Genomic DNA, 72,089 nt, shown 5'->3' with positions numbered 1-72,089 from the left:
TCATGCCCATTTCCTTTTCTAATAATTCCAAGACTTCTTTCAGCCTCATACCAAATTCCTGCCAGCAGATGATGACACGGTCTGTTATTTCACAATTGAATTAAAGGCCGCTGGCTGAAACTCCCCCTACTTCCTGTGGGCCCTTTCCCCCACCCCCATCCTTCCCCTCAATCAAGGTCAAAGGCAGAGGTACACACCTAGGAAATGAAATGAACATGGCCACTGCCCTCAAGGTTCTTACATTTCTGAGGCAGCTAGATGTGAAGCATGATTTACGATAGAAGCATGGTGGAATGGAAGTATAGTTGGCCCTTGAACAACACAGGGGCTAAGGGGTTTTGACCAACCTCGACGTCGAAAATCTGTGCATAACTTTGACTGCTCAAAAACTTAAGTACTGGATACATCAATAGTCAATAAACATATTTTGTATGTTATATATATTATATACTCAATTCTTGTAATGAAGTAAGCTAGAGAAAAGAAAACGTGGTTAAGAAAATCATAAGGAAAACACATTTACAGTACTCTACTGTATTTATAAAAAACAAATCCACGTATAAATGGACCTGTGCATTCAAAGCCATGTTGTTCAAGGGTCAACCGTATATGAAAGTGCAGCAAACATCCAGAATAGGAAGCATCTGAGACCTGTTGGGAGGTTCTTGGACGAAATTCACAGCAGAGGCTTCTGAGCTATGATTCATTATTTCCCTCTCTACGTTTCTTCCTCTTTATGGCACTGCCATTTTCCCCCATTTAAAGAAATTATGGTAAAATATATGAAACATAAAATTTATTTGTAACCATTTTCAAGTGTTTTAAGTGCCACTGAACTCAGTGGCACTAGGTATATTCACACTGTTGTACAACTGTCATCACCATCATCTCCAGAACTTTTTTCCATCTTCCAAAATGGAAACTCTGTACCAATTAAACAATAATTGCACTGCCATCTTTATTTACCCAAGCCAGAGACTCTGGGTGACACCCCAGCTTCCTCCTTTTCATTTGGCCTCCCATTGAATCCAGCACCTGGCCAACTGATTTCACCTCCTAAACATTTCCTGTCTGTACAGTTTCAGTAGCTTCCTAAATGAGAACCCCAATAACCATCTTCCTCCCCCTTTTCCTGCTGTTGAAGGACAAATGCCAGACTTCTGGATCTTGCCCATCATTCTGTACATTCTACTTCCCATTGCTCAACCTCACATACCATGGGTAGGAGGCACTCGAGTCCACATGCTGTTTCACATCTCTGTGTCATTGAACATGCGGGTCTCCCAGCTTGAACTGAAGTTCTTTTCCTGGTCTACCTGAAACACTAACCATCCTTTAAGTCCCAAGTTAAGCATCCCCTTTTCCCTGCAGCCTGCCTTGCTCCCCATCCCCACCTCCCCAGTCCTTTAGATGATACTGAACATTTCCTGGTGGGTGTTTTTATTATACTCTTATTATACTTTATTCTTTATCACAATATACTGTAATTACGTATTTTCCCAGGGTGTCTGGGTAGCCCAGTTTGTTAAGCATCTGTCTTCGGCTCAGGTCATGATCTCAGGGTCCTGAGATTGAGCCCCACATCAGGGTCCCTGGTCAGCAGAGAATCTGCTTCTCCCTCTGCCCTCCCCCCCACTCAAATAAATAAAATCTTTTTTAAAAATTACCTATTTCCCCTTGCCTGAAGGTCAAGTACCATGTCTATCCATTGCTGTACAGCACTTGACACCAAGGTTGCGTGTACTGCTGTTCGGGTTGTGCCCTGAGGCAGCCAGCAATGGCACAGATCCAGCCTATGTTTTACTTGCCAAGCTCTGCACCCTGGCATGGGGCTACACCTGCCTAGAGGAAGGGGTGCCTTCTTTTAATGTGCATAAAACACCATATGGGATCATGGTGGCTCTATCTGTCACACAGTAAGGGTTTGGATAATGTTAGTATCCTCTCTCTCCCTTCTTCACTCCTCCATCAGCTGACACCACTACTCTTGGAATGTGGCCAAGCATCATCCCAGTCTCCAGATTCTAGTCTCCTCTGGAACCATGAAAAGGAAGAAGCCCTCAAGGGGCATCCTTCTTGGGAAGAGAACTCCCCTTGTCTCCTCTTCTATAGAGACTTTGGTTTGAGGATAAGGTGGTCTCTGTTAAAACTAAACACAGTACATTATAGCCTCTAAAGGATTAAATAGGATCTTAGAATTTTAAACCTACAGAACTCAAAGGGCTCTTCTGGTCAAGGGATGGCATACACAAACAGGCAGGCCACCTTGCCCCTGTCCTTGGCCATGACAGACATTCCTAATCAATTACAACACTCTCACAAGCTTGGGATGTCTCAGAATCCTCCGCAGGGCATTAATTGTTAGAATTGACATTTAAAGGAAAACTTATTTTTTATCTTCGACATAACCCAACTCCATATTTAAAGAATGAGGTGAATGAGGACCCTCTCCTCCATGACCCTCATTATTCCACAGTTCTGTCCCTTCATCTCTAGTTAAAATTGTCCTGGGACGATTCCCACCTATCATTTCATGAACATTTTTAAATGGCCCCTTTCCAAGGAAGTCTTTCCTCAGCAGTTCCATTCCTTGAAATCAAACTCTAGATACCCTAGTACTAAAAATATTTGCATGTTTAATTTTAGAGAGCTACTTCAATGTCCTCACTCATCAGATGAAGAGCTGAGGTTCAGAGACTGCAGAGAAGTGATTTGCCTGAGACCTCAGGGCAACTTATAATTGAGCCAGGTAAAGTCCAGATATTCTAACTCCAAGGCCATGACTCACTCCACTCTACGTCCTTGTGGCTGATGTTCATTTTTATTAATACTCAGTACATGGAATCACAGACTTCGGAGTTAAAAATAATCTTATACAATACTTTTTTAAACTTCCACATAAGAGAGAAGTTCCTTTCTCTATTGCTCCATTCTCTGTGGTGTATTAAAAGGGACATGTTGAGGGGCGCCTGGGTGGCACAGCGGTTGGGCGTCTGCCTTCGGCTCAGGGCGTGATCCCGGCGTTATGGGATCGAGCCCCACATCAGGCTCCTCAGCTATGAGCCTGCTTCTTCCTCTCCCACTCCCCCTGCTTGTGTTCCCTCTCTCGCTGGCTGTCTCTATCTCTGTCAAATAAATAAATAAAATCTTTAAAAAAAAAAAAGGGACATGTTGAAATCTAGAGAGTTTAGGAAGTACAGGTATAGTCGAAAAATACTGAATCTTTATCAGTCACTGCTCATCCACCGTCTATGACTTGGGCTCTGGGTGGGCACTTGTTTTGCTCACACTTTTATTGACCAAAGTCCTGCCGTGAAATTATAACACACTAACTGACCACATGATTTAGGTCTTTAGGCTCATCCTCCTTAAATGATGGTTTCCCTTGATCTTTAGGAAACACACAGTCATCTACAATAAACAATACAGGAATAGAGCAAGACCCGCAAGTTAGAGACATTTTTTTTTTCTTTTTCTTTTTACTTCCTGACCTCCTTATTTGGGTGCTTCAAATAAAACAGATCAGAAACAAAAACAGACTTCCTGAATACACTTTATCCTAAACACAAATGTAGTGAACATGTGGTTAGACTTCTGGAAACTATTTTAAAAATTTGATCCCAAATATAGGTTGGGCTTATAAATGGTTGACGTGGCTACTGGGTAGATGAGACAATGAAACTAAGAAGTCTTAGAGGACTATCCTGTGATGTTTCATAGGAGAGAAAGATATGCTTCAGCCTCATTGGGCAACAAGTATATAGTCAAACCCTCCAGCAAAATAGTCAGTCTACTGAGGTATATTTGCCCCACTCTTCCTTCAAATGCATTCTTCCATTGGATAAATCCAGAAGTCTACACAAGTGAATGCACTGTCTGAGCTCATGAGACAGACACTGGTATCCACAAACTGGGCGCCTATAAAAGTATCAAGGTAGGACTGGTCACTATTTTGGTAGCCAGCTATCAGTTAGTTAAGGGCTTACAAACTCAAGTTTTTTTCATTCTTTTTTTTTTTTTAAAAAGATTGTATTTATTTATTTGACAGAGATAGAGACAGCCAGCGAGAGAGGAAACACAAGCAGGGGGAGTGGGAGAGGAAGAAGCAGGCTCCCAGCCGAGGAGCCTGATATGGGGCTCGATCCCAGAACACCAGGATCACGCCCTGAGCTGAAGGCAGACGCCTAACAACTGAGCCATTCAGGCGCCCCCAAGTTTTTTTCATTCTCCAGGATTCTCTACCTGTTCTATCATCCCCATTTTTTTTAGTGAGCTGTCAACTTACCTGTCACCTCCTCCTTGAATTTCTCCCTGAGGCCCTGGGCCACAGTTAAACATTCCCTCTCATGTGTCCTCACAGAACATTTCACATAACTCTAGTAGGTTATCTTTAAAAATCTTTGAAGTTACTTTTTTGTTTACAGAGCTTTCCCCTACTGGACTGAATTTACAGCCAGAGTCAATGGCTTATTTACCTTTGTAACTCCAGCACATACCAAAGTGCCTGGGATTAAGTAAGCACTAAATAAATGCCGGTTGAATAATGCATGAATGAATAAATGAGTGAATGAGTGGTCTGATACAAATGGTCTTTCAATTCACTTTCATCTATCTGTTCTATGATCATATTTATTAAGTATTACTATTACTCAACACTAAGCTCTGTACTGTAAGGGGAAGAGGAAAGAGGAAAGGAAGCTTACCCCGCCAGGATGTTTTTTCTCCCCCTTGGAGACTGCAGAACTGTGTAACACTCCTTTCTTTCTTTCCTTTCTTTCTTTCTTTCTTTCTTTCTTTCTTTCTTTCTTTCTTTCTTTTCTTTTCTTTCTTTTCTTTCTTTCTTTCTTTCTTTCTTTCTTTCTTTCTTTCTTTTTCTTTCTTTCTTTCTTTCTTTTTTTCTTTTTCTTTCTTTTTTTTTAAGGAAATGTGGTCCTTGACTGCACAGGTATGCTAACTCCTCCAACTAGCTGAGTGAACTATCCAGGCAGGTTGAGTTAAGAACATTTGGGAAACTGGATATGGCATGATAAGGGAGTATGGAAGCAGATCTGCTCTTATCCCTTAATATCACTCTACATGTATTTTTTTTTTCTCTGCCAGAGAAATACAGAAGGACAGATTTATCCAAGGCACTGGTGCATCAATGTTGTGTGTGTGTGTGTGTGTGTGTGTGTGTGTGGGTGTGTGTGTTTCTTATTTCTTCTGCTCCACTGAGTAAAATATTTGAAGTCAGGACAGCTCAAGATCAAGTTTACTTATTTGTTTGCTTATTTTAGATGCTGGCTTATGTAAAAGAGTGTGACTGATGGAAATCTCTGGGCTCTCCAGGGGAAAACAAAACTGCATAGATTGAAAAAGCAGCGAAATGGCCCATAAACAAAGAACCTCTTCTGGGTTCAAATACAAAGATACTGTTATTCTTAGGGTGTTATCTCTTTCTTTTGCCCTTCTGAACCAGAAGATCAAGGTCAAATGCGGTAAAGAAAGCAAGATTCCCATGCCAAGTTTAACATGCCTCCTCCCTCTTCCCTGAGAAGGGTAGGGTATGGAGGGGGAGTAAAAAGCTCTAAAGGAAATTACACACCTGGGGTCAGCCTTGAGGCCCTCCTTGGAGTCTCTTAACCCTTTCTTTTCTTGTGGTTGTCCCACCATGAAAAAGGTGTCCCTGATGGTAGGGAAATCTTCCAGCAGGGCTCTCAGGCTATTGCAGTATGCCATAATCTGACCCCGAAGAGCATAGTGAGACATACGGCAGTTGAACCTGAAAAGTCAGAAGAGATGATGTCCGCAAAGTGAATCAAAGTTATTCCACCTTTTCCAGAAGGATCTACTTCCCTAAAAGATCTTTCAAAGATAATAGAGGACCTCATCAAGAAGAAAGTTCTATCTGGGTCAGGTTGCTATTGCCTGAAGGCAGAGGCATGAACCTCTTCAAAGCACCTCCCATCCTTCACTTCTGATACTCTTCTATGTGTGAGAGGATAGTTTGGTTTGGTTTTATCCAAGAGAATTGTGTTTATTTAAAAACAAACCACCTAGAGATCTGAAGGGGCACCTGCACCCCAATGTTTATAGCAGCAATGTCCACAATAGCCAAACTATGGAAAGAGCCCGATGTCCATTAAGGGATGAACAGATGAAGATGTGGTATATATATATACAATGGAATATGACCCAGCCATCAAAAAAAAAAAAAAAAAAGAAAGAAATCTTGCCATTTGCAATGACATGGATGGAACTAGAGGGTATTATGCTAAGTGAAATAATCAACCAGAGAAAGACAATTATCATATGATCTCACTGATATGTGGAATTTAAGAAACAAAACAGAGGATTATAGGGGAAGGGAGGGAAAAATAAAACAAGATGAAATCAGAGAGGGAGACAAACCATAAGAGACTCTTTTTTTTTTAAATTAATTAATTAATTTATTTATTTGAGAGAGATAGTGAGAGAGAGAGATGAGAAAGCACACAGTGGGAGAAGCAGGCTCCCAGCTGAGCAGGGAACCTGAAGTGGGGCTCTATCCTAGGACCCTGGGATCATGACCTGAACTAAAGGCAGACACTTAACCAACTGAGCCACCCAGGCACCCCCTATAAAAGACTCTTAATCATAAGAACAAAACTGAGGATTGTTGGAGGGGAGGATTGCCGGGGGATGGGGTAATGGGGTGATGGACATTAAGGAGGGCATGTGATATAATGAGCACTGGGTGTTATATAAGACTAAGGAATCACTGAACTCTACCTCTGAAACTAGTAATATACAATATGTTAATTAATTTAATTTAAATTAAAATACATAAATAAATGTTTGGTAGAAAAAAATAAATAAAAAATTAAGAAAACCACCTGAGTCATTGTCTGGATTTCTACATAACACTGCAGTTTATTGAATTCAGAGTCAGAGAAATCAGCATATGTTGTTCACATATACCATACTTACTTCTGACAATATTCAACTATAACGTCTCTCTTGACTTTACCAATTTCATCCTGTAATAAAAGAGAATGATAATTCCTCTATTAGATGGTTGGCCATAAAAACTCTCCATCCTAGTACATGTATACAAACTTAGAGCAAATTTAAAGTAGGAAAAGGCTGCACAGTTGAGATATTCTTTCTGAAAGCCAACTTGCTGAGAAATACTCCTCCATGGTTCTCTCCCACTCCTGCACACCTTGCTGAGTGTGCCAAGAATGGAAGGCCCTGACCACTCTTTACCTAGGCCATTTCTCAGGGTTCTGTTTGCAAAGAACAACCTAGAGGGATGAGGTAATGTCTCCCTCCAGGAAAAATAGCAAGCTTGCCATAAAAAGAGGTAGATTCCTTAAGCTCAGTGTCATTTGACTGGGACAAAAACCCACTGTATACATCTAGGCTCCTCCATGTTGCCCCCTTGGGACTTGGGAGGCAAAGAGAACTCATACAAACATAAAGGTCATGTCACCTGCTCTGCTGTGAGTCATAAAGTTCTTTTCTCTGATCTAGGAGTCTTGCGTCATCTAATCTGATAGGCACTGGATAATCCTGAAGTGCAGATAATGAGGTATAGAATTTTTCACTTGGTCAATATTTTTTGAATATAGTAGTAAAAAAAGGTAATTGAATATCTCAATTACTTATTATAAGGAGTCCTTTGCCTCCATTGTTGTTCAGCAGTAGTCTAGAAGTCTGACCTCCCTCACATCCCATTTGTAGAACTCGATTAGGGAAACTTAAGTCTTTCCTTTTCAGTCATAGATAGGGAAAAAGCCTAGAGACTGTAAACTTGTGATTTCTTTCCCAAATAACTATGTATTAGTCTAATGAGTTCCTCCTCAAAAAAATTAATGAATAATAAAACATATTCACAAAATTAAGCAATACTTTGAACTGATTAAAGGCTTGAATTTTATACTTTCCAACAGATTAGGCTAGTATAAAACCCTTAAATAGAAACATGTCATTAATATCTGGAAAATCAGATAACATATGAATTCAATAGTAAGAGTCTTTGCTCACCTTGTCTAAACACCCTGAACATCTGTGGGTCACTCAAGAGTGGGCTTATGTTCCAGAGCAGGTGCTGAAACTAGTTCCGTTTAGAAAGCGACAAAATAAAATGTGGTCTTGGAAAAAATGTGCATATTTTTAAAACTAGACTGCAATTAGCTTGAATTACTTCCTTTCTATTTCTTATTGAATTCCCTTTCACAGTTCTTTATATTTTCAATAGTCCTATCCAAATAGGCTGAAAGCAACAGATTACAAGTTAAGAATTTTTATTTGCTCAAATGTAAAAGATAATGAGAGCTTTAGGGAGCCCTTCCCACTAAACTCACAAGGCTCTTCATTCTGTCGGCCATGGTTTGTTTCCTGAGGAGGAAGGCGTTCAGCATCATGTCCCGCAGCCCCACCTTTTCTAGTTGAATAGACACAAAAGCCTCCGGAGCCCTGACAAGTGAACAGAGACATCTGAGCCCAAGGCAGGAAGTTAAGTGGATGTATAATAAGAAGACAACACAAGAGCTCCCTGGAGGACAGGAAACCTGGGGCTGAGTACGGGGCATTGCAAAAGGAGAGCAGGTGGCTCTGTCTTCATGGTTTTCAGCTTCTTCAGATGTTTCTGATTATATTTACTGGGGTTGCTGATGTGTCACCATCCTTCTTGGGACCCCCATGTGCCTGGAACATGTATCACCAGTCCCTCCTCTGTCCCCAACTTCACAGCCTGGCTTAGTGTTTGTACGACCCAGGTCCCTTTGTGCCCTCCTGGCCTCTACTGCAGGGTTATCTGGACTGAGGTGGCCTCCCAAGGGTCCTCTTGACTAGACGTATTGGGCTTAAATCTTCCACCCACATGTTGGGAATGTGAACTTAGGGTATTCAAACTCTGGCTATATGTCAGATTAATGACATTTTGGGGGACTAGAGTAGTTTTGCTCTTTTTTCTTTTTCCATTTTAAATTTGCCAGAATTAAATTAAACTATCATTGGAAATACTCAGAATATTTATTATAGAATACAAATATCTCCTTTCTCTGTCATGGTAGAAAGAGATTGGGACATTATAGGACATTCCTGATTTATAGCCATCTCTCTGTAGAGGCTGTAGCTCTCTGATAATGCACCTTATTAACCTAAGCATTGGTAAAATCCTTGTTAGCATAGTGAGGGTAGTTCTGTGCTTTTCAGTTTAAGATAAACATGGAAAATTTGAAGAGGCCCATATTCTTCTTCCTTGTGTTCTGTCTGCTGGAGTTTGAAAAATACAGAAAGAGGGAAGATAAAGGGGAGACAAAGAGAAAGGAGAAAAGGGGGGAAAGGAAGGAGAAAAGGGGTTGAAATAAAGAACCAATGACTCTCCATAGACTGTATATTGGAAGGAGTTGAGCTTCTCAGTGTTCACACATGGTCTTCATAGAAAGTCTTAAAAATTAAACACATGCTGGTCACTTTGGGGATTTAGGCATCCTTCAACTCCACAATACTATGTTTTTAACTGGCTTAAAAGAGGACACTTTTGTTATTTTAAACAAACCCCTAGGTCAATACCTTTTGGTAGCCTGGAATCTTTCTGAAGGATGAGTGAGAGTGTCTGGAACTTTTGGAGTTGGGGCTAACAGTAAGTTCTCTATGCCATTCACAATTCTGGAATTTCTTCTTCTGGCTGGACCCATTCCACCATGATTTCTCAGATCTGAACTTATTTCCTAAAATGTTTTAAACCAAAGTGAATTAAGTTTGTTGGATTTGTAAGTTCTGTAGTACTGGCTGCAAAATTATCTCACAGCCACAACTGACCCCAAACACATGTGAAATGCCTAAGTACCTGGGGTGGGGATAAGTTGGAGTGGAAGAGAGAGAGAGGGGAAGGGAAACAGAGGGGAGGAGAGCAAAGAGGAAGAGAGGGAAGGGAAGAGAGATTTTGCACAATGTAGGGGTGAGGCAGTAAGTGTAACTATTTCTAGAACAAAGTGAAGTTGTCTAAATTGCCCTGAAAAAAATTCTCCATTCTACAAGATAGCCAATTGGAATGCTCTGTATAGAGTGGCCTATCAAAAAAATACTGCTGATGGACTTCATGACCGCAAGGTCTGAAAACTGACACAGGGTGCCTACTGTGGTTCAGCCTAAGCAAATGGAGGTAGGCTATATATGCTGCCATGAACAATGTAATGATAAAGGGCAGGGAAGTGGGAGGGTGTGGAAGAAAAACTTCCTATGGAATTTTGTTGTGGCAGCCTAAGTGGACGGATATAGGAGGAATAAATGCACACTGCTTCTATATTTCTATCACCCTCTCACTCCTTTACTCTGACAACCTTGCTTTCAAGCAAGTCTTGCTTTCAACACCATTAGAACTATTAGAACTGCTCTCTCAGTCAGCAGTGAGCTTTTGAGAATGTCAAATGGCCTCATTCTAATCCCCGATCTTCTGGTTCTTCCCTCTACATTTAACTCTAACAACTTTCAACTTCTTATTCTTTTTTCCTCTTCTTTTAAAAACAATGGCTTTACTGAGATATAACTGCCATTTAATAAACAGCACATATTTAAAGTGTGCAATTAGATAAGTTTTGGCATATGTATACAACTATGAAATCATTACTGCAATCAGAATGATGGCTTTCCCATCCCCATTCTCAAGCAACCACTGTTCTCTGCTTTCTCCGACTATAGATTAGAATGCATTTCCTAGAATTTTATATAAATGGGAGTCATGCAATATGTACCCTTTTTTGTATGGCTTCATCCATGTTGTTGTGTATCTCAATAATTCATTTGTTTGTATTGTTGAGTAGTATTCCATTATATGGATATACCACAATTTGTTTATCTGTTCACTTGGTGAAGGACATTTGGGTTCTTTCCAGGTCTTGGTTATTTTAAATAAAGCTTCTATAAACATCTGAGTATGTTTCTGTATGAACATGTGTTTTCATTTCTCTTGGGTAAATAAATACCTAGTGGCGGAATGGCTGGATCATATGGTAAGTGTATGTTTAACATTTTAAGAAATTGTCAAAACGTCTTCCAAGGTGATTGACCATTTTGTATTCCCTAAAGCAGTGTATGAGAGTTCCAGATCTTCCATATCCCTGCCAACACTCAAAATGGCCAGTCTTTTAAAACTTCCCTCCTCCCTTCCCTCATTTCCTCTTATTCCCTTTCATTGTCTCCATCTTTCTTCTTATTATATCATCAGTCCTCTTCCTGTCCCACCCTTGTAGGGGAGCATATAAACACACACACACACACACACACACACACACACACACACACATTCACACATTATTTCTATATATTCACATACATCACTATATATTCATATATTACTATATATATTCATATATATATATATCCCTAATGTCTTCCTATTCCTGCCCTGTGCTCCAATCCAATGACTTCCAACATTTGCTTTTTGAATGGATCTCAGGGACTCATAATCCTCTCACTCTCCGTTTCAATAAGAATAACCCCACTTATATCTGTTTTATATATTAGTATTCTTTATAAGGTTAAAGTAATTGAATAAAGAATTCCTTATGTCAACTATGTATAAAAATAACCAGTGGTGGTCAAGCTGGGCTCCTCATTTTTATCTATTACCCATCTCCCCTTTCTTGTTCCTAAGCCTGAGTTATCTGAAGACTCTTCTTTCTGCCTGTCAAAAAGCTCATCCTTCAGCTTTTCCCAAATGTCCCCTCTTCGTGTTGCCCTTCCTAGTTCCCCAGATGTGACCTTTATTTTCTTTAAATTCTTCTATAGCTTGTTGAACCTCTTTTATTCCTTGTGCTTAAACCACTCGTGAGCTTGTCCCCCTTATATACATCGGTCTGTAAGTTCCTCAGGAGCATGAATTGTGTCTCAGTATGATAAATGATAAGCCTAACTTATAGGAGGTACTGAATTAAGATTTTGAGGGTTGAGATTTAAAAAAATCAATATAACTCATTCTATCCTTATTTTCTACTTCACTATTTAATTTCATGGGAATTACTATTTGGCAGTAGAAGTGAGGAATGATTATTCTTGCCACACATAAATTTGGATTCTCCTATTAACATGAAGAGTAGGAAATAGAGGTTGACAAATGTGATAAGGGGTAAATATGGTGAGCTGTATAGAATCTATAAGACTTAATGTTAAAAGGCCACATGGAAAGTTGATTTCCTAAAACCATGCTTAATTTTACTGCTGAACATACATACACATGAGAACTATACTGTTGCTTTAAAAAGTGGGAAAAATCTCTATGAACTGATGTGGAGTGATTTCCAGGGTATACTGTTAAGTGAAAAAACAAAGTGCAAAAGAGTATATGTAAATAATATCCAAACCCTCTTCATGATAAAATCATTCAACAAACTAGGAATAGAGAGAAATGTCCTCAACCTATAAAAGGCATCTATGAAAAACCCATAATTAACATCATAATTCATGGTAAAAGATTGAAAGCTTTCTCCCTAAGATCAGGACTAAGATGATAATACCCACTCTTGCCATTTCTATTCAGCCTTGTACTGGAGGGTCTAGTTAGGGCAATTAGGCAAGAAAATGAAAGAAAAGGCATCTAGATTGGAAAGGAAGAAGTGGAATTATTTATATTTGCAGATGACATGATCTTGCGTAAAAGTCCTAAGGAGGGATGCCTGGTTGGCTCAGTTGTTTAAGCGTCTGCCTTCAGCTCAGGTCATGATCTCAGGGTCCTGGGATTGAGCCTGTGTCAGGTTTCCTGCTCAGTGAGGAATCTGCTTCCACCTCTCTCTCTCTGCCCCTTCCCCCACTGCTTGTAATCTCTCTCTCTCTCAAATAAATAAAATCTTTAAAAAAAAATCCCAAGGAATACATACTTACAAGTAAACTATTAAAACAAATAAACTAGTTTAGTAAGGTGGCAGGATAGAAGATCAATTTACAAAAATCAATTGTATTTCTATACATTAGCAATAAACACTGTGAAAATGAAATTAAGAAAACAATTCCATTTATAATAATATAATAAAAAGAATAAAATATTTTGGAATTAATTTAACAAAAGAAGTATAGAACTTGTACACTGAAAACTACAAAATACTGTTGAAAGAAATTAAAGGAGACCTAAATAAATAGAAAGACATCCGTGCTCATGGATCAGAAGACTTAAGATGGCAATAGTATCCAACCTGATCTATAGATTCAATGCAATCCTTGTCAAAATCCCAAAGGGTAATTTTTGTGTGTGTGCAGAAATTGACAGGCTGATCTTAAAATTCATATGAAAATGCAAGGGACTCAAAATAGCTAAAGCTATCTTGAAAAAGAAGAGCAAAGTTGGTGGACTCATCCTTCTTAATTTTAAAACTTAACACCACTCTACAGTAATAAAAACAGCAGTGGTACTAACATAAAAATAGACATATAGAACAATGGAATAGAATTTAGGGTCCAGGGGTGCCTGGGTGGCACAGCGGTTAAGCATCTGCCTTCGGCTCAGGGCGTGATCCCGGCATTATGGGATTGAGCCCCACGTCAGGCTCCTCCGCTATGACCCTGCTTCTTCCTCCCACTCCCCCTGCTTGTGTTCCCACTCTCACTGGCTGTCTCTATCTCTGTCAAATAAATAAATAAAACCTTAAAAAAAAAAAAGAATTTCGGGTCCAGAAATACACGCTTAGATTTATGGCCAATTGATTTTCACAGAAGTGTCAAGACAACTCAATGGCAAAAGATGAATTTTTTCAACAAATGGTGCTGGGACAGCATACCACATGCCAAAGAATGAGTTTAGACCCTTTCCGCATACTATATACAAAAATTAACCATAAGTGGACCATAGACCCAATTGCAAGAGCTAAAACTACAAAACTCTTAGAAGAAAACAGAGGAGTAGATCTTTGTGACTTTGGATTCAGCAATGATTTCTTAAATATGACACTAAAAGAAGAAGCGACAAAAGAAAAACTAGGTGAACTGGACTCATCAAAATGAAAAACCTGTGCTTCAAAGGATACCATCAAGAAAGTGAGAAGATGACCCTCAGAATTGGAGAAAATATTTGCAAATCATATACTTGGTAAGTATACATATACTTGTATTCAGAATACATAAATAACTCTCACAATTCAATAATAAAAAGACAATTTTATTTTATATAAAGGGCAAAGAATTTGAAAAGAAATGTCTCTAGTGAAGATATAAAAATGGCCAATAAGCACATGAGAAGATGTTCAATGTCATTAGTAATTAGAGAAATGCAAATTAAAACCACAATAAGATCTATCTTTTTCCCAATAAGAGGGCTAAAATAAAAAAAAGACATTAACGAGGGTTAGCAAAACTCAAAACATATGTCCTTGCAAAAACCTGCACATGAATGTTCACAGCAGCATTATTCATAATAGCCAAAAACTAAAAACAACTTAATGCCTGTCAACTGGTGAATGGATAAACAAAATGTGGTCTATGTATTTAGTGAAATATTGCTCATCAGTAAAAAGGAATGAAGTACTGATACATGCTACAACATGGATGAAACTTGAAAACATACTAAGTGAAAAAATCCAGATACAAAAGGCCATATGTTGAATGATTCCATTTATGCGAAATGTCCAGAATAGGCAAATCTATAGATCCAGAAAGTAGATTACTGTTTGCTAGGGACTGAGGGAAGAGGGTGGAATGGGAAGTGACTGCTAAAGGGCACAGGGTTTCCTTTGAAAGTGATGAAAATGATCTGGAATTAGATAGTGGTGATGGTTACAAGATCTTGTGAATTATATACTTTAACGGGGTAAATTTTATATTATGTGAATTATATCTCAATAACAACCAAAGAAATCTGGGGGGAAAGGGGTTATACATCGTGTGTTACCTTTTGTAGAAAAAAGAAGGGATAAATGCTTCCATTTACTTTTGCAAAGAGAAATGCAGGAAGAATAAAACAGAAAACAATAAAATCATTTACCTACAAGGGGGAGGGGTAGAGGAACAGGCTATTTTCTGCTGGATGATTCTAGCTAGCCAATATTATAGAGTTACAGACAGGGAAAAAATTGTTAGTAAATCACTAAAAATTAGGAGACCCAGTAAGGATTTGGTCATGTGTTGACTTCACATTAGTAAAGAAGGAAAGAAGGGAAGGAAAGAAGATAAATAATAGACAAGAAGGGAAAGAAGGAAGAAAGAGAAGGAGGGAAGGGGAGAAGGGGAGGAAGGAAAGAAGGGAGGAGAGAGGGAGCAGGCTAAAGGGAAGAAGGGGCATCATCTGTCATAGTGGTAGCATGCCTCAGGTTTCTCTATCTTACAGGCTGACCTTCACATTGGCAGGACAGCCCCACCAGGGCGTGTGATAGAAGGATGCCTGTTGGACTGCCACCATCAAGGCATTTTTCTGAGCTGCTTGGCATGCAAGGGTCACTTGCATATTTTCCACTCCTGAATGGAATAAGAGCTAAAGGAATAAAATGTGAGAAGGTATTAGGAATTTCTGCCATAAAGAAAGAGATGAAGTTGAGGATTTGAGATCACCACTTATTTAACATGTAAACATATGAATCAAACTGCAGGATGAACTGAGATCCTTGCTCCTCAGCCACGGGACTGATTCTGGTCTCTCTCTAAGCACCATTTCACCCCAGGAAGGCACCCTCCAGACCTGATTTGCTCTGCAGCTGGACACCATCAGGTTTCTGGTCAGAAAAGGATGAGTAAGCTCTGATGAACTAGCAACTACTAGCAACTACTCAGTGGCAGCCTTTTAAAACTGCCAAGATTAGATTAATGTTTAAAAAATACACACACAGGGGTGCCTTGGTGACTCAGTCAGTTAAGCATCGGACTTCATCTCAGGTCATGATTTCAGGGTCCTGGGATCAAGTCCCAAAGTGGGCTCCACACTCAGCAGGGAGTCTGCTGGTCCCTCTCCCTCCCCCCTCCCTGCTTTTTCTGACTCGCTCTCAAATAAATAAAATCTTTAAAAAAATTAAAAATTAAAATTAATTTAAAAAATAAAAAATACACACACAAATACAAACCTACACATACAGAGGCAAAGAACTCCATCTGAGTGCAAGGGGAAAATAACAGCACCAAGTTTAAGAAGATCAGATAAAAGCTCCAATAACAAGTGCATATTTTAAAAACTTGGTACAAAGATGGTTCACTACATGTGCTTCCTTTCAAAACCTAACAGAAGTTATTGCAAGGGGTGTAGCAGGCTCCATGGTTCAAACCAGACCAATAGGCACATCAAATAAGACAAGGCTATCACCATTATTTATGAAGTTGGAAGCTTTTTTTCTACATGGGAGCCAAACATATGAATTAAATATGATGAATTGTAAAGAAAATACATGAGCAAATTGCTTAATTTTACTTTGGTTTTCTTTTAAAAAAATAATTTACCTTAAGGATGGCTTCCTTTGTATAAAAGCTAAACTTGCCAACCTGGTTATCATCCACCTCAGAGATGGCTAAGACAAGAGTAGTAGGAGAATATCTGCAAGAAGAAACATGATGTTGTTCTGTTGTACCATGTCATTAGTCAAGAGATGCCCATTCTGATGGGACCGATTGCACATGATCAGCTCTAAGACGTCAGCAATAATAGCAAGCGCAGATGTTACACAAGACTTGATATTCCTGTCCAAAGATTGAAGGGCTCTGGGGTCTTTTCAATCTTTATTGTACTTGATCTCCCTGCAGTTTCCTTCTGGTAACCACTGACTCCAAATTATTTTCTCTTGATCCCCATTCCACCGTTTTATTTTGTTTTTCTTTGTACCTTTGACCTCATGTCCTCAGGCTCTTCACTGACTCAAACCCTTTGTCCACTCCCTGAAAGCTGTCCAGTTCTTCCTCTCTTCCTTTGCCCCAGTAATTATCTAAATGTTCTCTGCAACCATGTTTATGCCTTGGGATATAGTCCTTTGTCCATACCTAAGAGACTTTGTCACGTATTATCTATGAATCCTGGTTTCTTTATCTGTAAATGGGAGATACCCCTATCTCATAGGGTTAAGGCAAATATTAAGTTGGATAATATGCATGAACGTGCTTTTTAAAATGTATGCCACTATGCTTATGTTTGATATATGTTGTTGGTATAACAGCACTCCAAAGTGGCAACTTTGAAGAATTAACATACATAAAATAAATGCAAACTCAAGAGACAAGATCCTTGGATGCATAAACCTTCCCCTGATAATTCAGAAGTCTCCCCAGATCTTGCAGGATTGTTGGGTCATTGTTCGGAGAACCAATCATAGCTTGACCATGTTAAAGATCATTTGGGTACTTTGTGCTAATTGGTTGATTCCAGCTGAACAAAAATATGCCCTACTTTACATCAGTGTAGAATACCAGCTCCAGCAGGAAGCCCTTGAAAAGCCAGAGAGCTTGGCTCCAGGTTGGAGACCTAGCTAGCTTGGCTCCAGGTTGGAGACCTAGCTAGCTTGGCTCCAGGTTGGAGACCTAGCTAGCCTCGCCTGAGGCCCAGTCACACTTCTTGCCTTCAGTTTCTGTGAGATATCACTATGTCCTTATGAAAAATTCTCCTTTTGGTTTAGCTAGTGTGATAGGATACGGCAGGAAATATTTTGCCTCTGGGGGGACATTTGGCAATGTCTGGAGACATCTGTGATTGTTACAATCAGGGAGAAGAAGGAGTAATACTGGCATCTGGTAGGTAGTGGTCAGGGATGCTGAGAAACACCCTCTGCTGCCCAGGACAGCCCCCTAGAAGACAGAGTTATCCAGCCCCAAATTTCAATAAGCCAAGGTTGAGAAATTCTGGGATACCATATTCTATCATCCTAACCCTCTCCATTTCAGCCCATGCTCTCTTTGGAGAAGAGAGGAGTTCTTTAACATGTTAACACATCAAAGTTACATTTTGAGCACTGATCCACGCTAGCAAAACAAAGGTGACTTTTCTCCTTGGAGTCATCTTTGCTTTCCTTGGGGTGGGGCCAGTACCAGGAATCTCCAGGGACAGAGCTAGGACCCTCAGGGGAAGGGCAGACTAGAAGAGAAAGAAAGAAGAGGGAGACAGAAGTTTCTCCTCAGCACACATCAAAGTCTGATTCAGCACGGAGGAAAAAGATTCCTTTCCCCGACTAAGTAGACTCATGATTTGTTACTAGTAAGACTTTTTTCTTTCCATCAATGGGCTGAACCTATGCGGCATGAAGAAGTTTCACTGCTTAGAGTCCAATTCTGCTGCTGGCCAACAAGAGTCTGACAGATATTGCCCATACATGTTAGATTTGTACATTGTATTAGAGTTTCAAGGAAACAGCTGCTCGCAAAATTTGACTGACTTCTTCCTGGTCCCAGGGAAAGTGGAAGAAGGGATCTGGACTTCTGATCCATGGTTCTTGCCCCATGAAACAAACTCTCACACCCCTTTCTACCCAGAAGCAACACGGTCAACCTGGGCAGCGGCTGAGCCTGTGATTCTGTCTCATGTGAGCTCTCTGATCCAATTCCTCCATTACTCAGTGTTTTTAAATTCAATTATTCCCCTTCATTGAGAGCGTCCCCCCCTTAGTAAAAAAAAAAGAAAAAGAAAGAGAAAAAGAAAAAGAAAAAGAAGATAAAGAAATGGCATCATGACAGATAGAAAATAAGAGAGGGAATTTAGAAATAAAATTGTATTTGTGTGTCCAGTGGTGATAGAAATTATTTTTCACTGGCTGTTCTTCTACCACTACATTATTTTCACTTTGACCTTTTCAAGGCTCACCTGTCCACTCGATCACTGTCTTCCAGCAGAGAGGTGACAAAGACAGGAGGCGGATGGTCCACTTTGTCTTTGAGTGATGCAAATTCAAAGTGAACAGGCCTCAGATACAAATGGAACTCTTCAAAACCCATCTCCCATGCCATTTCCTTATAGAGACTAAAAGGGGGGGATGGATAAAGAACCAAGAGCATTTGCTATTATTTTCCACTAAAAGAAAAGTGGCAAGAAAACCCAAAAAATCTGAATAAGCACAAAAGCAAAAGTCAAAACAAGAGTAAGCCAAGTCCAGTATAAAGTGAATGAGTCACAAAGGTCTTGCATTCACTCTACACTATGACGGTTAAATATAGTAGTTAAAGTAGGAGGAGATGTGCTTGGGCACTTCCTCAACTCTCATTTCCTGCAAGCTGGCTTGTGTCCTCAGAGTGCTCATGGGGTCACCAATATTGCTTTCAGTACAAGGCTCACTATTTTCTCTTAGAACTCTTTCCCGCTTGTCTCTGTCCTCTCTTTGAGGAACATCTTTGTTCTCTTAGATCCAGGATCTCCATGCTCCTGCCTCATGGCCATTATCTCTCAGTCTTCATTGGCTTCTCTTCCTCTTTATTTTCAAATCCTAGTATTTCCTCTCTTAGTTTGCTAGGATCCTGTAACAAAGTACCATAAACAGAAATTTGTCTCACAGTTCTGGAGGCTAGAAGTCTGGGATCAAGGTGTTGGTAGGGTTGGTTCCTTCTGAGGGCCATGAAGAAAGGATCCAGGCCTCTCTCCTTGGCTTATAGATGTCCATCTCCTGCTTGTGTCTTCACATCATCTTCCTTCTGTCTAAGTTTTCTCCTCTTATAAGAATACCAGTCATATCGGATGAAGGCCCACCCTAATAATTTCATGTTAACTTGATTACCTCTGTAAAGACCCTACCTTCAAATGAGCTCACATTCTGAGGCACTGGGGATTAGGAATTGAACATATGAACCTGCCAGGGGACACCGTTCATCCCTCAACAGTGCCTCTTTTATGAAGATTTCCTTGATCCACTTACAAAGAATGAAACACTCCATTTTCTGAGTTCCCATTGTATTTTGGTTGTATGACTAAAATGTCATGTTAAATTGTCATAGAACTAACTTTTGAATTGTGACCTCCCTGAGAACAAGGATCAAAAATTATGGGGAGGCAGTATCATAAAAGTTAATAAATAACTTAACTCATAGTTTGAATTCTGCTTCTACTACTTTCTAGTTACGTGATCTTAGGCAAATTACTTAACTTTCTAAGCCTCTACTTCCTTGCTGGCAAAATACTAATAAGGATCCTCTCAAGGATATTCTGGAAATTAAATGAATGAATACACATAAAGTCCCCAGTACAGACCCTGGCCATACAAGGCCCTAGGTAATGGCTGGTGGTAGATGATTGGACCCTTTAGGTCTATAGGGCCTCTCCTAAGGACGAGAACATCACAGAACTCATACATGTTTGCAATAGACCCTTTAACTTCATATCTTTCCTGCTTATAGGACATGTCCACTTGGATGTCTTCCCATCACCTCACACTCATACCTAAAACCTAACTCATTAATCTGTCTCTGTCTCTCTCCCTACTTGTTGAACCTTCCATACCTCTGTCAGGCCTGGATACTGTCACTGACTCCTCCCTCTCCTCTCTCTAGTCCCTCTACTGCTTCTGTTCTACTATTCAACTTCATCATAGTTAAGAGCAAATCCAGTAAATATTTGAAGTGACTGTGTAGGTCAGCCCTTATACCGGGTGATGGGACAACATGGGAAAAAACATGGGCAGTGTTTTTGCAAGCAGGAAGCTTACCCCAGCAGGAAAACTGATAAACCAGTATTAAGCATCTAATTGAAAGGCAATGTGCTGAATGGAGAGGAAGCCAGGGTGCCAGGAGGAGGGCCTAGCCTAGCTGAGTGGTCAGAGAGGCATGTAGGGAGGCCTGGGTGGAGAAGGAACAAGTGAGTGAGGTGGTCATTTCAGCCATTTAGAAAGCTCACTCTGGCTGCCCTGGGACATAAGGGAACAAGACTTGTAGACAGGGAAACCTGCGGTCTGTTCTCTCTGGTCTGGACCCTCAGTCCCCCTACTGACCGAGCTAAGTGTACACTTTCCAGACTCATTTCTATCAGCCGGTGGCGGAGGGTCACAAGTTCCAGAAGTTTGGAAAACGTCTCCAGGAGCAGCACAGGAGAATCTTGGCTTTGGTTCTGTCCTTCGTCTGTTGCAGATTTGAGTGCAAGCAGACCTATCTCCTCCATGAGAAAGGGATCTCCCGTTACTTTAGCTGAAAACAGCTAAAAGAAAACAAAGCACTTTTTAAAATCTAAAAAAAGAAAGTTCACATATTAAGAAAAACACTCTCGGTGGCACAGTCTCTGGATCCAGATTTTCTGGGCTCAAGTCCTAGCTCTGCCACTTATAAGCTGTGAAATTTTGCTATCTCTCAGTTTCCTCATCTGTAAACGGGGGACAAGAATAGTAACAGCTAAGAGGAACAAGTAGATAATGATGATTACCTAATAGGATTGTTCAGAGAGTTAAGTGAGGTAATATATACAAAAGTGCCTGGTACACAGTATTTGCTGTTATCATTATTATAAATATTGTAAGTCAAAATAAAGAATAGAAGAAGTCCCTGATATTTTCCAAGTATTTTAGAGGGCGATAATAATAATAATATCCTACAAACTCTTCTAACTGCAGTGTCAAAGTGTTTTCACATACATTACCTCATTTCTCTCTTCACAAGATCCCCCATGAAGAAGGAATCACGGAAGCCATGATTTCCATTTCATCAGTGAAAAATCTGAAGCAACACTGAAACTTTCCAAGGTCACACAGCAGTACCAAGAGTAGACTTATGCTTCCTAATTCCAAGTTCAGTAGTTTTACAGTATGTTAAACTGCCTTTACAGTGTTCCTCATGGAAGAGCCAGCCCGGGCAATTTTTGAAATAACCTCATTTTTCTTTAACTCTCTCCTGCCACGGTCTCCTCCGCTCTGACATCTCTGCTACCCTCTCACTTACTCCCAGCAAGGACCCAGTTTGGTGCCCCTGCCTCTGCCTTTCCTGGCTTGGCTCCCTAAGGGGGCAAGCTGCCTTATCTGCCCACTTACCTGCCACAGGCCTATTCTACTCAAAGATGCAATTTCTCGATTCTTGACGTCTTCCAAAGTGATATAGAAATGTAAACTAATTTCTGCATGTCTTCTGAGGGCAATACCTGCCCCATTTTTTGGCCTAATACAAAAGGTTAATCTGAGGATTTATCATTTCTGGATACAAATTTGAACACATTTCAAAAATAATAATAATAATAATAATTAAAACTGGTATGGCATCAATGGGAAACTAGACAGGTATCTCAAATATTCACTATGATTTATAAGAGAATTTAACATACATTTAAAAGATCTGGTACCATAATACAATGTGAAAAGAATCTGCAATAAGTGCTGGTAAGATACATGACAGTAATTTTGGAAAAAATTCCATTTTGAGCCATACTTCATACCCTCCTCTCCGCCCCCCTTCTCTGTCTCCAGGTAGAATACTACAGGAGTTAAATATTTTTAAAATGAAATCAAAACCATGGGGCGCCTGGGTGGCACAGGCGGTTAAGCGTCTGCCTTCGGCTCAGGGCGTGATCCTGGCGTTATGGGATCGAGCCCCACATCAGGCTCCTCTGCTATGAGCCTGCTTCTTCCTCTCCCACTCCCCCTGCTTGTGTTCCCTCTCTCGCTGGCTGTCTCTATCAAATAAATAAATAAAATCTTTAACAAAAAAATGAAATCAAAACCTTAAGAAATTAGAAAAAAGTAAGACCTAAAACATGTGGGAAAAGATTTGCTTTCTGGATTTAGGAAGATAGAAGAAATCACAAAGGAAAAGATCAACAGATTTTACCATATGAAAACAGAGTTAAAAAATAAGAAGGCAAATTGGGGGAAATATTTGCAGAAAATATGATGGACAAAAGGGTTAAAATTTTCATTTAAGAAAGCTCATGGTAAGTGGATAGGAATGACATTAGGATTCTAAGAGATAAATAAAAGGGAAAGAACAGAAGAGTCACAAAAAATACAGCTTGTAACAAGACATTTGGAAGGATATTTAGTCTCAATAAGTACCAAGGAAATGAAAATTAACAGTGCAATACCACCTGTTATATATAGCGAGAGATAGAAGTATTTATATTTATATAAATATGTATAGACATTATATGCTTACACCTAATACTGTACAATGTAGCATAATTGGCACTCTTATAAATTATTGGTGGCATTACAATATGCCAACTTGCATCCAAATACTTAAATTTTGTTTCAGTAATTCTACTTCTAAGAATCTATCAAAAGGAATTGACTTAAAATATGGAAAAATCTGTGAGCATGGAGATGTACCTTATAACATTTTTAATAATGAAAAATTAGAAACTATTTGATGTCCAACAATAGGGAAATAGTTGGATAAGTTATGATTCATCCCTTAAGGGAATTATACTCATAAAGGTGAGTATAAAGACTAGTTAGCAATATGGAAAAATATAAAATACAATGTTAACTGAGGAAAACAGGGGATAGGATATGAAGGATATGATTATAGCTACGTAACACGCATATGAAGAAGATTTGAATTCAGAAAAAAAAATTATTGTGATGCATTTGAGTGATTATATTTAGGGTAATTTTTTTGCTTTCTTTTTCTGCTAAAATTGTGATTATTTTGATCAATTTAAAATTAATTAAAATAAAGCAAAATTTTAGTTTGCACAGGAGGGAATAGGAGACCAAGGCAGACACATGGAAGGTATATTTTTGGCAGCTGGGGCCCTTGAAAGTTCATCAAACAGCATGTACCCACAGAGAGTAAGGTCAATTTGGAACCCCAGGCTCAACTGTGATAACCTTAAAAGAAAAAGAAAATAATTAAAATCTAACTACAAATACCATGTAAATCATTAGGCCACAGTTTAAACCATAGAATGTTAGAGTTGAAAGGGACTTTAGAGACCTTATTAAGCTCACTTCCATCCCCCTCCCCTCAAATACACAAACATAATGTTAGGAAATAGGAAAGGGAAGCTCAGAGCGGCTAAGAGACTTGTTCAGAGTCACACAGGAAATTAATGGCAGGGCTGAACTCGAGTCCAGGTCCCTGACTCCTCACTTAGCACTCTCTCTCCTCTACCAGATCTCAGCTCAGGAGAAAAAGAGGGAATTTCAGGAAGAGTCTCAGTGGAAATAATATATATAACTTTTAATTAAAAATGTATATTGTTAAAAATAAATAAATAAATAAATATATATATATATATATATATATATATATATATATATAAAGCCAGAAAACATTTCCCACATACCTATGTACATCTCCCTTCTAATTGTAGCAGTATCCTGATAAATTAGAAACTTTGACCAAAAATGAAAAAAGAATTACATAAAAAATGTTGGCAAGGCCTAGGACTATGATCTGTCTCTGGCCAGACAGGGGAGGAACAGAGCCAAACAGAAAAACAAAGCTAAGTAGTAACATCTGGGTGGAAACATTCTCTTTGCCAAGGAACCCTCCCCGCCAACCCTCTTCAGAGAACCTACGTCTCTCTGGAGCTGAGTGCTGTACCAGGACTCGGGCCTGGCTGGCGTGAGCCACATATCCAGGGCCAGCTGCAGCACACGTCTCTCCAGCAAGTGAGGCTGCTGGCAGCTGTGGGTCTGCAGGTGTGGCGGGCCTCCCGGAGGAGGTACTCAAGGGATCGGGGGATGAGAGATGCCAGGCCCAGGGAAGGGTGGAACTCCAGTAGATAAACGTTTTTCAAAGCTGGGCTTAAAAAGAGGGTCAATCAATGACAATTTTACACAATGAAGAACTTAATCTGTTTCCAAAGATATTTGAATTTTTCATTTTTTAAGACCAATAAAATAGCTGTTATAATCCAGGGCATTACAAAAAATTGGGAGTTCAAAGGGGCCAAAGAGGCCATCCAGACTCCACCAGATTACTACAAACATGTTCTTTGCTTTAACGTGAACCCCTTTAAAATTGGAAGCCATAAGAGTTTATTCCTGAAAGTCCAATCTGATTCTTAAACTGTATATGGCAAACCTGTAAACATTCTAATAATCGGCATTTAGTCAAATATTTGAAAACAAAATAACTTAAAAGTGACAATATAACTTAAAAATAAAAATATTAAACAAGTAATTTCTATGATTGGTTTCTATTTCCCCCCCCCCCCAAGTCTTTATCCTTTTCCCCAAGAATGGTAATAAACAAAGACAAATTTTAAACTCTGTACACAACTGCCAGAATCATTCATGTTTGCCATGAGAATGTTCTATTTTATAAATGGATGAGACCAGAAATAATAAAATGCTTGTCTGTCAGTATTCCCTTAAAATAGAGGATCAGTGTAAGTCAAGGGCCTTTCTCTCCCTACATCGAACTGAAGAGCATAAATCCTTCTTAAATCTATACAAATCGGATTCCTCTTTGTTCTAGATCTTAAAAAATACAATGCTAACATTGGAAAGGAATCTCATCAAGCAAATAACATTTGCTTTTGAGACTATTCTGACAGGTCCTGGTATCCATATAGTCCTAGCGTGTTCTGCTGAAAAACCTCTCCTGAACAGTAGAGACTTGCCATAGCCAGCTGCACACACACGCAGCTGATGTCTCAAGCTTATTACAGTGAAGAAATCATTCCTGAGAATGGTCTGTAGAGAACATGCAGTCTTGTGCCTGGTACCCCCAGGGCTCTTTCTCAAGGGATAAGGTTAGAACAAAATCCCACGGCATCCTGCTTGTCCCCAAGAGGGTTCCATAGCCCGGGGTGGCAAAGTTCTACTGAAAGTGTGCACTTGACAGGAGTGCAGGGCCCTGCCTCTGTGGTTCACAACTGTGTCCTCACCTCCTAGCACAGTGCCTGGGAGCTGTAGGTGCTCAACAGATTCTTGTTACATGTTGAAAGGAGCAAGACAATTTCTCCACCTATTTGAAGGCAGTAGAGTGGTTGTGATCAAGGGCCACACAGACCAACCTGGGGCTTGTCACCCACTTACCGATTCCCTCACCACTCTCAAAGGCTGGGAAGGAATGGGGGTTCAAGCAACATGTCAAGGGGGTGACTTTAAGCATGTACCTTCTCTGAGTGATTTCAGGAAATTTAATCTGCTCCTTAAAGGGGTAGTGGTCACAAGGTGAGTCTGCAGAAACCTTTTTGGTGACACTTACTAGAATAAATAGATTCCTTCTTGGGAAACTTTTAAGCACATCCAAGTTTCATATACATTGGCTTATGTGGCACCTCTGATTAAACTGTCTGATGGCATTTTAAGAGTAACTGCTTTTTTTTTATAGAACTTCTCAAGGGAATAAAGATTCTACCCCTGGTGGTATAACTTTAAATTCTAGCTTCCTATTCTTTATTACTTACAAAGCAGATGAATATTGAGTATGAAAGAAAATCCCTCTTCTGGGACTTTTATATCTACTTCACTCATCTTCCCAAATACTTGAGAGGTACTTTATAGAAGAGTATTTAAACTTAATATCATACCCTTAACTTATCTAAAAGATTAAATGTAAACTGTCTAAAGACAATGCCACCATACCAGCTATTGTTGATGGAAATAAGCTGCTTGCAAATGATGTTAAGGGGAAGTCCAAAGTTACTGCTATCATCTGGACGGCCTTCTTGCCAAAGCCTCTGGACATACTCCCGCTGACGCTCTATCTAGAAATGTAGCATAAAAGTTAAAATTAGAAAAGTTAAACTTTCCCATGGATGTGAATTATGAGCCCTGGTATGAGAAGAACACCAGTCCTTTGTGTCCCTTCATTATTTGACTAATTTTCACCCAGACACGGTTTTGAGGATCCGCTTACATGAAGACACGCTGGTCTCTCAGTCTGAGCCACAGGTCAGCCGATAAAAGCAAAGGCAACCAAATTCAGACAATCTTAAGGGGCACAGGAAAACCTCTTTTTGTCAAATAATTGACTACAAGGAAAAAATTCTAACCAGGTCTAAGGTAAAGGCACTGCCCAAGTTTATCTCCTGCTTACTTCCTGCCACGGTCTTTTCCCCCAGAGGACATACACTGTAATTTTTCCTTTTGTGTCCTAAAAATAGCCACAACATTTTAAAAAATAATAATAAACATAACCTTATACGTTAATGGCTTGTAAAGGGGTTGTCTCATCCTCCTTTCAATACCAATAAACTCTGAAAATAAGTTTCCTATTTTTTGTGGACCATTAAATGTAATTAGGGTTGGAAACTTCCTTTTAAGACCATAGTTATGCTTGGAATTCAACAATGCAAATGAGCTTACAAATAAACATGCTGTACGTGCCGCCCTAGAAAACCCGGATTCTGAACACGCAATGAAAGGAAAGCACTTTTCGGTTCTGGCCTGGGTTTTCCATCGTCTTCTCACATGTGATATTTTAAAATCCAAACGTACTTACGTGCTGATTGAGGATGCCCTTCACTAGCTGCAAGTGAAGCCTCAGGCAGGTGCATTCATCTCGGTAGGCCTTAATGAAATAGGGGTGGCTCAGATCAAACCTTGGGTGCCTGTGCATGATGTCGGTGATCACTTGTGCTAAGGCAAACCTCTCCTCAGGGTCCAACACATGCTGGTAGGCTTCAAAGTAACTGTCAAGAAGCTGCAAATAAGGTTTATGGTCAGGGAACAGCAGAGGCAGCCCTAGGCTGCAGCAAAGAGAGGTTAGACCCCATCCCCCATGTTTGGAAAGCCCCAGGCATCAGCAGGAGAGAGATGGCTCAGACCCTCCAGGGACCAGCCTGGCAAGGGCAGAGGCAGCCCTAGTGCAACCCAAGGGCCACTAGTTAACCCACAGAGGTAGGGAGGGCAAAGGAAGGGACACTAGTTTTGCCTGTGTCCCTTCTTCCTCTGCTCTCTACAGATAAAATGGGGGTGATATAATGAATAACATAACAGCTGATAGTTATAAGCTCCAATGAGACAGGACATGCAATGTCACTTCATCAAATATATATCTCTGCAACACTGTTCTCTACAGACTCATTCTCCCACTCCCATTTTACTCCATCACCAAATGTAGGCAGGTGGCTTCCTCGCCTCTTTTTTTAAAAAATATTTTTATTTATTTGAGAGAGAGAGTGAGGACAAGCCAGGGGCAGGGAAGAGGCAGGAGGAAAGGAAGAAGCAGACTCCCCACTGAGCGGGGAGCCTGATGCAGCTCTCGATCCCAGGACCCTGGGATCATAACCTGAGCCAAAGGCAGACGTTAACCAACTGAGCCACGCAGGTGCCCCCACCTCCCCTCTTCCTATCCTCAGCTCCATTTCTGACCCCTTTTCTTTAATAGTTGGCCCAAATTTCACCTAGAAATGATAGGGGGTGGTAGAATGGAAGGCTGAGGTGAAAGTCCCCTAAACACAAAGGCATTTATACCAGACAGGACTCTATGGGGAAGGGCTTCATATACAGAACTCTCAAAGGTGTCAGGGGAGCTTCTTTTCTAGTAGAGGTCACAAGCCTTTTCTAAAAACCAAAGAAAGCTCCCAGACACTAACCCAGTAACCATTGAAGAGTGTTCTCAGTGTGGGAATTCAGAGAGAGAGATGCTCTTTATTTTGCTTTTATATTAGTCTGTGACCTTAAGAATTTATGCTCTGTGTATAAATTCTATTTGTGTGTAATTAGTCATGGTGCTAATCAGAAAAATGGTCTTCAGAGATCACTGGGCTGGAATCCCAAACAGGGACCTAAGGGCAAGATAAGCAGTTCTGAAAGTATAATTACTGTTCAGGCATGTCCCACAGTATATCAAATATATTAAGACATACTCATATCCCAATCAAATTCTTTCCTGTAAAAACATTAAATGATATTCATACTTTTGCTTTTCAAGTTATTTGGCTACAAGTGACACATTGAATTAGTGACTGGCTATGATTTCTGATCATAAATTTTCATATGCAAGGAGATGTTTACAAGTGCTCAGTTACATCGTGTTTACATTTTATTGACATGTAATTAAGCATCTATTGATAACAATTTTATATTTTCTTTTCATATTTCAGAGTAATGCATGTGTTTTTCCTCAAATCACAAACATTTTCAGTGGTACCTGCAAAGTTCTTAGATCCTAAACACTGAGTCCACATTGCCTGATGGATAAATCAGCTTCGACTGGAATCTTCTGAGGCTTTATTCTATTCATTTCACAACAGAACAATTCCTTTCCTTTGCCAATCTAATCCAACACATCCTCCGAGTTTTAGCTCAAGATGACCCTCCCCAGTCTTCTTTCACTCCTCATATGGAGGTTTCACTCTTCTGGAAGGAGTCAGCTCCCATTGTAGCCATATCACCAAAGTCACATAGACTTGCCCAGTGTGTGCATTTAACTGGCAGCAAGGAGTGAATTGTTGAGGTTGCAATTTCTACCAGCCTGACAGCCTAGCACACTTTGACGTGCATCAGAGAAAAAGTGTATCTTGTTTCCTTGGGAGTTGGTCTTCCCGGGGGCTTGAGGCCAGGAAGTCAGCCCTCTTCTTAACAAACTAAGAAATTTCCTAAAAGGAGATAAAGAGCCCCTCTCTTTGTGTGGAGTCCAGAGCTAAGACCAGAAAAACTGAGAAGGTGCAAACACTACTTGAATACAGGGGGCAACATGCAGAAAGCAAAGGGGAGGAAAAGCCTGAAGTGTCTCCATCCTGCCAGTCATGCTTCCAAGGCTCCCAAAAGAGGTAAACACTCAAGAATCAATAGCAGACTAGGAATCAAATACTGCCTTATTAATAGATGTCCAGTATCTGGCCTTCAGTGCTAAAGCACAAGGAGGGAGAGCCCAGGGCACTTTATGTAGCATCTGGTTTTGCAGGATGGGAAACATTGGCCTAAGGGAACTTAGGTCAACCTTAGCACAAAAAGGAAACCACCAAAGGAGGCTAAAAGCTCAGAACACACAATGCACAACGTAGGTTAGAAACTCACATATAACAGAGTGAGAAATGAAGGAAGGCGGAGAATGCCAGGCCTTTAAGTGAGTCCCAGGGAAAATGAAGCAAGCAGGGTGATCTAAAGTACCTGTTCCCTCCTCGGAGCTCTACTCTAGAACAGCATTCAATTATTAAATAGTAGAAGACAAAGCAGAAGTGAAGGAGTGATGGGTAAGAAGGGTGTCACTCAATAGCCTGGGGGGGGAGATTAGGAAAGAAACAATTACTTCCCTAAATCATTCTGGACTAACTTGAACCTTTCTGACTGGGCCAAGGCAATCCCAGGAGCCAGTTTGTAGTATTTGTACGCCTTGACCTGTTTTTTTTTTTTTTTTTTTTTTTTTTTTGTACAAAGAGTCCTATTGTTTAGCTCATTGGCAGAAGTTCGTGGGGGAGGGCTCTTGCTGGTGATTTCAATCTGCTGATACCAGGTTGCAGAGGTTGGCACTAAAATGCCAAGCTCATTTCTGTTGTTCATTGGATTGCCTGATTTAACAAATAAACCTACAGGTCATTGAGTTATATTTGAATTTCTGATGAACAACAAACAACTTTTTTAGTATAAGTATGTCCCAGATATTGTCATATTTTACTTGGCAGCCCTAGCTGTTGAAAAGGAAAATGTAGCTCTTCTTATATTGAGTGGGCTTTCTCAAGCGTTGGCCTCAACCTCGAGAAGCTCTCAGATGGGCCCTTGCATAATTTTATTATTAATTCTTTCCCAACAGGGGCAAGACCATGATCTTTCCGCCTCACAGGTTCTATTTATGATCTGTTTGCTAACTGGCCCATTTACATTTAAACTCTAGGCTGGTATTTGTCTAAGAAGTCTTCCTAGCCTGTCAAATGTCACCTGTGTGTGTCAAGGGCCAGCAAAATAATACGTGGTACACACTGACGAGAGGTCTCAAATATTGAAGAAAATAGGAAAAAAAAAAAAAAGCCAAAAGGAATAATCTCAGACCTGACTGTGTTTGTATTATTTTTACCTCAAACTCTTTATATTTCTGGGACTTAAGAGACCTAAAAAAAATAGCATTTTAGGTCAAATGAAAGTGCACAATAGAAAATCAAGGCTAGACACAATTTGTCACAGATTTTTTTTTTTTTTTTTTTTTTAGTGCTCTAAACACTAATTCAAACTACCCCAAAAATGTGTCCTCTGGTGGTTACAGACAGAATTAGCATTTGGGGCACATGTCACTTAGCAGCCTATACAGCTGATGCCTGGCTTCTCTAAGAGTTCCTTAATCCACCTAAATTCACATCAGCTCTAATTTTATGAACATTTATACATAATATGGTTACTTTAAGGATTTAAGGCAACCCACTGTGTTTGAGCAATTCTTAACTTTAGTGATTCTAATATATTTAACAATCAAAAACAGCTGAGCAAACTTGGCAGTAGAATCAGTACTGGGAGAAATCAATTGTACTCTAGATAAAAATATGGTTTATCCATTAAAAATAGTCTCTTTTGACAGAATTTCTGATTTAGAAGGCCACATTTTACAGTCTTGGCACGGCTATCTCAGTTTCTATAGAGAACTTATTGTCAGGGTGAGAAAGGAGGGAGACATTTTCAATGACTTTTTTTTAAGCTAAAATAATTTTATTTACCATAGAAGAAACTAGTGGACAGCACTGGTAGCTTAGCACAGAATGAAGCGTGGGCCAAACTGTGGAGAAATCCATTTGTTTTTCAGTCCTCTCTGCCCTTCTGTTCTTCTATTGCCATTGAGTCCGGGGGGGGGGGGGGGGGCGGGGAGGCTCCACAGGAGGCCTAGGCTCACTGAAAGGGAATGTGGGGAGAGAGAGTCCAGAAAAGGGGGGCTGCTTAAAACTCATGTCTGGACCAATACACTTGTTGAGTTTAGGGATTCTGTCTTAGTTACCTTTAACGTAGCCTTTTCAATGATTACACTCTGAGTCTAGATCTCTCAGTTGATCAAAGTGAGTTTCTAATTGGCAGATAAGGTTGCAGATGCAAACTCTGTGAGGCCAGTTCCCCTTGAAAAGAGGAACAGTATTCAAAGCCCAAGGCTCCCACCCTTTAAGCTCAGCCAGGTGTTTTCAAAAATTGGGTGACCTACATCTCTATGAGTAATAGACCAGAAAGTAGACGAAATGGTTAACCATCTAATCTACTAGAAAAACAGTTCAAAGAAAACATTTCCACTTCCCCGTCTTCTGACCACATCACAGTGCACTGTAAGCTGGCTTCCACCCCCATACCGCTTCTGAGAGTCCTATGAAACTGTCAATGACCCTGGTGACTGACCCCACTGCCCGGTGTTTAGGCGTCATCTTTCTTGATGTTTTGCTGCACTCCACACTAGTAACTATCCTCACCTAATTAAAATGTTTTTTGTTTCCCCTAGTAGCTTTCATCACACTATTTCTTCCTTTTTTCTCCAGTTTCTTTGGCTTCCTCTTATTCTTCTCGCGGATTCTTGTTCTATGACCTTCCCCTACAATATAAGTGTTACCCAGGGCTGCATCTCAGACATCTCTGGCTTTTCCTGGTCATTTGATTCATTACTGTGGTTCAATGTTCACTTTCATACCTCAGCTCATACCTGCCCCTCACCTTCAAACCTCCAGCTCCCACAAAACATTCACACCTGTTTTAGCAAACTCTCCTCACACGCCTGTTGCCACAGACTCAGTATTATCTTCCCCTCTAAAGTGCCCCTCCTCCTACATTCCATGTCAGTTAACAGCCTCCTCCCTGAGCCTGAGAAAGTCATTTTTGATTCCTTACTCTCTCACCCCAGCATCCAGTCTTCAAATCCTGCCATGTCCACTTCTGCAAAGACTTCTCGAGTCTGCCCCTCCTTCCTGTTCTCACTCTTCCATCCTTGGTGTAGGTCCCCTCCTACCTCTCTAGGTCACTGTTGCAATAAGGGCACTTGTTTTCTGCAGGAGCTCTATCCAATCCATTCTCCATACTATTACGCGAGCAGTTGTTGGAAACAGAGCTGTGATCATATTTCTCCCTTCCTGAAACTCACCAGTGGCTCTTCTTTGCTTATAAAATACACTGTAAATATAGGATGGATTAGTAGGCCTTTCACAGCTGCACCCAAACACATATTCAGCTCGTTTCTCATCATGCCTTTAGTGCCTAGTCATAGTAGTCTTTTTGTGGCCCAAACTCACCATCCCCATTTTACACCTGCCTGACATCGCTCATGCTGTTTCCTCTGCTTAAGAATTTTTCCTTCTCTGATAGACAACATCTTACTCATCTCTTAGAACAGGATTAAATATCTGTTCCTCTGAGAAGACTTGCCAGCAACTCCTTTACTCTGATAAACCCCCACAGGGCAAATCACTCCCTCCACTGTGGTCTCCAGGGATCTTGCATGTGCCTCAGTTATAAGTGGTTAATCACTGGGTTGCAATTTTTACTTAAGAGATTGGATCAACTTCTATAGACTAGAAATTCCTTAAAGACAGGCTATCTTCTCTTATTTATCCATAGGTTCCTAATGTCCGGAATAGTACCTGGTACAGAGCAAATGCTTAATGTTTGATGAATAAACTCCCAACAGTTGGTGATCATCAGAGGGGCTCGTAATCAATGCCGAGGACACAAATGAAGAGCAATGTTTCATTTGTTACTAGGATATGAACCATTGATGATACAATGATGAATTTAGCAACCTTCCATTTCTTTGCTTTAAACTTACCCTCATATTTTTACTGCACTGAGCATACCTTGCCCAACTGCTTGCCTCACATGTGGTGTATTTCTTTTTTTTTAATGTTTTTTTTTTATTATATTATGTTAGTAACCATACAGTACATCCCTGGTTTCTGATGTAAAGTTCGATGATTCATTATTTGTGTATAACACCCAGTGCACCATGCAATACGTGCCCTCCTTACTACCCATCACCCGTCTATCCCATTCCCCTACCCCCCTCCCCTCTGAAGCCCTCAGTTTGTTTCTCAGAGTCCATAGTCTCTCACGCTTCATTCCCCCTTCTGATTAACCCCCCTTTCTTTATCCCTTTCTTCCCCTACCGATCTTCCTAGTTCTTATGTTCCATAGATGAGAGAAATCGTATGATAATTGTCTTTCTCTGCTTGACTCACATGTGGTGTATTTCTAAAGGCTCTAATAAGGTCAGGTTTTCTGTGTTTTGCAGAATGAGGCTCGTCCGTGACAGGACAATGAATGTGAATGAAACCATCACTCATTCTCACTAAACACATATATAAAAGCCTAAATTATATAGCCCTCTAACAAATTATGCCTGTAAGATAAAGAAAATTTTATTTTTATTAACATGGAATCACAGTAAAGAAAAGAAAATTTATTATTCACATCCTTACAACTAACTGAGATGATTTAAATAGAATAATTATTTACTTTATTAGGAGGCCCCCTAAAAGACCCACTGAGTTTTTTCAATACTGGGTTTTTTAAGAATGTTTAACAGATGTTTTGTTTTCTAGGGAAAAATACCTGGCGCTTGTTTTCTAGAAGGGCTGCTTCCCAAGTCCACATGTCATACAGCACAGCAAATCTGTCCACACTCGCATGGGCCCATCCCCAGTCCTGGCCAGGATTTGACTTGCTGCCCTCTTTGTGACCTGGGAGGGAAGGGGATGAGAATGACCAGAGACAGGCCTTTCCACGAAGCTATTCTTATTAGAAAAGCAGCCCTTGAACTGTCAGCTCCATCTCAGGAATGAAAATACTGAATCAGTCACAGGGATTCCTAAGAATCAGCTGGAGAGCCATTGGCAAATGGCTGGGACATACTTGTTGACTTCTAAGTCAATAGAGGTTTTTGTTTTTACTCTTTAATTTTAGTTTTAAAGACTAATTTTAGAAATGTAACCAACATTCAGTTAATATGAAATCTTAACTAAAATGTCCTCAGACCTATAATTTAAAGGCAAAACATACATTTCTCCTTCTTTAAAAACAGGTCCCTGGTAGTTTAACAACAAACCCAGTTTAACCTGCTATTTCAAGTGATGCTAGCCAAGTAAAAACTCTTCAGAGAAGTTTCTAAGATATTCCTTAATTATGTTAATTACTAACTTAAATCAACAAAGGTAATCATTGTTATTATTCTGCTAAAATATTTTCCCACTGCATTAATGTTAATTTTCAGTATCAGCATTATTATTGCTTTTAATTTTTGAGTGGTCTATTTTAGAATGAAATATAAAAAAGTAAGATTTTCAGCTGCTGAACTTTGAGTTCAATAATTATCACGCATATGATGGGTACTGAACAAGAGAAAGACTTTGATCAGGGATTTCTCTAGCAGCAGTTGGGAAATCATTTCACAATGAATGACTACATACTTACTAGCTCAGTTGAAGGATGTCCATGCGGCTAATGACTACTGACTGTTTCAATCAAATTAAATTCTGTGCAGCTTGAAGCAGTTGCATGGGATTATAAATGAATATCAATAGAAATGATGCATTAGTATGTAGAATAGCCAGTAAAGATAAAAGCCAAAAGCTGAAATTAAATGCCATAGAACATTGGATGACATCACTGTATCCCATGATTCAGACACCCAATGGGCTGTGGCAAAGAGGGCAGAGTTCAAGCCAATGTTAAGTTAATTCTTTCTAGCTCTGAAAGGGTAATTGTCAAATATTCTTTGAGCAGCATTTTATACCAATATGAAAATGAATTATTCTTCATTACCATCTACATAATTACAAAATAGCATAAACCCTTGCTAAATTTCCTTTTGGGTGTTGCAATGTGTCTAGAAACTCTAAGCTCTTTCCAAATAGAATGCTAGTGTTGTCACATTATTCCAAAAGGATTATCCTTTCCTCACCTATTCTAAAATTGGATACATTTAAGTGATGTCAAAAGGAAGTAGAGAATACATATTATAGGTTATTTGATTACCCTGAGTAATGATTTCTCCCTTTGGTGCTTATCTGGCATTTTCCTACCCAGATCTTCTTGCATCCTGGTGTTTTTTTGTCAGGAACCCAGGATATGTTTGCTTCTAACTGCTATTTGCTCAAGGTCAATCACTTTTTTTGTCACTTAGGAAAAAAAAATCATTACCTTCACTTGCTTACTTTGCTTTCCTCAGGGCCCACCATGAAAGCCCTTGCACCCAGTGTGTAATGCAGAAATGCCACTGAGGAACGAGTAGAGTCTAAACAACAGTAAGAATTATAATCAAGCTTTGAAAGAATAGTTGCAGTCTTCAACAAGGAGAGGGACTCGAGCTGCAAACAGAACCGTATCTGTTCTAAAGCAGGTGTATACTGGGGAGGTGTATGTGCTTACTGAATTTTCAGATACTCTTGGATATGCATTTATATTTTGAGGTGGAAGATGTTAAATGGAGCCCTTAGTGTTCATTGTTTGTTTGGCTGGTTGATTTTTAAAAATCGACTTCTGACCTTTTTCTTTCTCAATGTAATGGCTGGCCACGAGCAGCAGTTCTGCCTCGAGCTCCTTCAGATCCCTCAAGGCTTCGTCGTACATGATATGTACTCCGTGCTGGTCCTGCGTGTGGATGGAGCCAGCGTCCATGCTGTAGTAGTCATCCTGGTTCTCCACTTCAGAGAACTCCATGAATTGGACACAGTGGATCTGGGGAAAAGAAAGCCAAGCCCAGAATTACCAGAAAAGGGAAAGCTATACTTTGCCAGCCCAAATGGACCACACAGCAGGCTTCTGCTCTTACACAGTGGGCTGCCAGCATGGAGCTGTAGATGGGCCGAATGTATAAAGCGCTATAGGCAGAGAAGGAGATATTAGCAAAGAATGTTGGCAGGGAAGGGTAGTGAGATAGATAACTAACTATGTTTTTTCTGATTAATTCAGGGCTACCTGGAAAAAGGCAGGCAATAGAGCTGAGTGTTACATAGAGATGGTCCCTGAAGTCAGAGTGCCTGTGTTCAGGTCTCACCCCAGGCAAGTCCCTCAGCTACTCATAGCCTCAGTTTCCTCATCCATAGCATGGGGACAGTGGAGATACCACAACAGTTGTTACAAGGAGTATGTGACACTGTGCTGATGAAGCACTTGAGATCTATAAACATTAGCTGTTAAAGATTTTTTATTTTAATTATACAAATACTTTAAAAATGCATTAATATAGTCTCATGTCTTAGTAATACACTGAATTGAATAGCATCCCCCTAAACTTCATGTCCACCTGAACCTGTGAATGTGACCAAATATGGAAATGGAATTTTTGCAGATATGCGTAGGTTAAAATGAGGTCATACTCCAATGACCAATTTTCTTATAGAAAGAGGAAAATGTGGAGATAGACATACAGGGGAGGAGGCCATGTGAGGACAGAGACTGAGATGGGAGTGATGCATTTACAATCCAAGAAATGCCGAGTAACACTCAGGATTACTAACAGCTGCCAGATGCTAGGAGAGACAAAGAAGGAACTTCTCCTGGACTTTGGAGGGAGCAACGCCCTGCTGACACCTTGATTTTGGGCTTGTGACATCTGGAACTATGACAGAACAAAGTTCTCTGCCAGTTGTTATGAGCCACTCATTTCGTAGTGTTTTGTTATGGCAGCTCTAGGAAACGAATACAAGTAATCTGACTATTCCAATCACACTTTTTCTTAGGTGACTGAGGAATCATCGCATCCTGAGAATCATTATTCTAATAATAATTCTCATAATTTCAAACTTCACTCTTGCCAAGCCTCTGAATTTACCCCCACCCCCATGCCTAGCCTTCATCCTGTCTCAGCAGAAGCCCCCCCACTTCTCCACCCCCGCCCACACAAAGCCACTGCACCCACACCTCTCTCCTCCTGCTTCCTCCTGTACTATAGGGAACGACTCTGCTCCCCTTCTCTGTGGCCATTCTGTCCCACCTCTGAAGTATTCCTTCTCCTTCTTGGATATACAATTCCTCCCAGCCAGATATTTCCCAACTGACACGAAACATGCACACATCCCTCTTGCCCTTCCCCAGGTTCCACCTTTGGTCTCTCCTCCTCTTTACGATCCAACCTCCCAAGATATGATCTGCATTTACTGTCCCCGTTTCCTCACCTCCTTCTCTTCACTCATTCCCATCTGGCTTCTGTCTCCATCGAACCAAACCACTTTCACTAAGAAAAACAGTGATCTTTTCTCCATATCCACCATCTGTAGACTTTAGTCATCTTATGTAATGTCTCAGGAGCATGTGACACAGTTTTGCACTCCCTGCTTCTTGACTCACTCACTTCCCCGGCCTTCTGGGACTCCACATTCTCCTTGCTCTCACCAGCTTTCCAGCCATCCCTGAGGTGTATTTTTCTCTGTGAGGTCATTAAATAGTAGCCACCCTTAAGTTCCAGTCTTAGGGCCCCATCTTTCTCCTGTACTCCTTCCTTAGGAGGTGGTACACTTTCACAGCTGAGATTAGGGACCACTCGCTCCCTAATTGATATCTGTAATCCAGACCTCCTAGAGCTCTAGATCCACATATCCAAGGACCTATTTGGCATCTGTTCCTGGGCACCTCACAGGCCCCTCAAATTTAACATGATCAAACCGTGTGGTCTTCTCCCACAAACCTAGGCCATCTCCAACTTCCCCATTTTAGTAAGTAGCACCACCACCAAGCCACTTCCTCTTGCATGAATCATACCTGACATCTACTGCCTCACCCTGTGTGTCCAGTCCACCACTAATTCCTGTTGATTTGACTTCCTATCACTCAAATCCATCACTTCTCTGCATCTCCACCACCCACCAACCTAGTCCAAATTGTTATTAGCTTCACTAGGACTAGTCTACGAATTTCTAGGTGTAGTTTTCAAGGCTACAATCTGGCCCCTGCTACCTTCTTGGACCTCATTTCCTTCCGCTGTCTCTATACTTCCATCCTGATAAACCTGGGCCTGGGCCTCTTCTGAATGGGCAGAGCTCTTCATGCCCCTGGGCCTCATACATACTGGCCCTTCCATCCCTCACCTCCTCTTTCCTTGGTAAGTACATACCCTATCCAAGAGTCCATTCAAATAACACCTCTCTGAAGCCTTCCTTACATCTCCAGGCAGAGCTGAGCGCTTCTCCCCACGACTTGTCTAACTATTATAGCACTCAGCTCATGGCCATGCTAGACTGTTGGTTTATTTACTCCCACAGGCTGTGAGACTGTCATTCATTCATCCCTTCATTCACTCATTCATTCCACAGATGTTCTGATCAGTACATTTACTAGGCACTGGTCTAGGCACTAAGGATACAGCAGTAAACAAAACTGGCACAAATCTCTGCCATCATGGAACTCTTCAGTGGAAACAGACAGACATTAAATATGTCAGTTGGTTTGGCACCAAAGCTTCCCCAGACTTCCTAGTGCCTTGCAGTTGGCTGGAGCCTAGTGATGAGGTTTGGCCAGTGGGTTGTGAGCAGAAATGACATGTGTCACTTCCAGTACAAAGTATTTAACATACACATACATATTCCTTCTCTTTTCTTCCCTCAGTTCCTGTCTCTGAAATGTATGCTTATGCCCATAGGAGATGCATTTTGAAGAACAGATGGACAAATAACTTCATGCAGGAATTTTTGTCACAGTCATTATATTATTTTCTTTTTAATTTGTTCCACAACTATGTGGAAGACTTCCCCTTCTAAAGTTTCTGTGGTCTAGAGAGTTGAGCCTTCAATATTATGCTTGGAGGAGTGGCAGGAAGGGGAAGGCAATAATTATCTGTCTGGGTAAGAAATAATCTGATCTTTGGAAAGATTCATATGTTTTCAAGACTGCAAATTAACTGATGCCAAGATAACTATTTGAATATAGTAAATACAGGAGAATTGGTGGCCCATAATTCATTCTCTTCTTTCCACTGGCTTCTGCCATTAGTCGTTAATACGAATTCTAGGCCTTTTGGCAATTAGACAATATTTCTCTGACCAGCTTACCTTTTTCTAGATAATCCTTACATTAATTGTAGATCATAAAAGCCCAGGATAAGAATTTCATCAAAAACTCTCAGGTGAATGATTCAGTCTATTGGCTACAATCTTTCGAATATTTTTAAAAGAAAATTTAAAAATTTATTCTCTGCCTCACCTCCTGAGTGTTATTATTGTAGCAAATTGTTCTTCATTTGAACAGCATGATATATATATATATACTTTGAAAAGCAAATTTTTTGTGATCTCACAGCCATTGTGTTATGAACAGAGCCTTTCTTTTGCCCCAAAAATATTTATTAAATACCTACTATATGAAAGATATATACCCAACTCTCTATTTCCTTTTGCCACTTGAACATCTAATAAGAATCTCAAAGTTTCCATGTCCTAAACTGAGATCCTGATCTTCCCAACAAACCTATTCCAATCACATCTCAGATGATAGCAACTCCAAACTTCCAGATGCTGAGGCCCAAACTTTGGAATCAACCTTGATTTCTCTCTTTTCCACATTCTACATCCTATCTGCATGGAAATCATACTGGCTGTACCTTTAAAATATGTCCAGAATCTGACCATTTCTCATCATGCTGTCTTTTCAGACACATCGTCTCTTTGATTAATATAATAACCTCCTAACTGGTCACTACTTCAGCCCTACTGTATCTTCAATCTACTCCCATACAGCAGCATAGATATTCAAATGTAAATCAAATAACTTCACTCTTCTGCTCAAAACTCTCCAACAGCTCTCCTTCTCACTCAAAGTCAGAGTCCTTACAATGGTCCACAAGGCCCTACACAACATGCTCCCCACCCCTCCAATCTCTCTACTGTAATTTCTGCCCATTTACCCCTCAATCACTCTAGCTGCGCTGAACTCCTTGCTGTTCCTGCAACAATGCTATACACAGTTCTGCCTCAGGGCCTTTGCATTGGCTCTTCTGTCTGTCACTCTGATCCCAGTAAGCCATGTGGTTTGCTTCCTGATTCCCTTTCCTGGCCATCCTACTTACCATGGCAACATCCCAGCACCAACCTTCACCTCTCTGTATCACCTTTCCTTCTTAATTTTTCTTCATTGCACCTATCACCATCTTTACTAGTCTCCAAAGCCTAGGTAGTTCTGTGATAACCCCAAAGTGTAGCGGTCTACAGTTAAGATGAATCTTTCACTCATGCGGAGCCCTCTGCAGGACTTGTTGCTTTCTAGACAGCTATCTTCCAGCAGTGATCCAGTGATCTAGGATCTTCCTATTTTGTGGCTCAATATGTGCCTTCCACTGGCTGCAGCAAGGGAAGAAAGCTAGAGAGTCAAAGACCAGCTCTTAAATACTTTGTACTGGAAGCGACACGTGTCATTTCTGCTCACAACCCACTGGCCAAACCTCATCACTAGGCTCCAGCCAACTGCAAGGCACTAGGAAGTCTGGGGAAGCTTTGGTGCCAAACCAACTGACATATTTAATGTCTGTCTGTTTCCACTGAAGAGTTCCATGATGGCAGAGATTTGTGCCAGTTTTGTTTACTGCTGTATCCTTAGTGCCTAGACCAGTGCCTAGTAAATGTACTGATCAGAACATCTGTGGAATGAATGAGTGAATGAAGGGATGAATGAATGACAGTCTCACAGCCTGTGGGAGTAAATAAACCAACAGTCTAGCATGGCCATGAGCTGAGTGCTATAATAGTTAGACAAGTCGTGGGGAGAAGCGCTCAGCTCTGCCTGGAGATGTAAGGAAGGCTTCAGAGAGGTGTTATTTGAATGGACTCTTGGATAGGGTATGTACTTACCAAGGAAAGAGGAGGTGAGGGATGGAAGAGCCAGTATGTATGAGGCCCAGGGGCATGAAGAGCTCTGCCCATTCAGAAGAGGCCCAGGCGCAGGTCCATCAGGATGGAAGTATAGAGACAGCGGAAGGAAATGAGGTCCAAGAGGGTGGTAGCGGTCAGATTGTGTCCAGCCTTGAAAACTACCCCTAGGAGCCTGAACTTCATCTTGTGAGAAAAGGATACCCGTGAAGGACTTCAGGGAAGGGAATAAGCATGATTACATTCAGGCAAAGATCTTAAGAAACTTACAAAGCAATAAGGAGGACCATTCTCTTATTTAAAATTCTCTGTTCCCCACCAACCTTGGAATTAGCCCCTATCCTAAGGAGAGCATAGCCCTTCATGGTCTGGCCTGATTTTTTTCTACAGCCTCATCTCCCACCACTTGCTCATAATAGCCTCTGCTATTAGCATGCTAAGTCCAGGCAGATCCTGAACACGCCATGGGTGTCAGATCCCCGTGCTGAAAGAGATTTATTCAAGGTCAAACAGCAAGAAAAGCCTGCTGCCTCTCATTTGGGGGCTCCTTCTATTCTGACACATGCCTAAAGTAAACTCATAAAGAATCCATGATGGGTGGTAGGTGTTTTCCTTTTCTGGTATTGTCATAGGGTGAATACTTCTGTTAAGACTTTCATCATGGGATCAAACACACAGGTCCAGGGAAAAGTCTCCATCTTAGGGGCTTCTCTAATGTCAGCACCCCAGGCTGGTAAGCCCAGTGATCTTGGTCCCAGTCTTGGCCCTGGACATTGTGAGATCACCCTAACAAACTAGCATCTGTATCTCTCACCCTCTATGGGAAAGAATCACATAGTTAGGCCTCAACATTCTAGTTGAAATGCTGACAAGGCCACATGCATGGAGTATAGCTAAACCACATGTCCTATTAAAGACCCTGAAGGAAGGCCACTTCCTTGAGTTTCTCACACTCTAGTAGCAGCTGCTGGCAGTTTCTAAGGGAGCTGTTATTCTAATCACTTATGAGAGCATAGGGAAGCAATATTGCATACCCTTGAACAGCTCCTCCTACCATCAATGGAGCAGGACAGGATTTGTTTCCCCTCCCTTCCTTCATGGCTACCCCCACCCCTCATCGCAGAACAAACAAAATGGGAGAGAGCTGAGCGGTGAGAAAGATCCCTTTTTAATCTATTAGCAAATAACAAAGTATGACTATAGTATGAGATAGGTTTAATATTAGCAAAAGAAAGATGTGTTTGTTTTATAGGTGTGTTTGTTTCAAAAACATCTTACCCTCCCCTCTAGGTCCACTGAGGAGCATACTACTAACTGGACTTGACTAACTATGAGCTAGGATCAAGTGAGAAGGGCAGAGGGGTAAAACTGTGTATGGTAAGGGTATGGGGGTGGAACTTGTTGGCCAAGGAGATCAAAAAGAGAAGTTTCTTGTACACTGAGTGAAGGTTGGACCCTAGGTGACTGGATGGGAAAATAAAATGTTTTTCAATATCTAGAACTGTTCTGTGCGATACAGTAGCCTCTAAGCACATGTAGCTATTGAGCACTTAAAATGTGACTTGTCTGTGTTGAGCTGTGCTGTACATATAAGGTACATGCCAAATTTTGAAGACTTAGTATGAAAAAAGTACAGTATCTCATTCATTATTTCTTTATATTGATATGTTAAAATGATAACATTTTGGATACATTGGGTTAAACAGAGTATATGATTAAAGTTCATTTCATATTTCTTTATACTTTTAAAATGTGGCTGCTAGAATATTGTAAACTATATATGTGGCTTGTGTTATAGTTCTATTGACAGTGCTACTCTAGACTGTATATTAGACATAGTTGATGATAAGATTTCACAGCCTTACGGACATGACAAACATAAGTCAGGGGTCATATGAGGTTAAAACATAACCTGTTTGGTAGATAAACAGATTTTATTTTTCACATTTGTCAAACTATCTTTTAAGAGGATAAAGGTCATATTAAATTCTACCTTCAGGACTAAACTTTCTAGAGATTGAGAGGAAAATATTCCGAGAGTGTCTACAGTATTCCAAGAAAATGTAGGCATGTTCAACTTTACTCCCAAAGAAAGGGATTTGATATGAATTTTGTGGACTATAGAAAAATACATTCAAGAGATATTAAAAGCACCACGGGGCAAACAGCCTTTTAGAGGGATAAAAGACATTTTATTGTTCAGCTCTTTCAATTTTTTCCTACCTTTGTTTTCTAATCTGTTTTTTCACTTGTGGCTTTGAAAACAGGAAAGAGGCAGAAAGGTATCTCTAGTAATGTCAAAGAGGGTCTTATAAGAGCTTCTCTGTAAAGACATGTGGTTCTCAGGCTAGGATAACAGACAGGCCTCCTCAGGTTCTGTTCACTATAAAGTCAACAAACCAGCAGCTGAAATACCTTCCTTCCTATTGTGGCCTCCAGGGCTGCTGTTAGAGTCTTCTCTGCCTATGTCCTACTCCCAAGTGGACACTGAACTTTTCTAAAGAGCTGTATCCTTAAGAAACCCCACCTGTTACTCCATCATGTTAACAGATTCCAGGGACTAAGAAGAAGGTGACTTGGGAGACAGGATAACTGAGGCAGAAAAAACTCTCAGCAGAACCTTAAGCTCACCTTGTGCTCGGCAGCTGTCCCATGGACATAGTGGTGAGCTCCTAGGCCTTGCAAGGTGCCTAAGCCTCCTTTGGCCATATTTACACAGGAGTTATCTTCTATGGTGGGGACCAGACTCCCTGCAACCAAGGTAAGGCCTGAAGTGTTGATTGTCAGTGTTCGCTCAACAGATCTGAAGTAGTTCAGAATTCCTAGACAGGTGCGCTGAAACAAAGAAAGATCAGGTCAGGACCCTTTGCTCGCCCCACACAACAGAGTAAAACTGAATGGGGCCCTGGAAGTTGGCAAGTCAACTCCACTCCCAAAAAAGAAACACACCACCCCCAGAAAGGCCAGATTTTGTGGAAAAATCAGAAGAACAAAGTATAAAAATGCATTACTACTGGAATAGCAGGAAAGCCACCTTGATAGACAACAAAACATTCCAGACACCTGAAACCAGCATGCCATGCCATCCACATACCTGCAGCTCCCTGATTCGCAAGTGGCGCAGATACAGAAAGGACAAGTAGGTCCCCTTCATCAGGACAGGACCCCTATCACTGGGCCCAGTCCCACCATCCAAACCCAGCAGTTGTAGGGCCATTGCATAGCTGTACCTTTAGCAGGCAGGAAAAACAGAATAAATGCTTTTCACCTCAAAGTGATTTGGAAAATTCATATATACCAAATTGGAGTCATTTTATTTAACTTAAGGGAGTTTCACAGTAGCTACTCTTTAAAAAGGCATTAGAAGGAAAATGATTACTCCATATGTATAAATATAAAAAGAAATTTCTCTTAGCAATCACTCTTGTGAAAAACCCAGTCCTAGGGTGAAACATTAATTTAGTTGTCTGACCTGCTCTAACAGTCTTGCTTTTATTTCAGCTTCAAATATTTTTTAGTTAACATGTAACCTGCCTATTAATCAGTCACTCAATTTTCCCCACCGTGTTTAATCCATTTCCTTGAGTCACCAATAACATGATTTAATTTTACCCTTTCTCTTTTTTCTGCTTGACAGGCTCATCAACATGTTGGCAGTGACTTATTTGTGCTAGGTCATTTTCATTTTGTTCCATTGAAAGGTCATCTTCTTTCATATTTTCATTCTATCAAAAAAGTAGCATGAGTTGAATTACATAAACATTTGCAATATCATTCACAAAGTCACAGTTGGGTCACCACAAAATTAAATCCCATGATCCAAGGCATATTTAGATGAACAAGCAGAAGAGCATTTAGATCCACTGTAACGTATCATATGGAAATCTGGATTTCTAAATAAGTTAGAGGTTACTGTTTTTATCATTATTTAGTCTTCGTTTTACAAAACTATTCACAGCTTTTAAATACCACCCCCTGACACACACACACACACACAGACACCTTTTATGTGATTCACTTATGAAAAGTTGATGCACACATTTGTAGATGTTTGACACCTTGAACGTCTCTAATCTAGCCTTGTTCCAGGCTGAGAGAGATCAGTGGGTTAAAGGCCTCTTTCTACTTTTTAGCTATATGATCTAATTATTTAAAGTCTTGATCCTGTTTTCACACTTGTAAAGTGGCATAATAATAGAAAATGCATTGCTGTGAGAATTAACACATAGCGATTGGCATCTCATAGGTGCCCAGTACATGCTAGTTCCCCCCTGCCCACGGATTGCAGTAGTCAGCCCTGCAGCATCTATCACAGAAGTCATGGTTTATGTTTATTTCCACAGGCATTTTTCCTGATGTCGAGCAGGAAAAATGTCACACACACAGAGTCCTAGGAAAAACTGTGAAGAAGGTGATATTGATGAAGGAGCCTGCCCCTGGTCCTCTGGCAGCCCCTTTCTTAGCTGTCCTTTCTGCTTGTCCCTAGGCATACAACCCATTCTCATAAGACACTCTCTTTCATAGCGGTGCTGATACCCACAAAACACTGAGTGGCAATGAGTTAGCTTGGAACCCCACTCTTTGGGTTACTTATATTCTAATAGATAATTCTTGGAATTCCAGTAAGTCCTTATGGCAAAAACTGCTGGTGGTTCCCCAAGATCCATTTTCCTCTCTTCCTATAGTAATTAAATATTTATCGTGGCACATGGCCACCCAGATGGAGATGACATTTTCAAGCCTCTTTTGCAGCTAGGTGTAGCTATGTGACTAAGTTCTGGCCAATGGAACGAAAGTGAAAATGCCATGTGGCAGCTTCTGGGAATTTCCCTGAAGTGGCAGCTTCTCACCCTCATTGTCCGTCCTGCTGCTTAGGACATGAATGTGACAGCTGGAGCTCCATCTCGACCAGGGGTTGATCTCAGGTATGGAGGTTGCATGTGTTGGGACACCAGGATAGAAGGAGCAGGGGTCCCTGAGGACTCCACAGAACAGATTCATCACGCTAGCTCTGTACTTCCTATCCCTGGATCTTAACATGAGGGAGAGAGAAAGAAATTCCCATCTCCTTTAATCCCCTACTATTTTGTGTTTAATTATGACCAACAGCCAAATATAATTTTAACCAATACAGTTCCCAAGACTCTAAAGATAGGCTATTGGTCTTTATGACAGGCAGTGGAGAAGAAAATTGGGGGCAGGGATATTAGGAAAAGTGGCTGAGAGAGAAAGTTGTCTAATCGACTATCATTAAATGGCTTCCCATTCTGCCTGTGGGTAGAGTTAGCTCCTGTCTGTTCCGGATGTGAGCACATTTGTATTTCCGTGTAAACACCCCACAACCCTAAGACTAGAATAGACCATAGGAGGTGACATGGTGCACTTCTTTTCTTTAATACAAAACACAAGGTCATCATGCCCAAGTTAAGAGAATCTCTGTTATTTTAAGAAAATCTGTAGGAAAGCATACACTCTATGAGGAAAGTTGAATCTTGGCAGTTTCTATTTGGCCCAGAATTTTGGGTTAGAGGGGCTCTCCCAAAGACTTTTGCCTCCCAGGCCTCTGGTGCCCTTATGTTGCAGTTCAGCCTTGCCTGGTGTGGCTCCAGAGGGCAGGCTCAGAACCATAGCCTTTCTCTGATGGGATCGTGACTTTTCCAGCTGTTTCTAACATTACCCAGAATTACATACGGAGGAACAGAAAGTGACATCAGGTTACGGTGAAAGATACTATGAAGGTATGACTGAGCAAGCCACAGAAGTACTGCTGGACCCCTAGGCTGCCAAGAAGAAAGGAAGAGGGGGGTGCCTGGGTGGCACAGCGGTTGAGCGTCTGCCTTCGGCTCAGGGCATGATCCGGCGTTATGGGATCGAGCCCCACATCAGGCTCCTCTGCTATGAGCCTGCTTCTTCCTCTCCCACCTTCCCCTGCTTGTGTTCCCTCTCTCACTGGCTGTCTCTATCTCTGTCGAATAAATAAATAAAATCTTAAAAAAAAAAAAAAAGAAGAAGAAGAAGAAAGGAAGAGGGCACAACAGGGTAGGGTGAGTAGAGGGAGACAGTCCAGCAGCCTCCGGAAAAAGAGAACCAGCCACAGCCCACAGAAGTCAACTGCTCAGGAAACACCCAAAGTGCATGAGTGTGTTCCCCTAAGAGGACTAGACATGGTGCAGGTAGGCTGCGGGGCGACCAGAAGCCGGAATGTCAACACCACCTGCGTTTGTTCCTTCTTCCTAGGTAGGTAAATCCTTTGACATTTACTCTACTTGGTGGCTGGGTCTCTGCCAGCATAGTCTTGGCCAGTATTTTGACAGTTCCAAGATCTCCACTGATTGCAAATCTCATTTTCTCCTGGGAAACTGGCAGGAGCAGTGGAGTGGGAGGTGCAGCAAGGGGTGAGGGTGCAGGAATAATCAGGGGAAAATAAGTCTACGATGTATCTCCCATCTCCTAAATGTCCCCACAGCATATTTGTGTATATCCGCAGAATAAAAAGACTAGAAGGATAGATACCAAATGTTAATAATATTATTGTTATATTTGGGTAGTAAAATAATGGCTGGTTTTTATTTTCTTCCTTGAGCTTTTCTACATTTCCCAAATTTTCTATGATAAATATATGTCACTATTGTCAACAGAAAATGTTTGTGTTTTAAATGTTCTATTGAATTTGATGAGGGAAACCAGAAAGGAGTGCTTTCTGTTTCCCTGAACTTCTTGCACATTGGAACTACTGTATACAACAGCCCTTTTGGGAGGGCACACCAGGTCCTCATTCTATCTCTGGAAATGGAGGGGAGCAGTAACGCTGATGGGGAAAAGTAGCTGCTCCCTTCTCTTCTCCTCCATGTGGCTAGTGAGAAGAAGCAAAAGAAGAGGCAAAGGATATAGTGTTTTCTGCCACCACAGCGCTCCATAAAGAACAGTGACCAAATTAAACCATAGCTTTAGAAATATGATGGTCAATAGTAGTACTTAATGTCTGTACATGAACAGCCATTTTAGTAAACAGGTGTTTTCTTGGGCAATGGCATTGGATACGAATAACTTGATATAATACACGTTTGGGAGGTTTGGCTGGATCCACACAGGGCTGGCTGGTCTATGCCTTCTGATTAGGACTACAGTTAAATTATTTTTTTTAAAGATTTTATTTATTTATTTGACAGAGATAGAGACAGCCAGCGAGAGAGGGAACACAAGGAGGGGGAGTGGGAGAGGAAGAAGTAGGCTCATAGCGGAGGAGCCTGATGTGGGGCTCGATCCCATAACGCCGGGATCACGCCCTGAGCCGAAGGCAGACACTTAACCGCTGTGCCACCCAGGTGCCCCTACAGTTAAATTATTTTTAAGTTTTTTCTAAAGGATATCCAAAAAATGCAGTCCTTTAGGACCAGAATTCTCTTTCTACTTATAAATTATCTTCAATTAACAATGATAAGAAAATTTAATATTTTTTAAAAGATTTTACTTATTTATTTGAGAGAGAAATAGCAAGAGAGAGAATGAGTAGGGGGGAGTGAGAAGGAGGCTCCCCACTGAGCAGGGAACCTGACGCAAGGCTTGATCCCAGGATCCTAGGATCATGACCGGAGCTGAAGACAGACACTTAACTGATTGAACCACCCAGGTGCCCGTAGAAAATTTGATATGTTTTCTTTATCCTCCAAACCCAGATTTTTAAGTGAATCTGGAAAAAGAATTGTGTATAAAGGAAAGAGTAGCCAGCCTTACACGTCAATGGTAAATAAACGGCCAATTCAAACTGCGATAGAAACATAACAAACATTATCAACGTTCAGACAAACATATCCAATGTTAAAATGTGAGGAATCAGGTTCTCTTGTAAGTTGCTGGTTGGGGGAAAAACCCTTTAACCATGTCTATGGAAAATTTTGAATGTGTACGTCAGTGACCCAGAAAATCCACTTCTAAATATCTACTCTAAAGAAACACAGGTGTGCACAAGGAGGCAGTACAAGAAAGTTCAGTAGGAATGGTTTCTAACGGGGTAAAAAAATGGCAACAAGTATCCACAGGAGGTGTCTGTGTGATCTCTAGTATATAATAAAATATAACGCTGCCATGAAAAAGAACAACAGAGACAGATCTCTAAGACATATTGTTGGGTGAAAAAAGCAAGTTAATGAAGGTATCCATAGAGTATGACAGATCATTTATATCGAAAACTAAAACACAAAATTATACTACATATATATATATATATAATGAGGACATATGTTTGAATGTAAATGTATTGAAAAGGCTGAAGCAATAACAGTGTTTACCCCTGAGGAAGTGGAATGGGGACCAGTATTAGAATTCCCATTAGGTAAAGTTAAAGCATTAATTTTTCAATGATGTTTCAATTTTTAACAAGGAGAAGATGTTTATGTATTATTTCTGCAGTTTAAAATTAATTTCTAACAATTTCTTAAGAAGAACAATGGTCACTTTACAGTGCAAAAACCTAACAAACACATTTAACCACATATCAAGCTTAACATCCCCAGTACTAAATCAGGTTGATAGCATCTGGCCCAGGTATGAGGTGATAAGGGTACTTCACATCTGGGGTGTCCTTCCTCCAAACCTGTAACCCCAGGGTAACCACAAGAAAACCACCAGACAAATTCAAGTTAAGGAATGTTCTACAGGTTGCCTGGCCAGTACTCCCAAAGACCATCAAGGAAAGCCTGAGAAGCTGGCACAGACCTGAGGCAACTGGGAAACATGACAATCAAAGACACCATGGTACCCTGAAGCACAAAATAGACATTAATGGAAAAACCAGTGAATTCTAAATATAGTCTAGTTTAGATATCAGTAATGTACCAGTGCTGGTTCCTTGGGTGTGACAAAGTAATATAAGATGTTAATAATAGGAGAAATCTGACCGGGGATTCCCAGGAACGCTTTGTACTATTTTTGTAACTTTTCTGTAAATCTAAAACTACTCTGAAATAAAACATTTATTTTCTAAAAAAAACAAAAAACAAAAAACCTCCCTAAAGAAAGGCTACTGGTGAATAGTATTCACTGAAAACTGATCAGAAACTGTCCTGAAGTCGTGCTATATTCTTTTGAGCTGTCAAAAACGGGCAGTCCTATGAGGTTTGCTTTCCTTCATGCAGAAGGCCCTTAAGAAAGTTATTTTTCATGAGGTTTGGACTGTCCCTTGCCAACTTCAGAATCAGAATGCTGACCAGCGTATAGATGCTAAAATTCATACTTGACTGCTACCTGCTTGCAAAATAGTCACAGAGCTTTAAAATTCACCCACACATTCCTGTGACTTCTCCCATCTGTCACCTTTAACTTCATCCTACTCTCCCCTAACTGGTATTCAACATTCAGAATGGCTTTCAGATACTGTATAAAGGGCCTCGACCAGAGCAGATATACATAAGGAGGTCACAAAGTAACACCCACAGGAAAATGTGTGGGAAAGTAGAAAACCATGGATCGTTGCCTCAGGATTTTCTTTCTCAAACGCCGTGCTACTTTCTGTTCCCGTCTTGGAAAGCTCTTCTCTAGCATGGCTGACTCCTTCTCATTCATCAAATGTCAGCTCAGATGTCCCCAACTCTAAAAGAGCTTGTCCATCTATCAGAAGGTGCTCCTCTCTACCCCACAGCCCCCTCGTCCTGTGGTTTTCCTCATGGCACCCACAAGTTAGAGATGTAGATTAGCTCTTTTGTTCACCTGCTTATCGCATGTTTCATTCCCTGAGCAGCACAGCTCCTGGCACAAAGATAGCATCCATGTAATAATCACCGAATGAATGAATGAATGAATGAATGAATGAATGAATGAATGAATGAACGAACAGGAAACTTGCATGACACTAACATGCAGGGTAATTTGTGTGTGTTATATGTCTCCTCTCAGGCTCCACCTCTGCAATCTACAGGTATTCTAAGTCTCTTAAGTGTCTATTTACCATAAATCAAGTTGAAAATAGGTGCTCACATTTTTCTCCTTTTGGTCAATTCCAAGAACAACATTTACAAGTCAGTAAATAGTCAGAGGAAGTGGTTTTCTTTCTTTTCCTTTTGTTTGCTTTCCTTTTGTTTTCTTTTCTTTCCCTCTCCAATTTAACACTGGGCAACTGCATGCAAAACAGACTTTGGCGAAGGCAGAGACTGCATTTCACCATACCCTGACTTTCCACCTCATGTGCAAATGGAGGGGAGCAGTAACAGAGAATGGCAGGAAATGTTAGTTCTCTCCCCTGTGTGGCTGGGCTCCCTGCTCACACTGTGGCTCTTAGTGTTTTCTGCCTTTCAACAGAAAACTGAGTCACCATTTCTTGCTCTTGCCTGCACTTTCTGCTTTTCCCTGGTAACCTCCTTCGTCCCCTAAGTCCCCATGGGCATTGCTACAGTTCTGGCCTGATGGTCCAGCCAGACCCTGGACCATCACTTCTCCATGACTTCAAACATGAAGCTCTTTACCTCTGACTCCTTCTTCCTTTGCCTCCTACCTCTCCCTTATTCATATTCACATCTTTTTACCCTCGTCTGGCTCTCCAGGAATTTAATTGCCCCTATTCTCTCAGTCAAGGAGGAAAACAGATTTATGGTAGCCCTCAAATGTTAAAACCAGAATCTGAGGTAAAGGAGGATATATCAGGATCAAGAGCTAGACTGTCAAGGATCTAAGGAGCAGAGGTCTTATTTAGTGATAAGGGCTGACTCTATCTTTGACCTCCTCCCTTCTTTCCTACTCCCTACCTCCTTCCCCTTAAGTTTGGTTCAAGTAGCGAAAGAGAAAGACAATTATCATATGATTTCTCTCAACTATGGAACATAAGAACTAGGAAGATCGGTAGGGGAAGAAAGGGATAAAGAAAGGGGGGGTAATCAGAAGGGGGAATGAAGCATGAGAGACTATGGACTCTGAGAAACAAACTGAGGGCTTCAGAGGGGAGGGGGGAATGGGATAGACCAGTGATGGGTAGTAAGGAGGGCACATATTGCATGGTGCACTGGGTGTTATACGCAACTAATGAATCATCGAACTTTACATCAGAAACCAGGGATGTACTGTATGCTGACTAACATAATATAATAAAAAAACATTAAAATAAAAAAAAAAAGAAGCAAAAGAGCTGGATGTTTTTAAATGTCCCCTTGTGAAATACAAATCAAAACCACAATGAGATACCACCTCACACCAGTCAGAATGGCTAAAATTAACGAGTCAGGAAATGACAGATATTGGCGAGGTAGCAGAGAAAGGGGAACCCTCTTATACTGTTGGTGGGAACGCAAACTGGTACAGCCACTCTGGAAAACAGTATGGAGGTTCCTCAAAAGGTTGAAGATAGAACTACCCAATGACCAAGCAATTGCACTACTGGATATTTACCCCAAAGATACAAATCTAGTGATCCGAAGGGGCACCTACACCCCAATGTTTATAGAAGCAATGTCCACAATAGCTAAAATATGGAAAGAGCCCAGATGTCCATTAACAGAGGAATGGATAAAGATGTGGTATATGACTCAGCCACCAAAAAATGAAATCTTGCCATTTGCAACGATGTGGATGGAACTAGAGGGTGTTATGCTAAGCGAAATAAGTCAATCAGAGAAAGACAATTATCATATGATCTCACTCATATGTGGAATTTAAGAAAGAAAGAAAACAGAGGATCATAGGGGAAGAGAGGAAAAAATAAAAGACGAAGTAGGAGAGGGAGACAAATGATAAGAGACTCTTAATCATTGGAAACAAACTGAGGGTTGCTGTAGGGGAGGGGCGTGGGGGGATGGGGTAACTGGGTGATGGACATTAAGGAGGTCTTGTGATATAATGAGCTCTGAGTATTATATAAGACTGATGAATCACAGACCTGTACCTCTGAAACCAATAATATATTATATGTTAATTTACTGAATTTAAATAAAGAATGTTAAAAAAACATACTCCCTTGTTAGTATAAGGTCTTCCTGGTGACACATGGAATAGGAAAAATGTACTATTTTCTTAACTCTGGCAGGATGTTAGCTGAGGAAGGTCACTGGTAGTTGCAGGCCCTGTCAGGGAATTCAGAGGCCAGGGAGATCCATGCCTGGATATGCTGTATCTGTTCCTGATCTCTTTGGCCAACTCATTTTTTATTAGATTCTCTAGATTCTTATCTTAACAGGTTGATAAGTTATAGAAGTTGTGGGGTGTGTGTGTGTGTGTGTCTACACATGCATGCATTTGTGTGTTTGCTTCCAGCCAATCTGTAACTCATTTAGGTTTCACTTTCTCCCCTACCCAGCCTGGAATGATGGACCATGACAGTGCTTCTCTCTCTAGCATTCTACTAAACTTCTCCACTACCTTCAACTTTATGTATAATTTCTACAATTATCTATAGGGGTGAAAATAATAGGATTATTATGCAGATTGGGCTCACTAAAAGTCATGCCCTCTTACTTCAACTGGGCCCTCTGGCTACATGGTCATCCTTTTACTCTTTTCTCATTGGCGGCCCTGTGGCCCACCTCCTCACATGTCACTTTCACCTTCCATCTCACTAATGCAGACATCCTCCCCTTCTCCCTTCTCTCTCTGTGACAACCAGGGTCATTTATAAGCTACCACATCTTATCCTTTTGTACCTGACAATTCTATATATCTTGTTCATCTCAAGGGAAGTGATGCCAGTCTCCCTTTCTCAAAATTACGCCTTCAACTGGTTTCTTCATCCCAACCCGTCCTCTTTCACTGGGGTCATCTGTTTCTCAAATTTACCCTTTCATATCTTCCATCTCTTCTTTTCCACTGCTCATTCCTCCCAGACCATAAACATATTGAGTCTTCCCATCTTAAATAAGCAAAGGAAATAAAACTCTTCCTTACAGCAACAAACAATAGCAGATTATTTTAAAATGTTACAGTATCATTTGCCAATGAAATTGCCTTTCATTGCCAAACTTCAGGCTTATCTTATGTAGTAGCTATCTACCTGGCTTCCCTGCCTCCAATATCTCCATCTTCCAATCCAACTAACACCTTGCAGCCACATCAATCTTCCTAAAAAATACAGCTTTGTATATATCACTTCCCTTAGAGGATAAAGTACAAATTCCTTTGTCTGAAATATATGGGCATTCAAAAATTCAACTTGCTCTATCCTCCCCCTTAAAAAAAAAACTTCTCTTCCTTATATTTCCACTTGAATCTTTCACTCAACCAAACTGGCCTTGAACACTCCAAACACAGCGTCTCCTCTGCATTGTTGTTCATGCTTCCCTCCTAGAATGTGCTTCCCTCTCCACCACCACTTCCCTCAGCCCCACAATTCCTTCAAACCCAGTTCAACTTCCTCTGCCTTCAAGAGGCTTTTCCCAAAAGAACCAACCCTGGGGGAACCACTTTGCCTCTAAACACTAACAATATTTAACAACTGTCCAACTCTTTTGGTGTTTAGCACTAGAATGTGCAGCTTTGCATTGGTATGTGGTGGTTAAGTATATGTTCCCAGCAGCATTATCTTATATTATACCTCTTGATATCCATCTTTTTAATTAGCATTTAATCTTTTTTATAACAAAAACAAACCTGGCTGGGTAATGAAGGTTTTATGGGGAGGGTCTCTGAAAAACTACCAAAGTAAATTTCTAAGGTCTACATTCAGATAGTGAGTTGAACAGAAAGGCATATTGGTTATTTCTTCCTGTTGTACCTGGTAGAGGTTGATGTTGCTGTAAATACTCTCCCAGATGTGGTCATAGTTGCACTGATGCAAACCCTGGGAAGCCACGGAAGTTGGATGAGATGGAGCCAGCATGACTGTCTTTGCAGCATGGTCTTGGAGCACTTGCATTACTCGCTCAGAGCTGGAAATCTCAAGTAGAATGAGGAAAAAGAATGGTTCAGCAAAGGATTATTCCCTTCTTCTCAGCAAGAATTTGGTCATATACACACAAATAGGAAAGAAGCCCGAGGTGGGGCTTTAACTCAGTTAAAAAATAAGATCAGGGGCGCCTGGGTGGCACAGCGGTTAAGCGTCTGCCTTCAGCTCAGAGCGTGATCCCAGCGTTATGGGATCGAGGCCCACATCAGGCTCCTCTGCTATGAGCCTGCTTCTTCCTCTCCCACTCCCCCTGCTTGTGTTCCCTCTCTCGCTGGCTGTCTCTATCTCTGTCAAATAAATAAATAAAATCTTTAAAAAAAAAAAAAGATCAGACTCAAACATCATGATTCCCTTTGGTATGTCCATCCATTCAACATTGTAAGTACTTAAATATACATAGCAGCTCATTTAAAATTATGTGACAACCCTCTAAACACAATAGCAGATTGTACCCCACAAGTGTTGTGGCACCAATAAAAAGATAAACACCCATCGTTTTGGGTACAAACCCTGTTTGCTATTAGGAAGCTGTCAGGAGACGGAGGAAGAGGAAACTGGGTAGTATGAGGAAAGCACAGGCTTTGTAAGGATGCAGGCCTGGGCTCATATCTCTGCTGGAATCCTGATTTCACTACACAGAGCAGGAAAAATCAACCTAATAAGAACACTAATGATGTCTCCCACGATTGTTGCAAGAATGCCTGGCATGTAGTAGGTACTGAATAAATGTTCCTTCTCCTCTTCTGGAAGTAAAGGGTCAAATAATAGTCCCAGAGTTGAATTTCAATGGCAGTGATACATGTATTATGGTATTTCAGCCATTTTAATATCACAAGGAACTTCAATTATCATTTAATCCAATCCCTAACAAAACCCAATGGCATTTTTTGCAGAAGTAGAAAAATCCATCCTAAAATTCATATGAAATCTCAAAGGATGCCAAATAACCAATGAAATTTTGAAAAAGAAGAACAAAATTGAAGGACTCACACTTTCTGATTTCAAACCATATTACAAAGCTACGGTTATCAAAATGGTGTGGTCCTGGAATAAATGGGGCATCTAGACCAACAGAACAGAATAGAGAGACTAGAAATAAACCCTCGAGTGTATGGTCAAATGATCTTAGGCAAGGATGTCAATACCATTCAACAGAGAAGGAACAGTCTCTTCAACAAATGATTCTAAAGAAAACAGGATATCCACATGCAAAATAATGAAGTTAAACCTTTATTGTACACCATACACAAAAAATTAACTCATAATGGATTAAAGATCTAAACATAAGACCTAACACTATAAAGCTCTTAGACAAAACTAGGGGGAAATCTTCATAACATTGAATTTGGCAATGATTTATTGGATATGACGCCAAAAGCACAGGCAAAAAAAAAAAAAGCAAAAATAGATAAATGTGACTACATAAAACTTTAAAACTTCAGTACATCAAATATACAATTAACAGAGTGAAAAAACAACCCATAGAATGATGTAATATATTTGCAAATTATACATCTGATAGGGGGTTAATATCCAGAATATATAAAGAACTAGAGCTCAACAACAACAATAAAAATCTAATAACTGAATGAAAAAATGGGCAAAGGACTTCTATAGACATTTTTCCAAATATGATATACAAATGACTGATAAACATATGAAGAGATTCTCAAAATCACTAATCATCAGAGAAATGCAAAGCAAAACCAAAATGAGATTATCACCTCATCCATTAGGATGGCTAATAAAAAGAAGAAGGAGGAGGGAAGAGGAAGGAAGGAAGGAAGGAAGGAAGGAAGGAAGGAAGGAAGGAAGGAAGGAAGGAAGGAAATAACAAGGACTGGTGAGAATTCAGGGAAATTGGAACCCTTGTGCACTGTTGGTAGTATTGTCAAGTGCTGCAACTGCTATGGAAAATAGTATGGAAGTTCCTCAAAAAATTAAAACAGAATAACCTTATGATCCAGCAATTCTATTTCTGGGTTTATATCCAAAAGAATCAAAGGAAGGATCTCAAAAAAGTATTTACATATCCATGTTCACAGCAGCATTATTCACAATAGCCATGAGGTGGAAGACCCAAATGTCCATCAACAAATAAATAGATTTTTTAAAAAAGTGGTGAATATACACAAGGGAATATTATTCAGCCTTAAAAAGGAAGGAAATTCTGATATATCCTACAACATGGGTGAAACTGGCTGGGTAAAATAAGCCAGTCATAAAAAGACAAATACTGTCTGATTTCTCTAATAGATGGTACCTGAGTAGTCAAACTCATAGAGACAAAATTAGAATGGTTGTCACCAGGGACTAGAGGGAGGGAAGAATGAGGAGTTATTGTTTGATGGGTAAATAGTTTCAGTTTGCTGGATGAACAGTTCTGGGATTTACTTAATGCCACTGAACTGTACACTTAAAAATAGTTAAAATAGTAAATTTCATAGTCAGTGTATTTTGCGACCATTTAAGAAAAGAGGGGGGAAATAGTATAAAGAGGTCCCATGTACTCCTCACTCCATTTCGCCTGATATTAACATCTTGCAAAACCATAGTACAGTAGCACAACCTTGATATTGACTTTGATCCAGTCAACTTATAGAAGAGATCCATCACCACAAGGATCCCTCATGTTACTCTTTTATATCCATACTCCCTTCCCTTCCTCACCAGTCTCCCCTTAACCCCTACAATCCACGAATCTGTCTTCATTTCTCTACTTGGTCATTTCAAGAGCATTGTATAAATGAACACATATAGTTTTTATGGGACTGACTTTTTTTCACTCATGTAGTTCTCTGGAGATTCATCCAGGTTCTTGGGTGTATCACTAGTTTGTTCTTTTTTCGCAGCTGACTGGTATTCCATGGTATGGGAGGTACCACAACTAGTTTATTTACCCACTGGAAGACATCTGTGTTGTTTCCAGTTTTTGGCTACTGCGAATATAGCTGGTAAAATGTTCATGAAAACAAAAAGGAGAGGAAATCTGGTCACATGCTACCACATGGATGAATCTTGAGGACATTGTCCTACGTGAAACAAGCCAGTCAAAAAAGACTAATATTGTGCCAGTTAGAATGGCAAAGATAGACAAGGCAAGAAACAACAATTGTTGGAGAGGATGTGGAGAAAGGGGATCCCTCCTACATTGTTGGTGGGAATGCAAGTTGGTACAGCCACTCTGGAAAACAGTGTGGAGGTCCCTTAAAAAGTTAAAAATTGAACTACCCTATGACCCAGCCATTGCACTACTGGGTGTTTACCCCAAAGATACAGACGTAGTAAAGAGAAGGGCCATATGCACCCCAATGTTCATAGCTGCATTGTCCACAATAGCCAAATCATGGAAGGAGCCGAGATGCCCTTCAACAGATGACTGGATTAAGAAGCTGTGGTCCATATATACAATGGAATATTACTCAGCTATCAGAAAGAACGAATTCTCAACATTTGCTGCAACATGGACGGCACTGGAGGAGATAATGCTAAGTGAAATAAGTCAAGCAGAGAAAGACAATTATCATATGATTTCTCTCATCTATGGAACATAAGAACTAGGAGGATCGGTAGGGGAAGAAAGGGATAAAGAAAAGGGGGGTAATCAGAAGGGGGAATGAAACATGAGAGACTATGGACTATGAGAAACAAACTGAAGACTTCAGAGGGGAGGGGGTGGGGGAATGGGATAGACTGGTGATGGGTAGTAAGGAGGGCACGTATTGCATGGTGCACTGGGTGTTATACGCAACAAATGAAGCATCAAACTTTACATCGGAATCTGGGGATGTACTGTATGGTGATTAACATAATATAATAAAATAAAATTAAAAAAAAGACTAATATTGTATGAGTCCACTTTCATGAGGTATATAAAGGTAGTCGAATTCAGAAACATAAAGTAGAATGGTGGTTTCTAGGGGCTGTGGGGAAGAGGAAGTAGGGAATTGTTGTTTTATAAGTACAGAGTTTCAGTTTGGCAAGATGAAAAAGTTCCAGTGGATCTGTTTCACGACAGTGTGAATACACTGAACACCACGGAACTGTGCATTTGAAATGATTAAGATGAGAAATTTTATCCCATATGCTTTTTACCACAATAAAAATAAGATAATCTCATCCAGTATTTTTGTTTCACAGATGAGGAAACAAACTCAAGGAGGTTGTGCGATTAGACCAATATCACACAGAGACTTAGTGCCAAAGCTGGAACAATTGTTACTTTCTATTGAAAATTAACAGTATTATAAAATTTGGGCAATTAGATTAGAAAGTTCCAAATAAAGCCTTCATGGCAAATCCATGGCTAACATTTCTTAAAAAGGAAAGAAAATTCAATTTTCTGAGAATGATTTTAGCAAGAATTTTATCTAGGGAATATGGTTATTTTCTTACCTTCAAAAACTTTGCTTGGAGTTGCATTAAGACATCTATTCTCCGTTCTTTTAGTTTGGTCAAAATCTTCTTTTGCCAAGGATCACATTTTGGCTTAATCTAGTGGACAAACATGTTCACAAAAAGTCACAACATAACAGAATGGTTCTCAATAAAAGTTGCAAGCAAAGAGATTCAAGGACCTTCTGAAATGGGATCTAGCCTTTGTGTAGAAAGTTTGTTAGAGCATGTGAAGTCTTGGAAAAAGTCTGCATGGGTTCACAGATCCTTGGAGGGAGATGGCAACAGCAGTTCCTGTTGGTGTGTGGCCTATGAGATGCATTAGCTTCATCTGGGATGACACAGCACCATCCATGAACAGGAGGGACCCTAAATCCATCAGTGTTGGACACCACACTTGACATAGAGGGCAAGAAAAGTTCTCCCACAAAGACTCGACATGTAAAATTTTACCTTACCCATAAACAGGGCATATTTCAAAATTTAGTTCTATAGTTGTAAATACATCAATATACTCATAACTTATCTAGAACAGAAAGTCTGGCTTTTCCTACACCAATCACCTATTTGCTCAAGTCCCATTACTTAGGAGTAATCTTTGATTTCTCTCCTTTCCTTCCATTCATCTTTATCAAGTAAGACTTCTTTCCTACACAATATAGCGGATCCTCATTATTTATGGATTTTGTATTTGCAAATTTTTCTTACTAAAATGTAGCCATAACCCCAAAATCAATACTGGCAGATCTATCCTGGTTATTTATGGACATGCAGAGAATGGTGAAAAATTTGCATCACCCAACTCCACATCCCCAGCTGAGGTCATACAAGGTGACATTCAGCCTTCTTATTTCAGCTCTCATTCTGTAAACAAGTGTCCTTTTTGTGGTCTAGTTAGTGACACATTTCTATATTTTTGTGTTTTTTGTTGGTGATTTCAATGTTTAAAGTGGACCCTAAGTATAGTGCTGAAGGGTTGCCTAGTGGTCCTAAGTACAAGGAGGCTATGATATGTCTTACAGAAAAAATATTTATGTTTGATAAGCTTTGGGCATGAGTTACAGTGCTTTTGGCCATGAGATCAATGTTAATGAATTAAAAACATATATTAAAGTATCTTTAAACAGAAATATACATAAAGCAAGGTTATGCATCAATCAGTTGATGAACCTAACCTTGTATTTCTCTTATGAGCAATGGTTCAGTATTTGTTAATTCAGTGTTTGTGACAATTTTATAGAACACAGCTTCCCCAAACAATGAGGATAAACTATACTTACCACTACCCCAAATCATCTTGTTTAATCTGCTTACTTGTGTATCGTTTGTGAATTGTGTATCTCTGGAACCAAGGGTCATTCCTGACACATAGTATATACTCAGTGAATATTTATTGACTCAAAAGCTGGATTTATACAACCCAATTATATCTTTGAGTTCTATTCCTGGTTCTAGCCAAGTAGCCAAGATCACTAACAAGAAGAATGGAGTTCTGACCCAACAGAGAGTAAAGGAATATGGGGACTTTCCACAGAAGGCAGGTCAACATGGCTAGCTTCAACACAGACCCAAGGCATGAAGGAGATGGGGGAACCTGGTGTACAAGGCCAGGGACCTACCCTTGGTCCTATGGGACAGTTTGCTCAGGGCGTTGAGGAGAGGGGACAATAGGAATGTGACAGACCTGGTGCTGCCAAGTTGTCTGGCCTGGGCGGAAGATACTTTGTGACAGGTGACTGTCACCACAGGTCTCCTTACCTTTATAAAGGAAATCCAGTTAGCTCTCTTTTTCAAGGCCATATCAGGTCCTGCCAAACCCAAATTCTCCACTTTAGCTATCTCAGCATCATAATCTGGAAATGTTTGCATTCTCTGTTGCTCCATGAAGATGCTTTGAAATTTTTGGGAAACCTAAATAGGATTAAGAAGAGAGAAGTGGAACCCAGAAAAAGTCTCAGATTGCAGGCAATTTCAAAAACAGCTACTGATTGCCTTTGAGACAGTCTTGGAGTTAAACTAATTCATAAAACATGACTCTGTCACAGTAAGAGACATCAAATATATATACCTGTGAGGCACATGTATTCAGTCGACTGATTATCATAATTGCATATGTATGTGTTACTTGTTCTGAATATCTGCTCCAAAGATTGGAAATTGTGCAATATATTTATTTATATGCATTTTGAGATGTACCCCAAATGGGAAGTAAATTTGTCCACCTTTAGAAATACATTCACTTTTTTTGGTCACCTGGTAAACTAGAAAATCTAAAGGTTAGATAAATCCTCATTCCAGAATCCTGACCAGGATGTTGCCAGAGAGAAGGTTCTAGATGCTGGGACCCGTTAAAACTCTTTAAGGTACCTCAGCCAATTCCTTCACCTCTCATTTTCAGACTGAGGCTACTAGTGCTTTCTGTGACATAATTCCTCCTGCCAAAATGTAGGACACTTCTCCCCCCCTTCTCCAGAGTGGGCCCAGACTTACTGAGCCTGTGGTAATACCTTCCTCATTGCACTAGCCATACTACATCATGATTTCCTCACTACCTGCTGAACTTCTTGAGGGCGCAGACTATGAACCTCCAGAACCAACCACATGGTCTTGGTTGCATCCACAACAGTGTGGATGTAATTAATTCCACTAAACTCTGCATTTATGAATGGTTAAAATGGTCAACCTTATGTATATTTTATTACACACACACACATACATGGACACACACGCACACAGATCCTACCACACTGCTGGCACATACTAGCGGCCTTAACAAAGGTTTCTGGAATGAGAGAGTAAGTCTAATGAGTCACAGAGCTAAAGATTCTTCCAGTTAATGCTGAGACCTTGTGGGCTATGCTATCCAATACTGTTGCCCCTAGCTACATGTGGCTGCTTAACATTTAAATGTGAATTCATTAAAATTAAATAAAATTTAAAACTTAGTTCTTCAGTTACACTACCCACATTTCAAGTGCTCAACAGCTGCATGGTTGACATATTAAACCATGCAGATTCAGATCATATCCATCAGTGCAGGAAGTTCAGTGAGACAGTGCTAGTCTAGGGCTAGGGTGGCAAAGTTCTCCTTAAAGGGCCAAACAGTAAATATTTTAGACTTTGCAGACCATACATAGATCTCTGTTGCAACTACTCAACTCTGTAGTTGCGGTGTGAAAGCAGTCAAAGGTAATATGTAAATGAATGGGTATGGATGAATTCGATAAAACTTTATTTAAAAACAAAACAAAACAAAACTGTGGTGGACTGCAGGTTATACTTTGCTTATCCTGCTCTAAGGAATTAGAGAACTAGAGTAAACAGTACCCAAATATAAGAACTCTTCCTACACATAAAAAAAAAAAATTGTTGTAGTGTGATTATCCTGTGAGCACAAGCATTGCACATAATACTGTTATAAGAAAGTTAGAAGTGGAAACTATCACTGTATAAAGGAAAAAAGCTATTCTTCGGGGATAAGTTTTCTCAATGGCCTCATGTTTTTTTGTTATCATTGATGATAGTCTACTGTGTTATAATTTATTTGTATTTATTTTGACTCTTTTAAAACACCATTGTATTCCAATTCTAGTTTTCATCTATCATAATACATAATACTTGGGGATAGGGAGGGTAAGGATACTCCCACAGAAGCACTCTGTTGTCGGGGTGCCTGGGTGGCTCAGTGCCTGGAGCATCTGACTCTTGGTTTCAGCTCAGGTCATGATCTCATGGTTGTGAGACTGAGCCCCCTGTTGGGCTCTGTACTCAGCTCAGAGTCTTTTTCAGATTCTTTCTCCCTCTCCCTCCTGCTCACACTTGCTTGCTCTCTCAAGTAAATAAATAAAGTCTTTAAAAAAAAAAGAGAGAGAGAGAAGTGCTCTTCTGTAGACATTGCTGCTGGTGATAATGAAAAGAAAGGCAAGAGCTAAAACATCATCGCCTTCAAAGAAACCAGAGGAAATGCGATACCACTGGTTTCAGGGAGCGTAAAGAGCCTGTGTGATATACAGGAATAATCTTACTAAAATAATGCAGAACAAACACACATAGAAGTGAAATCTGAATGTCAAGTCAAGTGGTGATAGAGAAGACAGTGGTTCCTTCTTACACAAAGTGCATTCAAAAACATTCAGATTTGATTTTTGCCTGTTTGGATCAATCAGTTTATTACTTTTACCTAGCAAATATATATACTTGCAAATATTATACACCCAGAGCTAGAGAAATATCTCTATTGTGGATACTCTAGCTGAAAACTTTATATTATAAACTTGAAGCTGTTTATACATAATCCTATTTTGAAATAAGTTTTAACATGGCTTTTGTTAATATGAGGCTTTTTTAAAGGAAGTGCAACACTGTGTTATAGCAGAGCAGATTGCATGACTTTAAAAATTACTATGCAATATAAACTCTATTGAATATATAAAGCATTTTGCCAACAGGAGAGCTATTACAACACATTGTGAGAATCAAAGGGCTCGAGCCTCTAGACAACTCCATTAGGCAAATCTGTCAAATCTTGGCTACATTTACATCACCTACTATGGACTCTAACCTACTTTTTTCTTTAAATTCTGCAAAAAAAAAAAAAAATCAATCCTGCAATCCCTCTGGGTTGTATACTCAAGGGTCCCAGTACTCTTTTTTTAATGCACTTTTTAATTTTTATTTTTTTATTATAATTTTTTATTATGTTATGTTAGTCACCATACAGTACATCCCTAGTTTTTGATGTAGAGTTCCATGATTCGTTACTTGCGTATAACACCCAGTGCACCATGCGATACATGCCCTCCTTAATACCCAGTACTCTTAACAGAGGGGAGGTTCAACTGCCAATCTAAATCTCACCGATTACTATTATATTTTATCACTCTAGAAACAGTTGTGGTAGGAGAGATATCCAACTTTGTGGCAAATAGTAGTGTTTTCTTTCATGAACTCCTATCTTTGTATTAAGAAAGAGTCCATTAAGTACCAAGTTAAAAAGTTCCATTTCCTGAGCAGCATCCCTCAGCTCTTCCACGTCATAGGGGATATTGAAATGGGAGAGCAGGAGCCCCAGCTGAGGTGTCAGTTCTTCTCTTTCGGTCATGTGTTGGGGCAGGAAAAAAGCAGCTTCTGTTCTTGTCAGTCCTAAAAAAAATCCAAAATCAAGAGCATGAAGACAAATAAACACTAGTCAGGGAGAGAAAATGAAGTGTCCTTTGAGATAAATGGAAGCAGGATCTCCTCTGCTGACAGGGAGAGCCATTCTGCTTTGTCCAAACTTCTCTGCTGTAATTTACACACTGCACTACACTGGGCCACACCTATCTGGCAAACTCTTGATGCTGGCTTTCTGGGGATGGAGCAAAGACCGCTCACCTTCACAGGGCCTTTAGGAAAAACCCAACAGACACTTTGGAAAATGACTTAGTGGGAGGAGAACTACTTATAGTCCTTTGTGGTAAACTAAGAGCATGATTTATACATTAAACAATAAATTAGGAGAAGGTGAGAGCCTTTATCTCCTTTTGCCTGGCTCACTTCTGTTCATTTCTAAGGACCCAGTTTGGACTCCCTTCCTTTAAGATGCCTTCTCTGATTCCCCACAATTAGGTTGGCTGTCTCTTCAGGTGCTTCTGTGTCACTCTGTACATATCCTAAGCAAATATGTCACTCAGAGTAGAAACCTAATTAGGTTTCTTAGTCATCTATAATACAAGATAAAGGCAGGAAGACCATTAAATTGACTCAGATAAGGAAATTATTTTTAAAATATGTAATAGTCAAACTAAAAGAGGTCTTAGATATCACTTAATCTGAAAGGTTTATTTTGGAGATGAATAAATTGATGCCCAATAACATGAAATGACCTAAACATGCAGGCTCATAGTGAGGCCATGACAGAAACACATCTAGAACCCAGTACTCCTAACTTCATTCATTGCTTATTTTCTTCTCTATTTGCCAGTTATAAAGATGGAGATAATAATGGCTAAGAAAAGTGCATATTTTTTCATCAGAATATATTAAATACTTGTTTATTGAGAAGATATAACTATTTGGTATATAGAAAATTTTCAAGCAAGATCCAGTGACCACATGTGCAAAGTCACAATCTCTTTCTCCATGTTACCCTAAGGGAAAGAAGACTAATTTCTTACCTGAAATGCTGGTATCCCCAGGGTCTGGAGATGAAGATCTCTGAATGTTAGGGTTGATGTCATCAACGCAGATCTTTTCGTTCTCCTGACCAGCCTCAGCAACTTCATTGACAGCTATACTCAGCACTTTGGAGATGGGCAAATACTGGAGGGACTACAGAAAAGCGCCACCAAGAGGCCAAATGTCAACTCAACTATCACAGAAGCTTCCAGACTTAGGTTCAGGAGCCGCCCTTTGCTTTGATAAAGAAGCCTTAGTAACCTGATAGTTGGGCCTTAGCAACCTGCTCAAACATGGGGTGCTAAATCTAGATATGAGAGACCTGTTGCAGTCATCAGTGCTAAGCAACCTTAATCTCCAAGTGGGTCTACATTGATCAAGCATCCATAACAGACAAGACACTGTGTGAGGTGCTAGGGATACCAAGAAGAATTAAGCTGTGGACCAACCTCAAAGAGTTTACAGTTTAGTGGGGAACGGAGGCTTATGAGCAGTGTGTTATTATACCACGTGACTGGTGAAAGAGGATTCAGAGGTAGACACCATAGTGACTGGGGAAGAGCTGAACTTAGGATGATGGCCAGGTTTCTGGTTTGGGTAACTTCGTGGATGGTGGTATCACTGAGATAAGCCATAGAGGAGTAGGAAAAGATTTAGGTGGCAAAATAATTATCCTTCTAAAATGAAAATATGATCACATCACTCATTTCTGATGCCTCTGGCCTGGGTTAGGGCCTCTCCTCTGTGACTCTCTTTAGTCCGTGCTTATACTCATTCTATTCTTTCTTACCACACTGCATTTCAGTTGACTATTTGCTTGCCCATTTTCCTACCAGCCCGGGACCCAGTTACTTTTCAGCAAAGATCATCCTTTTCCTTCATGGCCCTGTACCTGCCATATATTAGACCCTCATTTGATATTGCTGAATAAAAAAGTGGATCTAAATTGGACATCATAAATTCTGAACAAGCTGATGAAAACAACTTGTAGAGTAAATATGAAATAATACAACAGAGACATCTTTGAGAAAACTAAATTAATGGAGTGGTTTCATTACAGCAAGATTTCAAAAGAAAACGTGTTCAAAGCTTTCAAAGAAAAAAGCTAGTGGCTCATTACTTTCTTGTCATTTGTAGAGTAAGTAGAATACAGAAACAGTGACAATCCAAAAGTAGGTAACAAGTGTGAAAAAACAATGCTGAGCAGCATGGGAGGACACCACACCATCACATAACTATGTTTCACACACCTGTAGGTAGTGGTGAATAGTCCTGAGTGAGTGTAGGTGACACACAAACCACTTTGTGTAAATAGTCAGGTCTTCCTGTGTCACTAAGTTAGAAGGATTGTTTTTTCCCATAAGGAAGTTTTCCCGCGCAACAGACAATCTTTCAGCTCTCTGAAGGGCATCATTGTACTCCTCCATAATGTAGGCAACTTGTTTCTGTTTAAGAGTAATGCAGAGATAGAACATGGTTATTTGCAAGCCTTACTCTCTTGTGTCATTTGCTTCCAAGCATAGGCTAATGCTGTTTGGGGGCCAAAGAAGAGGCTCCTGGAATATCAAAGTTCTTTCACATTCTGAATTTGACTGACGATGGCAGCAGTCCCATTCTTAGGAGAGACTTCAGCAAAGAGTCAGTGCATACAGATGTTTGGGAACTGAAGACGGTTTCTTAGCTTTTTATCTATAGCAGAGGAAGCCAAATCCATGAAGAAAAATGCATTTTCTATCATACAAATGTTCCTTCAAATCTCATCTTTAAAAACAGATGCATTATCTTCTGCCACAGGCAGAGGAGGCAAATAGGTGCATCCATTAGTTCCTTTCCCATCTCTAGCCGTGACTTAAAAAAACAGACAAGAGTCATGGTTCGTAAGAATGTAAACTGGTACAGCCATTATGGAAAACAGCATGGAGATGCCTCAAAGAATTAAAAATAGGAATACCATTCAATCTAGCAATCCCACTTCTGGGTACATATCTGAAGAAAACAAAATCAGCATCTCAAAGAGACATCTGTATTCCCATGTCCACTGCAACATTATTCCCAATAGCCAAGATATGGAAACAACCTAAGAGTCCATTTATGGATGAATGGATTAAGAAGACGTGGTGTGTGTGTGTGTGTGTGTATACATATATATATGGAATATTGTTCAGTTATGAGAAAGAAGGAAATCCTAACACTTGTGACATTAGGAATGGACCTGGAGGACATTATGCTAAGTGAAATAAGCGAGACAGAGAAAGACAAATACTGTATGATTACATGACAAATTAAAAAAATGCTAAACTCATAGAAGCAGAGAGTAAAACAGTGGTTACCAGGGGCTACAGGATGGGGAAATATTGGTCAAAAGATACAAATTTGCAGTTATGTAGGATGAATAAGTCTAGAGATTTAATGTACAGGTATGACAACTATACTTAATACTATGTATTGACAAGCTTATTGACCATTTTGTTTCATTATAAAAAAGAGCCCAAAGGTTCTGTTCCTAGGCTTCCTACCTTGTAAAGAGGATAAAGTTGCTCCATAATCTTACTGTGCTGGCAAAACCTCTTCCATCTAAGCATGTGTAAATATTTACTCTGGGCCAGCTGGGTAATTCTCTCTGTATAATGCTTTAACAGAAACAACAATAAAAATTAACACTTAGAATACAATTATAGTAGAAAGGCTGAATTAGACTTAAGGGCATTAACAATAGGAAAATCAGTCTCTGGTTGTTTCAGAAAAATAGATTTTTCTACATGAAGATCATAAAATTAAGAAACCTGGCTCAAGATACCATTAAATTTTAAATAAAGCAAGTATGTGTTTCTAAATCTATATGATTTGCTGCCAGTCTAACAGATCGTGGTTTCATTTATTAATTAGTGAACAATTTTAGCAGTGATATAAAAGCCTGCACAATTGTCTAAGGCTAAGTTCAAAATTTCTTAAAAACTGAAGTTATGAATCTAAAAAATACAAAGCACATTTTAGGTAAGATTATAGCTTTTAATCTCAGACCAGAAATTTTATTTGGATTTAAAAATAAATAAACTGACCATTTTTAAATGTTTTATTTTTGATAATAAATATAATAATGGCTATGGTGAAATAAATAGGACCAGGCTCATCCTCCCATCATAAACAACTAGGAAATAGGACAAAATAAACAAGACAACTATTTTCTGACATGAGACAACACACAGTACAGACTGTGGTCCTTGAGAGAAAGGTAACAAATGAAATGAGCCCTACAACCACCTTGGTTTTCTTCCTGGAATAGGCAGTTTTTGAACCAGGGAGTAAGAAAGGGAATCTCAAGCAGAGCATGATGGTCTCTCTGAGTTAAGGAGAAAGAAAATGAAGCTTAAGAGGCTGAGCTGGCTGGAGTTTGCAGGGCAGAGGACTGGAAAGGGGGATGGTATGCAGAGAAAGGGCTCCAGAAATCTGCAGAGAGATCTCAAACTCAGCACTACTGACATCTGGGACTGGACAATTCTTTGTAGTGGGGGCTGTCCTGTGCATAGTTGGATGTTAGCAGCATCCCTGGCCTCTTCCCCCTATATGCCAGTAGCAATCCACTCCCCTCCCCAAATTGTTGACAACCCAAAATGTCTCCAGACTTTGCCAAATGTCCACCATCTCCACCCTCTCCTTCTCTCCACTGAGAATCACCCATATACACAAAAGAATGTAGAGTGCCAGAATGATAGGGAAAGAGAATCTTGGATGAAGATAATGACAAAACTTTAATTTGTAAATAGAATCTCAACACCTTTTATTTCTTTGTGATTCATTTATTCAGTCATTGCTAACTAGTTGCTAATGAACTAATTTGTATGCATAATGATATAACTCATAACACAAAAGAACAAAGAATTTTAAAAATCAAAACACTACATGGTTATTATAAGAAATTCAGAAAATATATAAAAAAGAGGAAATTTGTTGTTCTGCCATTCAAAGATAGTGATTGCTAACATTTTGATCGATGTCTATCAAGTGGTTTTTCTATATATTATGTGACCATTATTATCACACACAGACATGTTAGTTTTTGTTCACTAATATTACATAAAAACATAATAATTTCTTACACTAAAAATGTTTATTGGTAGAACAACATTCTACCAAGTATCATACTGTTTTTCTTAACTCTTTCTCCTAGTGCTAGATATGTAGGCATTTTTGATTTTTTCACTTTTATTATAATGCTACAATAATAATCCTTATAGAGAACATTTTCTACCACATTTTGAGTTACTTTATTAAAAGATATTTCCATAAATATCTTCCCAAGCTAAGCCAACAGCTTTTTGAGGACTGAGACTTTCTTAGTATTGTCTTGCCTCATAATACCAGTGCAGGGAGTAATTGATAGAAAGTCAATTGTTGAGCGACTATAACTAAACTGAACTGAACTATGGCATGGGTCTCTAACAAAGAACAGAATTTACCCTAATCAAGTTCTGCAAACTACACAGGTAGAGAAAATCCTACCCTAGCCAGAGGATATACCAGAAAGCCAACTTCATCATACATTTCTATTAATTTACAGATCTGTTTTTCAGGTTGCAACATGACTTACCTGCAACAGAAGCAAAGGTAAATTTTCAGGAGTGTACTCTCTTCTTAGGCAGCTCTCTAGCTCCCTCTGCATGACATCTGCTTGAACAACAAGGGGCTTTGACTCAGCCACCTGAACTCAGGGGAACAGAGCAGGCAAACAAAAAGAAATAAGGAAGTAAAATGATCATTGTTTATGACAGCAAATGACATACAATTTCTGATAGTTTTTACACAACAAATTATACTGTTATACCTCAGCTTCCGTATAACAAATTTTAATATCACAAATCAAGAAACTGTAAAATTTTAAATCATCACAAAAAGTAGGTATCTCCAAACAAGTAGTGGCCTGTTCTGATCTAATAGTGAGTATTGGGCTATTTTGTTCTCATAACACTGTCAATAACATCAGCTGGTTGTTTGCAAAAATAAAGTTTTCCTGCTAAATGTTTTCAAAAAGTTAGCAAAATCCAACATATTATTGTATTACAATACAGTTGTGTATTACAATTACACTCTCCTACTCACCTGTAAAGTTTTCTTTAGAGCCAGTTCCCTTTCTCTTCTAAAGTAAGAAATGTCCTTTGGCATTCGAACAGAGCTGTAGAAAGATTTATGCAATAGATGCTATAATTATAGAAACCGTCATAAACCAAATTACAGACAGGCCCAGATTAATCTGTAACTCTTCACAACTGCTCATTGTTAAATAACTATGTCATATTATACTGGATTATCGAGAGCGTGTAAAGACCATGTGCTTCTGTCTTAGTCTGAATCTCTCTTGTGTATACCTTACATTTGCTAACCTCTTCCCTAGGTCAATTTTCCTCTCCTTCACCCCAAACATGGTCTTTCCCAGTACCCTTGATTCACCTCTCTGGTTTCAATTCCAGAATACAGGAAGAGGCACAACGGTGGAGATTTTTCTTTCCCCCACCTGTATTTCCTCCAGTAACCTCAGCTCTAACAAGTGCTTATCAGACATCTGTCTCACCCTACATAAAACTAGTATCTTATAATTTATACAGAATGTTCTTCTTTTGGTGTTCTTGCTAATTTATCAAACATGAAATACTTTGGAAATTATTTTAACCAAATTCTATCATCCAAGCCTAGTTACAAAGGAGTTGTTTGCAAGACTCTGACATGAGAAGGCACAAGCAGCACTGCTATGGGCCCAGGGATGGTGTGGGATCCCGTGGCAGGAAGAAGGGAGCTCTCTCTATTTGGGGTAAGATACACCGCAAGGCTTGGCAGCTTTGGGAACATCAACGGGACAGCACCCCTGGTGTAGATATCATTTTCTTAAGAGGAAACTTTGCAAACAGTGGCAAGGAAGCCAAGCAGGTCGCTGTGGAACACATGTAAGGAACCACATAGAGATTTGAGAGGGATTGCAGGCAGCGGAATTTAGGTTAATATTGTTTGTATGACCCCATTAGTCCCCGTGGGTAAGTTTTAAGGAAAGATGAAAATAGACTGTTAGTTTGTACACTTGTTGGCCGTTCCCCTCACTGGGTGCAGTGGTCCTGTGAAAAGACCAGTCAGGAGGTCCTTCAGCCACATGGGTCAAAGCAGCTCATTGAGCCATTTGTGTTGAATTCCCAACTGAAGCTGGAGATAATGCCTCCCTTATCTCCTCACATCTTG

General features: G+C 40.0%; 2 protein-coding genes across 2 annotated transcripts in view; both read right to left on the bottom strand.

Annotated features, from left to right (window-relative positions):
* Nucleotides 1-15,256: 15,256 nt before the first annotated feature.
* Nucleotides 15,257-55,168, bottom strand: LOC117804216. Its single transcript, XM_034670769.1, is given in 14 exon segments — nt 15,257-15,421; nt 16,375-16,468; nt 18,716-18,871; nt 20,826-21,028; nt 24,336-24,427; nt 24,430-24,563; nt 26,355-26,476; nt 27,214-27,414; nt 34,218-34,345; nt 36,149-36,341; nt 44,090-44,293; nt 44,553-44,688; nt 45,071-45,183; nt 55,146-55,168. Coding segments are annotated over 13 exon segments (1,932 nt in total). The 5' UTR covers nt 45,175-45,183; nt 55,146-55,168.
* Nucleotides 55,169-59,487: 4,319 nt separating this feature from the next.
* The window catches only part of LOC105236769 (putative uncharacterized protein C6orf183), a 14,720-nt gene continuing 2,118 nt past the window's right edge, over nt 59,488-72,089 (bottom strand). Inside the window, exons 2-9 of the mRNA XM_034670768.1 lie at nt 70,965-71,037; nt 70,456-70,566; nt 67,118-67,312; nt 65,867-66,020; nt 64,696-64,853; nt 61,470-61,622; nt 59,712-59,810; nt 59,488-59,541 (exon numbers count right to left, since the gene is read on the bottom strand). Coding sequence (XP_034526659.1) covers nt 59,488-59,541; nt 59,712-59,810; nt 61,470-61,622; nt 64,696-64,853; nt 65,867-66,020; nt 67,118-67,312; nt 70,456-70,566; nt 70,965-71,037 — 997 coding nt within the window. The remainder of the gene's footprint in view (nt 59,542-59,711; nt 59,811-61,469; nt 61,623-64,695; nt 64,854-65,866; nt 66,021-67,117; nt 67,313-70,455; nt 70,567-70,964; nt 71,038-72,089) is intronic.

Source organism: Ailuropoda melanoleuca, chromosome 10 (assembly GCF_002007445.2).
Source record: "Ailuropoda melanoleuca isolate Jingjing chromosome 10, ASM200744v2, whole genome shotgun sequence".
NCBI lineage: Eukaryota > Metazoa > Chordata > Mammalia > Carnivora > Ursidae > Ailuropoda > Ailuropoda melanoleuca.
The sequence above is the reverse complement of the archived record's forward strand: the minus strand, read 5'-3'. Positions and strand labels throughout refer to the sequence as shown.